General features: G+C 34.8%; 3 protein-coding genes and 1 non-coding gene across 4 annotated transcripts; all 4 read right to left on the reverse strand.

The window, feature by feature from the left end:
- Positions 1-25,576: 25,576 nt before the first annotated feature.
- Positions 25,577-25,683, reverse strand: LOC121204347 (small nucleolar RNA R71). The gene has a single exon (XR_005899274.1). It is a non-coding gene; the product is annotated as a small nucleolar RNA R71 (small nucleolar RNA).
- A 30,709-nt stretch (positions 25,684-56,392) lies between these two features.
- Positions 56,393-58,667, reverse strand: LOC107956460 (exopolygalacturonase). The gene is made up of 3 exons (XM_041116980.1): positions 57,869-58,667; positions 57,490-57,798; positions 56,393-57,347 (listed from the first exon to the last, which is right to left on the reverse strand). Exons 2-3 carry the CDS (start codon positions 57,652-57,654, stop codon positions 56,577-56,579), a joined length of 936 nt encoding a protein of 311 aa, XP_040972914.1. The 5' UTR covers positions 57,655-57,798; positions 57,869-58,667; the 3' UTR covers positions 56,393-56,576.
- A 1,292-nt stretch (positions 58,668-59,959) lies between these two features.
- LOC107952800 (threonine--tRNA ligase, chloroplastic/mitochondrial 2) lies at positions 59,960-63,372 on the reverse strand. The gene is made up of 7 exons (XM_016887978.2): positions 62,800-63,372; positions 62,556-62,702; positions 62,284-62,431; positions 61,266-61,897; positions 60,853-61,161; positions 60,558-60,758; positions 59,960-60,443 (listed from the first exon to the last, which is right to left on the reverse strand). Exons 1-7 carry the CDS (start codon positions 63,109-63,111, stop codon positions 60,186-60,188), a joined length of 2,007 nt encoding a protein of 668 aa, XP_016743467.1. The 5' UTR covers positions 63,112-63,372; the 3' UTR covers positions 59,960-60,185.
- Positions 63,373-64,986: 1,614 nt separating this feature from the next.
- Positions 64,987-66,729, reverse strand: LOC107952801 (cytochrome b561 and DOMON domain-containing protein At5g35735). Its single transcript, XM_016887980.2, has 3 exons — positions 65,914-66,729; positions 65,583-65,837; positions 64,987-65,502 (listed from the first exon to the last, which is right to left on the reverse strand). The coding sequence occupies exons 1-3, from the start codon at positions 66,523-66,525 to the stop codon at positions 65,173-65,175; spliced, it is 1,197 nt and encodes a 398-aa protein (XP_016743469.1). The 5' UTR covers positions 66,526-66,729; the 3' UTR covers positions 64,987-65,172.
- Positions 66,730-72,089: the final 5,360 nt, after the last annotated feature.

Here is a 72,089-nt window from a genome sequence, read left to right on the forward strand (position 1 = left end):
TTCTCGGGAGGCAACCCGAGCACTAACGATGTTGACCTCTTTAAAATTTTAGTTTTTAACATCTAATCACTAACTGAGTCATTGAAACATAGGTTTTCTAATCCACACGGCTGGACACACGAGCGTGCCTTAGGCCGTGCCCACACCACGGGAGGAGACACGGCCGTACGATACGACCGTGTGAAAATAGGGAAAAAAATTTCCTTAACACAGGCATGCGACACGACTGTGCCTTCCGACCGTGGTTGAGCCGGTCAAAATAACACAGGCATGCGCCTGTATACACGGGCATGAGAGAAGCGAACGAAGATTGACACAACCATGCAACATGGCCGTGTACACCAATGCACCCAATTTCAAAAACCACAAAACGCACGGGCTGAAATAAGGGCACACGGGCATGCCCCACGGCCGTGTGCCCCAATTTCTTTATAAACACCTACTATTTAGTTTATCTTTATATTTTGAAATTACTTCTTATTTCCTTTTAATCTTATTTTATATTGAGATTTTATAATTTATATTCGGTTGTTTCTTTACGAGTAATTATGTTTCTTTAACTTCCTAAAAAGTTCCCGATTCTATCATAGTTATAAAGAGCTCCAAAGCTCATCATCAAATAGGAACTAAAAACTCCACTGGCAAAGGTTCTCCACGACTGCCATGTCCTGCTTGACCACGACCATAGCTACTACCAGATATAATATTCTTTTGGCGCAAGTCTTATGGACTAATGAACCTCTACCACCATCAGAGTATCCTCCTCCACTCTCATCATTGCCTTGGCTGATTATTCTCCAGAACTCCAATTCAAGAGTTCATTCATCATTCAAGAAGTTTCACTTCTCTCCCTATCTTATGATTATATATCTATATTTTTCAATATATCCCTCTTTGTACATTGAGGGCAATATACATCTTAAGTGTGAGGGGGTCTTTTATTTCATCATTAGAAATCCCTGAATTTTGTCTTATTCTCATGTGAATCACTCATATCACTATTAGAATGAATTTTAATTAATTTATGATTTTTATTGATATGTCTTGAATTAAAACATAGGCATTTATGCATTGATTGTTTAAACTTTAAGACATTAGGGAATCAAGCATGAGAAGTTGATTTTTGAAGAATTAAAAACTTTTAGGTTGTTTCCCTAAATTTAGTTATTATCTTGAGTTAAAATTCACAATTTTAAACATCAAAAAGCCATAATTTTTGTGAGATCTTGAGCCTTTAGAGCATATTTTATTTCTTTCATGCTCACTTTTATTCTGAGTGCGTCAGTATTGATTTGTTATTCTAGAACTTACTTGATTATGCATGTCAAGACCACACCATTTGATTTGATATGTCGAGATGATAGAGGAACTTAGGTTTAACTCACTCACTCCACAAAAGCCTACCTTTATAATCAACCCTTAGTGAACTCCTTTGAACCTAACAAGCCATTAATTGATTTACCCTCAATGTTAACCCATAACCCATTATTGTTGAAATCCCCTAATTTGATCCCTATTTTGTTGAGATTTAATTTGAATTAATTGCTTAGCTATGTCCTATTCTTTATTGCAATAATTAAAGTTTTATGTTATTTGACTTGTTCTTAAAAAAAATTGTATTATGAATTCCATATTCTGAGAAGAAGCTCAGTTGTATTCAACTGATGACTAGTTATTTTTCTACCCAGGTACTTTTTCAGTTCAATCTCGATTCTAACCTTTCCTTTCAGCTTGTGACCACACCCTCTAACCAAAGCCACATTACAACCCTCTAAAGACCTTTTTGATTGATCTATCATCTCAATATATAGGGGTGGAGATTTAATTTTCAAGTAAGCCTATGGTAATAACTTTTCATATTGATTCATGAATGCTTTATTTGATGTCCTTAAACACCTTGAGTGATTTGACTGAATCTTTAGTGAGGATGTTAAACTCTGTGATATTTTAATCAAAGGTAATCACTTAGATGAGAGGAGATACCTATGTTTCGTGATACAATGCTCAACTTGGAATGTTTGAAACTTTAATGTAATTTTAGTTGAATTTTCAATGTATGAATACTTATGGATTATTTTGAGATATTATTGATAGGGATTATAAATTGAGAAGAATTTATTTTGATTGTGAGTTGAGGATTTTGCTTGAAGACAAGCAAACGCTTAAGTGTGGGGGTATTTGATAAACCGTAATTTATACATATTTTTGTCCCATGCTTAGCACATTTATGGATGATTTCTCCTTAGATTTGGTGAATTTGGTGCTTCTAATTCTTTAATTTCATGTTTTTATACTTAGGTAAGCATAGGAGAGTAAAAAGAGCGAGAAACAGACTGAAAATGGAGAAAATGGACCCATATGGGAAATCAACACGACCTGGACTTCCTCACACGGGCGTCTCACACAGTCGTGTCCATTTGGCAGGATCGAAGCATAACTTACACGGGTAGACTATACTTCTGTGCCTATTCAACAGCCTTGACCACGGGCTGGAGCAATTGCCAACGGGCGTGTCCCTGCCGAGCCCAAGTATAGTCCTATTCGGAAAAGGCAACTTTTGAGGGCTTTTAGGAATTCTAAAACCCATTTAAACACCTGAGGAGGCTCTTAGAAGAGACACTCGAAGTAGGAGGCAAGGAATTACTCAAGGGAAGCCGATTGGTCCATCTCAGAAGCCGGATTCATCGTTAAGACTAAAGATCTCCCTTCAATTTCCATTCCGGGGTTTTTGGGTTTTCTTTATTGTTTTGTATTCATTATTCTTCTAAGATGTTTTCTTTTATAATTATGAACTAAATCCCTTAAATACCTAAGGGGAATGAAACCTAAGACGGATCTTGTTATTATTATCTGAATTGTATGATAAATATTTGACTTGTTCTTAATTATGTGTTCTTAATTCTTGTTTTAATATTCCAGGATATTGATTCAATTTAATGCGCTTATTCAAATGAGCAAATGTCCCTGTCTAAGAGTAAATTTGTCATAATTAAGCGGAGTTGATTGCACGCCTAGAGATAGGGTGATAAGATTTTTCCGGATTACCTAATAAGGGGATCCATAGATCGAATTAAAGCAACACTAGGGCGTTAATTACAAAGAGATTTCAATTAATCAACCTACGATTAGACGTTATTGTCTCCAGAGAGATAATAATATAATTTAGGGATTTCTACGGATCAAGTCAAATGAATAAATCGTCTGATTCAGAGTCAAATAACAAGTGAAGTCTAGGTGGATTTTTCCTTGGGTATTGTTTTAATCAATCAAGTTCTCCCAAAAGCTTTTTCTTAATTTTCTCTCTGTGCACCCTTAGTTTAATTAAGTAGTTTAGATAAACAAATCCCTTAAATTTTAGGCTAGATAATAAAAATAAAGTAATTACTAGTACTCTTGGTTCCTTTGGGTTCACTTGCCTTCATCGTGATAATAGTTAGTTTAGAGATGAATAATTATAAATTTTTAAAACCTGTCACGAATATCACGTATCAGCAAAATATGGGCGACTAGTTTGATTTAGTTCACTAGCTTGGTTTTCCCCTAATCTAAGTCTGGATTCTATATTTCTTGATCTATAATGACAAATTTTATTTATTTAATCATCACATTAATGAAGACATTCCAAAATTCCTACTTTGGCAAAATGACTGTTTTGCCCTGAGACTTTCACAAAGTTACGATTTTTCCCCTAGCCTCGTAAAATAATTTTAATCAAATTTCCTCCTTTAACAAGCCGAGGGGAAACTTTATTACTCTTATAGTAACTCACAATTTTCAATTATTTCACACATTTACAACCTATTTTATAAACTTTACAAAATGATCATTTTAGGTGTTTTTATGAAAACCCCTTTCACAAAAGTGTTTATTTAACAACCAAGATTCTTTTTCTTCCATAAATACTCAGCAAAAATCACAAACCCTCTCATGGTAAATCTCTAGACTATCAACCATTTTGCAAAATAGTCCCCTCATTAGCTAGATTAAGCTATAAGGGTTTCAAAAACACAAAAATCAACAAAAATGACAATGAAAATCACTTACTTGTAAGGGATAGAAGTTGCTGAAATTTTGAGCTCTCAAAACCCCCTCTTTTCTAAAATTTTTGGTGGAGAAGAAAGGAAAATGAAAAAGATGATAGCTAGCCTTTTAGGTTAATATTTTATTATTAATTAAGTCACCTAACATTTGACTATTCCATGAATTAAGGCTCCATGTCCAGCCACTAATAAATTTGTGGTCTATTTACTCACTAAAGACCTCTAGCTTAATGCTTCATAGCTATTTAACACTTTCAACTAGTAAAACAAATCTTTTGCACTTTATGCGATTTAATCCTTTTTTGAAATTAAGCAAGCAATCGCTAAAATTAGTTCACCAAAATTTTCAAACATTCATATAGCTATGCTATAACACATAAAATAATATTAAAATAATTTCTCTGACTTCAGATTTGGTGTTTCGAAACCACTGTTCTGACTAGGCCCAAAATTGGGTTGTTACAATTCTCCCCCTTAGGGATTTTCATCCTCGAAAATCATACCAGTGAAAAGATTCAGGTATTGGTCTTTCATGGCCTCCTCGAGCTCCCATGTGGCCTCTTGAACCCAATGTCTATGCCATAATACTTTCATGAGTGCCATACTTTTATTTATCAATTGCTTGACCTCTCAGGCCACGATCTTAACTGGCTCTTCGCCATAAGTCATGTCTGATCGAATCTCAACCTCTGTTGGTGAAAGAACGTGCGAACGGTCAGAACGGTAACGGCGCAACATCGACACATGGAAAATATTGTGGATCTTCTCTAACTCGGATGGCAAGGCTAGTCGATAAGCTACCAAATCTGAGGATTTTCTTCCACGGGGATTCTTTCAAAAACACCTTATCACCGACTTGAAACTCAATTTCTTTTCATTTCAAATCCACGTAGGATTTCTGTCTATCCGAAGCCGCCTTCAAATAGCCACGAATTACCTTTACTTTCTCTTCGGTCTCTCTGACTAAGTTAACCCTGTGAATCTGATTTTCTCTGAGTTTGGTCCAATACAAGGGCGTTCAGCACTGTAAGCCCATACAAAGCCTCATAAGGCACCATTTTCAAACTAGACTGATAGTTATTGTTGTAGGCAAACTCTACCAGTGGTAAATACTTTTCCCAACTGCCTTGGAATTCAAAGACACAACACCGCAATATGTCTTCAAGAATCTGAATTACTCTCTCTGATTGATCATCAGTTTACGGATGGAAAACCGTGCTAAAATTCAACTTTGTCCTCAAAGCTTCTTATAACTTTCTCCAAAACTGCGAGGTAAACCTCGGATCTTTATCTGAAATAATTGACAAGAGCACTCTGTGATGTCTCACTTGGAAACATACAAATCAACCAATTTTTCAAGTGGATAGTCCATATGCATCGGTATAAAATGAGCTGACTTTGTTAGCCTATCAACCACAACCCATACGGCATCTTTCTTCCTTGGTGTCCAAGGCAATCCAGACATGAAATCCATAGTAATACGGTCTCATCTCCATTTAGGAATCATCACAGGCTGAAGTAAACCCGAAAGTACTTGGTGTTCGGCTTTCACTTGCTGACAAATTAAGCACTTAGAGACAAATCTGAAACGTCTCTCTTCATTCCCGACCACCAATACATTTTCTTCAAGTCATTGTACATTTTCACACTACTCAGATGGATAGACATACAATTACTATATGCCTCATGCAAAGTTTTCCAAGTAAGCTCATCATCTTCGGGTACACAAATTCTATCTTGAAACATTAAACAGCCATCTGAACCAATTAGAAAGTCTGATTCTATACCCATCTCGCACTGAGTTATCTTAGCTTATAATTCTTTATCACCTTTCTGAGCTTCTCAAATCTCTTGCAAAAGCATTGATTTCACTCTCAACTCAGCTAAAATCAAACCATCTTTGGTTACTAACAACTGAGTTTTCATAGCCCTCAAGGCAAACAATGACTTCTTACTCAAAGCATCAGCGACCACCTTTGTCTTCCCCAGGTGATAGTCGATCACTAGTCTGTAATATTTTATGAGCTCTAGCCATCTCCGTTGCCGAAGGTTTAGTTCCTTTTGAGTCATTAAATACTTTAGAATTTTATGGTCACTGAATACTCGGCATCTCTCCCCATACAAATGGTGTCTCCAAATCTTCAGTGCGATCACTATGGCGGCTAACTCTAAGTTGTGAGTCAGATAGTTTTTCCCATACGGCTTTAGCTGTCTCGAGGCATATGCTATCACCTTGCCTTTTTGCATGAGCACGCACCCCAATCATTCAAGGATGCGTCACTATACACTACGAATTCTTTTCCCAGTTCCAGTTGCACTAAAATTGGAGCTTCAATCAACAACATCTTTAGTTTCTCGAAACTCTGTTGGCATTTTTCCATCCATTCGAACTTGGCATCTTTCTGTAACAACCTCGTCATCGAAGTAGCAATCATGGAGAATCCTTTAATGAATCGTCTGTAGTAACTCGCTAAGCCTAGAAAGCTTCTAATCTCTAATACATTCCTCGGTGGTTTCCACTCAATAATAGCCGAGATCTTACTCGGGTCAACTCTAATTCCATCACCCGACATGATGTGTCCTAAGAATCTGACCTCTCATAGCCAAAACTCTCTTTTACTAAGCTTGGCATACAATTGCTTATCTCTTAAAGTCAGCAAAACAGTTCTCAAATACTCTGTGTGCTCACTCTCATCATGAGAATAAATTAATATATCATCGATAAAAAACAACAACGAATTTATCCAAGTAGGGTCGGAAGATACAGTTCATTAAATCCATAAAAACTGCAGAAGCATTCATTAAAGCAAAGGGCATGACAAGGAACTCATAATGCACGTATCTTGTCCGAAATGCAGTTTTTGATACATCTTGCTCCCTAACTCTCAACTGGTAATAACCGAACCTTAGGTCTATCTTAGAAAACACTATGGCTCCCTTCAATAGATCAAACAACTCATCAATCCTTGGCAAGAGATACTTGTTCTGTACTGTTACCTTGTTAAATTACCGATAATCTATACATAGCCTCATTGAACCGTCTTTCTTTTTTGCAAAAAGCACCGGAGCACCCCATGAGGAATAACTAGGTCTTGCGAAACCTTTATCCATTAATTCTTGTAACTGAACCTTCAAATTCTTTAATTCCGTCAGAGTCATCCTATACGGGGCAATCGATATAGGCGCAGTACTAGGGACTAATTCAATACCAAATTTGACTTCCCTAGTTGGAGGTAATCCGGGCAACTCTTCCAGAGACACATTCGGATACTCACATACCACTGGCACTGACTCAATCTTTACTTCTGACTCTTGGGTATTCAACACAAATGGAAGATAGGACTCATACCCTTTTCTCATGTATTTCTCAATAGTCATAGAAGAAATCAGTACAGGTAAGCTATCCGGTTCATCTGATTCAACCAGAATAATATCCCCATTTTCACATTTCAATTCAATAAACTTACTACTCTAGTTTACTAACACGTTATGAACAGTCCACCAATCCATGCCAAGAATTAGGTCAAATTCATCAAATGGTAGTAGCATGAGGTTAGCCGAAAAACAATTACCTCTAATCATCAAAGGATAGTTTCTACACACTTTGTCAACTATCACATGCTTTTCTAACGGGTTTGACACTTTTATCACAAATTCTATAAACTCAACAGGCATATTCATGCTGGACACCAATTTCAGACAAGCACACGAATGGGTAGGCCCCGAATCAATCAAAATAACAACAGAAATATCGTGAAGAGAAAAAGTACCCGTAATCACATTCGGTGACGATGCCTCTTTGCGAGCACAAATGGCATAAGTCCTTGCAGGCGCTCAGCCCTCGGACCTCACGATGGAATCTCTAGGCGCAGCGCTACTGCTAGCCCCACTTCCTGGGTTCTTTTGTTGTCTACTTCTAGAAGGAGCGTTATCCGATCTCACACCTTGATGTCTATCTTTCTCGATCATCTTGAGACAACTACAAATAAAATGGTCTAGTGACCCACATTTGAAACAGTTTCTTTCATTTCCTCGGCACTCACCGAAATGACGTCTACCTCACTGTGAACATTCTAGTCTGTTCGATCGAGCACTACCAACACTCGCGATAGAAGTGGTTTGAGCTTTAGACACTATATACTGCTTATTTTTATTTTTGCTCGAGAATCTTACTGATGTATTTGATCGAGTAGGAAACTCTCTCGATCTCTTGGATGAGGTCTAAAATGATCTTCCCATTTGTCTTTTTTTTGAGTCACGAGACTCATTATTAGCTTTTCTCTTCTCCTTGACCAACTCTTTTGCCTTGCAAGCTCTCTCAACAAGCACCACAAACTCCCTTAACTCTAAGATGCCAACTAATAATCGGATATCTTCGTTCAATTCATCCTCAAATCTCTTGTACATGATGGCTTCGGTAGATACGCACTCCCTAGCGTATTTGCTGAGCCTCATAAACTCACGCTCATCTTCTGTTACTATCATTCGGCCTTGCTTCAATTCTAGAAATTCCTTCCTCTTTTGGTCTATAAACCTCTGACTAATATACTTCTTTTGGAACTCCTCTTGGAAAAACTCCCATGTAATCCTTTCTCTTGGTACAACCGACACAAGGGTGTTCCACCATTGGTAAGCCGAGTCTCGCAGGAGTGACACAACACACTTCATACACTTCTCATGTGTGCAAGACAATTTATCAAATACCCTAATGGTATTATCTAGCCAGAACTCTGCCATCTCTGGGTCATCATCTATATTCGCTCTAAATTCCTCGGCCCCTTGCTTCTGAATTTTGTCAATTGGAGGTTTTTTCCTTCTTAACATCTTCACCACTTGGGGAACTACAGGGCAAACTGGGGGATCGGAGGGGGTGGAGGAGGTAGAGTGTTTGGATTTGCACGAACAAATTCCGAATACCAAGCATCTATTATATGGAGGTAGGCTTCTTTAGCCCCTCCACCCTGACTCAATGTCACGGGCCCACTCTCGACTGGCACTGTCCCCTTAGCAGGAGCTGGCACATTACTCTCAGCATCATTCGCCACTGCTACGTTAGGATCCAATTACTATATGAAAACACAATTTAAATATATCAAGAGTCGTCACACTATTATATCACATATATGGCATATAAAGCTAGACTCATACTCATGCTAGGTTAGTCCATAAATTGACTAAACTATAGCTCTGATACTACTAAATGTAACATCGCTTAATAGTATCCTATGCTAGGATAGGGTACGAGGCATTACTGGACTTAAACACATGCATACAAACATTTTTGGGTCAAAAAAATTTTGCTCAAATTTAAAACATTCAAACTTCCTTTTAACGTCCCTAATATAGACTTACGAGGCCCAAAACACGCTTTGAAAATAGTTCGGGGATAAACCGAACACTTTAGAAAAATTTGAAAAATTTCGATGCAAACAGAGGCACATGCCCGTGTGAAAGGGTGACACGCCAGTGTGTCCTCTTAACTTGGCCATGTTGAAAGCCCGTATAGCTCACACGGCCTGAACATATTGGGACAAGCTCGTGTGGATTTATTTCTCAATTCGAACCTACAGGGGTTTTCATACTGCCTGGTACACGCCTGTGTCCATGGCCCGTTTCCCTCACACGGCCATGACACGCCCGTGTACTAAAACCATGAAATTTTATTTCTAACGTCATCAACCATTTAGGGGCACACGGCCAAGGCACACAGCCATGAGTTAGGCCGTGTAGGGAATTTAATTTCACATTTAAGCTGCAGACTACACATGGCATGGGCATATGCCCATGTGCTATGGCCGTGTCTTCTACACGGTTGAGACACACGGTCGTGTCTCCGCCTATGTGGTTACTACTAGGCATTCTGTTTTGCCAAATTTGGGTGCAGGGGACACACAGCCTGACTACAAGCCCATGGGGCGGACCGTGTGTCACACGCGGCCTAGACACACGGCCGTGTGTCTTCCCGTAAGGACAAAAACAAGGCTATCTACCAAGCCTTTTTGCCACCCTTACTTGCACCAACCTACTCCACATCAAACATCTCTAATCCAAGCATAAACACATAAGCAAAACAACCACAACCAAACATCTACACATCGATTCTAAGTTATTTTCTATCACATACAACATCTCCTACTTAATCAATTCAAACTACACAATAACCACGTCCATGAAAATCCTCATCAGATGCATTTAGCAATAATGCATATTAGCCATCATCCATGGCCTTATCAAAATGAATCAACCTTCATGACAAGCCAACATATTTGGCTAAAACAATATGACACTTAGCAAAAAGACCAAGTCCCTATACATGCCGTACTCAAAATGATAAATCAAACTATACCGAATATTCTAATTGATAGTGTGATCAAGCCTCCGAAGTCATTTGATCCCCGAGTTAGGTTCGCGATGCTATAAGAAAATGGAAAGGAAAGGGAGTAAGCATAAAGCTTAGTAAGTTTGCATGTAAATAAGTAATAACATCAATCATGCACTATCACGCACACAATATATTATAAACTTACACAAAATTTTCATATGATCATAGGCATAACTTACTCATTTTCATCCTCACTATTCATATAACATAAACCGATGCTCATTTCTCATGAGTTTCATGTGGGTACCTATACCACTTACCACATAATCATAACTTTTCTTATTTCGATAAAATCTTTAAATTACCCGTTGAACGGGTTGGAATACTAAAGGATACCTGAGAAGCCTTATACAAAAGGGTAATATGCCAATGCCATGTCCCAGACATGGTCTTACACTAGCTCACATATTGAGGCCGATGCTATGTCCCAGACATGGTCTTACACTAGCTCTCATAACAATGCCAATGCTGTGCACCAAACATGGTCTTACACTGGCTCACATATTAAGGCCAATGCCATGTCTCAGACATGGTCTTACACTAGCTCTTCTAACAATGTCGATGCCATGTTCCAAACATGGTCTTACACTGGCTCACATATTGAGGCCGATGCCATGTCCCAGACATGGTCTTACACTAGCTTTCATAACAATGTCGATGCCATGTCCCAAACATGGTCTTACACTAGCTCACATATACCCCAACGTAATGACCTCGGTATCATAATATTCCTAAGGTTCAACCGAGAATTTACCACATCAAGTCCCTTTGGACATATTTTTAACATTAATTAAACAACTCATTCAATATTGATTATTAATCGCATAATATAAAGTACATTATTTACACACGAACTTACCTCCGTATGCAAAATATGGGCAACTAGTTTGATTTAGTCCACTAGCTTGGTTTTCCCCCGGTCTAAGTCCGGATTTCGTATTTCTTGATCTATAATGACAAAATTTATTTACTTAATCATCACATTAATCAAGACATTCCAGAATTCCTACTTTGGAAAAATGACTATTTTGCCCTTAGACTTTCACAAAGTTACGATTTTGCCCCTAAGATTGGAAAATGATTTTAATCAAATTTCTTCCTTTAACAAGCCAAGCCGAACCTTTATCACTCTTATAGCAACTCACAATTTCCAATTAATTCACACATTTACAACCTATTTTATAAACTTTACAAAATGGTCCTTTTAGGTGTTTTCATGAAAACCCCTTTCACAAAAGTTGTTTATTTAACAACTAAGATTCATTTTCTTCCATAAATACTCAACAAACTTCACAAATCCTCTCATGGTAAATCTCTAGACTATCAACCATTTTGCAAAATAGTCCCCTCATTAGCTAGATTAAGCTATAAGGGTTCCAAAAACACAAAATCAACAAAAATAACCATCAAAATCACTTACTTGCAAGGGATAGAAGTTGCTAAAATTTTAACTCTCAAAACCCCCTGTTTGCTAAAATTTTTGGTGGAGCAAAAAGGAAAATGAAAAAGATGATAGCTAGCCTTTTAGGTTAATATTTTATTATCAATTAAGTTACCTAACATTTGACCATTCCATGAATTAAGGCTCCATGTCCAGCCACTAATAAATTTGTGGTCTATTTACTCACTAAGGACCTCTAGCTTGATGCTTCATAGCCATTTAACACTTTCAACTAGTCAAAGAAATCTTTTGCACTTTATGCGATTTAGTCTTTTTTCGAAATTAAGCAAGCAATCGCTAAAATTAGTTCACCAAAATTTTCAAACATTCATATAACCATGCTATAACACAAAATAATTTTAAAATAATTTCTCCGACTTCGGATTAGTGGTTATGAAACCACTGTTCTGACTGGGCCCAAAATTGAGTTGTTACAAAACCTGAAGGCACTTGATGTTCGACTTTCTCTTGTTGACAAATCAAACATCTTGTTACAAACTCTGAAATGTCTCGTTTCATGCCTGACCACCAATACAATTCTTCAAATCATTAAACATCTTTGTACTTCCAAGATGAACAGATAGACAACCATTATGTGCCTCGTAAAGAATTTCCTGAATCAATTCAGTATTTCGCGGTACACAAATCCTACCTCAGAACCTCAAACAATCATCAGATCCAATCTGATATTCTGAATCACTATGCATTTTGCATTGAGCTCTTTTAGCTTGCAACTCATTATCACCTTTTTGAACTTCACAAATTTGCTGAAGAAATACCGGTCTAGATTTTAACTCAGCCAAAATTAATCCATCATCAGGTAAGGTTAACCGTGTATTCATCGCCCTCAAAGCAAACAACGACTTTCTACTTAAAGCATTTGCAACTACATTCGCTTTCCCTGGGTGATAGTCGATCACTAACTCATAATATTTCAAAAAATTGAGCCATCTTCGTTGTCGTAAATTCAAATCTTTCTGAGTCATTAAATACTTTAAACTCCTGTGAGTGATAAAGATGTGACACTTCTCACTGAATAAATGGTGTCTCTAAATTTTTAAAATGAACACAATAGCGATTAGTTCCAAGTCGTGTGTTAGATAGTTCTTTTTGTATGGTTTCAACTTTCTCGAGGCATAAGCTATCATTTTACCCTCTTGCATCAACACATAACCTAAACCGTTTAATGATGTGTCGCTAAAAATCACAAACTCTTTTCCCGACTCAGGTTGGACTAATACCACTACCTCAATCAACAATGTTTCCAACTGGTCGAAACTCTGTTGGCATTTCTCGGACCACTCGAATTTCACATCTTTTTGTAACAATTTGGTCATAGGTGTAGCAACCATCGAAAATCCTTTAACAAAACATCGATAGTAACTAGCCAAACCCAAAAAGCTTCTAGCCTCGGATACATTTCCCGGTGGTTTCCAATCAATAACTGCCAAAATTTTACTCGAACCAACCCATATACCTTCCGCTGAAACAATGTGTCCCAAAAATCCAACTTCTTGGAGCCAAAACTCACTTTTGCTGAATTTAGCAAACAATTTCTTATCTCACAAAGTATGTAATACAATTCTTAAATGTTCAGCATGCTCAGACTCATCTCGGGAATAAATCAGGATGTCATCAATAAAAACAACCACAAAATTATCTAAATACGGTCTGAAGATTTGATTCATCAAGTCCATAAAAGTTGCAGGAGCATTAGTTAATCCAAAAGGCATAAAAATAAATTCATAATGTCCGTACCTCATTCTGAACACGGTTTTCGGCGCATCTGAATCCTTAACTCTCAGCTGACAATAGCATGATCTCAAGTCTATCTTCGAGAACACTATTGCCCCTTTCAATTGATCGAACAAATTGTTAATTCTTGATAAGGGATACTTGTTCTTTATAGTAACCTTATTAAGCTGACGATAATCAATACAAGGTCTCATGGATCCGTCTTTCTTCTTGACGAATAACACAGGTGCACCCCAGAGCGAAAAATTCGATCTCGCAAAACCTTTATCTGTCTACTCTTGTAACTGAGATTTCAATTCTTTCAATTCGTCGGAGCCATTTGATACGAAGCTATCGATATCAATGAAGTCCCCAGTATCAAATCAATAGCAAACTCGACTTCTCTAATCGATGGCAACCCTGGAAACTCTTCTGGAAACATATCCGGGATTCACAAACTACCGGCACAAATTCGATCTTCAATTTAGATACTTTCATATTCAGTACATACGCAGGATAAGCTTCATCACCTTTTCTTACATACCTCTGAGCCGACATCGATGAAATCATAATGGGCTATTCACACTACTCATCCGATTCATCCGAAGAATTTCATTATCTTGACATTTCAATTTAATAATCTTTCATCTACAATTCACTACGACATCATGTAGGGTCAACCAATCCATTCCAAGAATTACATAGAACTCATCAAATGGTAAAAGCATTTAATCAGTTGGAAAACAAAGACTTCGAATCATTAAAGGACAATTCTTGCAAACTTTATCAACTAAAACATATTTGCTTAAGGGGTTGACACTTTAATCACATACTCAGTAGACTCAACAGGCAAATTCTTACTGGATACCAAATTTATTCAAATATAAGAATAAGTCAATCTAGGATCAATCAGTGTAACTACATTAGTATCATAGAGAAAATGTACCAGTGATAACTTCAGGGAATGACGCATCTTCGCGAGCGCGAATAGCATAGGTTCTAACAGGTGCTCTGATCTCTGATCTCGCAGTTAAATCTTTAGTTACGCCTCTGCAACTGTTCCCATTTCCAGTATTTCTAGGTGGCCTTCATCTAGTGGTAGTGTTTCTCAATGTTGCATTCTGAAAATTATCCTTCTCAGCCATTTCAAGGCAATCTCGAATGAAATGATCTGGGGAGCCACATTTAAAGCAAGCCTAGGTATTCATTCTGCATTTACCGGGATGTCGTCTACCACAGTGTTGACAATCAGGTCTATTAGACCTAGAATTACCAATGCTCGCTATTAACGTAGTTTGGGCCTTAGAACCCGAATATTGCTTCCCATGATCTCTGTTGGGATACCCAGCTGAAACATTCAAACGAGTATACAAACCCCTTGATTTCCTTGACGAAGATTGAAATGACTTATTCAGCAGTCTTTTCTCGAATCTCTAGTCTCAAACTCAGCTTTTCTCTTTTCTTTGCTCAACTCTTCGGCTTTGCAAGCTTGGTCGACTAGTACAACAAATTCTTTCAACTCTAAAATCTAAACTAACAGTCTGATATCCTCATTCAACCCATCTTAAAATCTTTTACACATAATGGTCTCGGTGGAAACACATTCCCGAGCATACTTACTGAGCCTAACAAACTCTTGCTCATATTCAATCACAGACATACGACCCTGTTTCAGCTGTAAAAATTCTTTGCGTTTCTGATTAATGAACCGTTGACTGATATATTTCTTTTTGAACTCGTCTTGAAAGAATTCCCAGGTAACCCTTTCTTTCGGTACCATAGATACAATAGCATTCCACCACTGATATGTCGAGTCCCTCAGAAGTGATATAACACATTTCAAGCACTCATCAGGTGTGCAAAAAAGCTCATGAAATACACTAATAGAGTTCTCTAGCCAAAACTCTACTCTCTCGAGATCATCGTCAACATTGGCTCTAAATTCTTCAGCCCCTTGTTTCTGACTCTTATTAATTGGAGGCTTGTTCAGTCTTAACAATTCCACACCTTGAAGAGCTAAGGGAATCAGTTGGGGGTTAGGTGGGGGTGGACGATGTTGGGTAGCCAGATTTGTTCGTACAAACTCGGCAAACCACTTATACATCCTTTGGAAGAAGACTTCCCTAGCCTCTCCTCCCTGACTAACCGTTACTGGTCTACTTTCAGAAGGCGCTGTCCATTGGGCAGGAGCCGGCGCATTACTTTCAACATCATCAGCTACCTCTCAGTCGGGATCCATTTCCTATATGAAAGCACAATTTTAAATTTTCAAGAGTTGTCACACTATCACAATTTATATACAGCATATATAACCATAGCTCTAATACCACAAAATGTAACACCCCTCACCAGTATCTGATACTGAAATAGGGTTACTAGGCGTTACCGGACTTACAATACAAACAATCATATAATTTCAAATTATAAATTTCAATCAATTTAAAACCATTTGCTTTCAGTCATAAAGTCCCTAATACGAGCCTACAGGCCCAAAACATGCAATGGAAGTGGTCTGGGTCTAAATCGAGAACTTGAGTAATTTTAACTAAACTTTGAAAATTTTTTGCTATAAATAGGGGTCACACGCCTGTGTGGTTTGGGACACGCCTGTGTGGGCAAGCCGTCTGGTCACACACGCTCGTGTCCAACTCGTGTAACTCTCTGTTTTGCAAGGCATGAATAAATTGAAGTCAAACGGCCAAGTTACACGCCTATGTGCTAGGCCTTGTGATTAATTAATTTTCATAAAATAGGTGTTGACTTCACAGGGCCAGGACACACGCTCGTGCTTGAGGCCGTGTCCCTCACAAGACTGAGACACACACCCATGTCTCGGCTCGTGCTCTCAATTCCGAGCATTTGATTTCTCAAAATTAAGGTACAAGGGACACACGGCCAAAACACATGCCCATAGTGTAGACAAAACAAAGGCTATTTACCAAGCCATTTGCCACCCTCATTTAAACTGACACATACACAACTTCAATGGCATAATGATGGAGTACCTAGGAACCCAAAACATCCATAATCATGGCCAACACATGTAAATGCAATACCATCATCTAATATGCTCAAGACATTTCAATATGCTAAATCAAACATACCAATTTCACATTCAAAACACCACTAAGACTACTTCCAATTTGCATTAACTTATCAAGATAATCCATCATACCAATAAACCAAACTCATCCATTTCACAACAAGTCATTAAGCCTGTAACACCCCTAACTCGTATCCGTCACCGAAATAGGGTTACAGAGTGTTACCAGTATATACAGAATATTTACAGATTAATCGAAACATTACTATTCACTTTCTGAGATCATATATATATAACGACCTTTATTTGGGCCCTCGAAGCCCAACGTGAACATTAAAATCAAGTCAGAACTCAACGATTTCTCATAAAATTTTTCGCTCAATTTTTTTAAAAATTTACTTGTGAACAGTACCCACATGCCCGTGTGATTAGGCCGTGTGGATTCCACACACCCGTGTCCCTTGTTTGTGGAGCTTTCTGTTTATGACATCAGCATCAATTTAGGGGCACACGGCCACATCTCACGCCCGTGTCCTAAAGTCATGTTCCATACACGACTGAGACACACGGCCGTGTCTCTGCCTATGTGGTCAATACCTAAGCTATTTTCCAAGCCTTGGTCAACCTTAAACTCTTACACACTCATACAAAATCAAAAGCATATAACATGGTATTCATTTAATGATTAAACATTCTCAATTAAACTACAAACATAGTATTTGTATATCATCATACATGTATCTCTCATACTCATTTTACCTTGTCTATTATGGTACCACTTATACTTTTATACCATGATTATCATCTTACCAAATATTTTTAGCTTAATCATCAAGTATCCATATTTAAAGCTAGATCATATCTTTATAAAATACCACATTTCAGATGCGTAGAATAAAATACTTGCCTGAGACATTTCAATCCAACTTCATACCCAACAAGCATCATATTGAAACTAGTTATATATATACATGTCATGATATGTATCATTCTTATACTGTTTTCTTATAAACATATATCATTTATTTTCCTCCTCCTCCTCTCCATTCCACATCCTTAATGTATATAACATTCTTGTAAGTACTATTTCACAATTTACTTATTAATGCTCACATCAAGCTGTTCACACGAGTCATAGTCACTCAATTATTTATAATTCGAGCTAAAGAGCTCCAAATTAAGATCCGTAACTTTTTCCTGAAACTAGACTCACATATAATTCCACCATAAAATTTTCAGAATTTTTGGTTTAGCCAATTAGTACAGTTTATTCATTTAAGTTTCCCCTATTTCACTATCTGACAGTTCTGACCTCCCTTCACTAAATATTAATTATATCACAGTACAAAACTCGGATAATGTTCCCCTTGATTTCTATTGAAAATAGACTCATTAAGGATTCTAATCATATAAATTTGAGCCTCAAATAAATTTTATCCAATTTTTGCTGATTTTCCAAATTCAAAATAGGGGAACCCGAATTCATTCTAACCTTGTCTCACAAAATTCATTATATCTCATAATTTACAATTCAATTGCTTACACGTTTCTTCTATAAGAAACTAGACTCAATAAGCTTTAATTAAATATTTTTTTATCCTCTAATTTAATTTTTACAATTTATGGTGATTTTTCAAAGTTAACCTACTACTGTTGTCCAAAACTGTTTTAGTTCAAGATGTTTATTACCATTTTTCCTCTAAATTTCACAGCTCATACAATTCAGTCCTTGCTCAATTAGCCCATCTATTAAGCTAATTTTTCTGAATTAACATTTTATTCCATTATTCTGAACTATTACACAACCTTTGAAAATCAGAATTTTAACACTAAACCTTAATTCACAACTTTTCACAATTAGGTCCTAAAATAAATTTCTATTGAAATTACTTGATAAAATCATCAAAAAACAAAATCAAAGCTTAAAATTCATTTTATTTCATCATAAACATCCAACACTTATCAATGTTAGCTTTCACTTTTGTCCATAAAATCAAAAGCTAATGAATTAAACACTTGGACCTAATTGTAAAAGTCACAAAAACTTAAAAATCTCAAAGAAAAGGGCAAGAATTGAACTCACATATGCCAAAGTATGGAAAACCAGCAACTTTCAAACCTCCCATGGTGTTTTTGTTGAAGAAAAATGATGATATCTCTAGATTTTTCAATTTTGTCTTGTTTTATATGTTTAATTTGCAAAATTTCCTATTTTGCCCTTATTTCTCCTTGTCTTTTTGCTGATTTTCTTGCCCAACCGTCCAGCCTGTACAATTTTGGTCCAATTGCCTTTTAAATCCCTCCTTTTTAATCACTTAAACTATTTAATCATAATTTAACAAATTTCGCATTATTTTCAATTTAGTCCTTTTTAATTAATTGACTAACCAAATGTTAAAATTTTCTAACGAAACTTTAATACTAACTTAATAACACTCCATAAATATTTATAAAAATATTTATGACTCGATTTATGAATTCGAGGTCTCGATACCTCGTTTTCAACCCAATTTACCTGATTAATTCTTTTAAAATCGCAAAATTCACTAATTAAAAAAAATTATTTTAAGTTCGCGCTTGGCCCATAATTATTATTTATTAAAATTTCTAAACTTACTCGTCGGATTTAGTGATCTCGAATCACTGTTTCTGACACCACTGAAAATTTGGCTGTTACAACTCTCCCCCCTTTAAGGATTTTTGTCCCCGAAAATCTTACCAGAAGAAGTTGCTTTCAACTCTCATGAAAAACTTCCACAGAATGTCTCAGAATCAGAACCAAATTAATCTCAAACATCTCTTCCCAATAACCTTTAGACTGTAGCACACAGTGTCGGAGCATATCGTCAAGATCTCACTTATTCTCTCATAATTACTTATACTCAATTGATTTGTTCAATAAAAATTTTGTACATAGCGAAATGATCATACGAATCTTTCTTTGTCAAATGATCAACCACAATCAAATAACATCTTATTTTTCAGAGAGAATGACAATCCCGATACGAAATCTATGGCAATTCTATCTCACAACTTACTCGTTTCATCACTGACTGTATTAGTACTAAATACACTTGGTTTCTCATCTTTTACCTGTTGACAAATCAATGTCTGAATACGAATCCAAAATATCATTAAACACATACAGTCACTAGCACAACTAACTCACATAACTGCACATCTTATCTCTCTTGGATGAGCAAACTAACTACTACTGAGCCTCGTGCAAAAACTTCTATATAAACTTCAGATTCATCTATACATACATTCTATCTCGAGATAACAATAATAACAAAAATCATGTTCGACCTGAAATTCAACATCAAAAATAAATTCGTTCCCAACTCATTTAGATTACCACCCATTATCACATTTCTGAGCTTCTCAGTCATACACAATAATAACAGATACGCGATGGTATCGCACACAACCCACCTTTAAAATCAAAGCTCTCTTGTACACATAGTGGCCTTCACTTAGCACCACTCATGTGACCTAGCTTGATTGTACACATAATTTTGGCTCTCTTGTACACATGGTGAACACTTAGTACCACCCATGTGACCTAGCCACTTTATCTCGTAGCTCTCTTGTTTACATGGTGTCCTTCACCTGGAACCACACATGCAACCTAGCTAAATTTATCTCATAGCTCTCTTGTCTACATTGTGTACACATAGTATCACCCATGCGACCTAGCTACCTCAGAATGTCTCGTAGCTCTTTTGTACACATGGTATACATCCCGTATTACACATGTGACCTAGCTACATACCATCTGTATCTTTCAATTCCGAAGGTTCAAACGGGAAGTATCTCACTTTCTAATACTTTATTCCATTCTTCCAATAGTCAATTATGATTCAAAAATCAGCTACAATACATAAAATATGCTGAAATATAAAAACGTAATAAAGATAATGTATTATTTAGATACAAACTTACATACTTTCTCATTTCCATGTCGAATTAATATTGAACATTTAAATCATCATAATTATACTTACTTTCAACACCTCGGCAATCATAGTAAATATATCAATTTTAAATTGAAACATGCATAAATTAATGCTTATTATACATATGAACTTACTTAACCCCTTTTTACATTGTCGATGGTAGCTTGGTTGGAAAACACTTCTGTCTCAACAGAACGATTTCATCGGGATCGGGAGGCATCACACTATCACAGGTAGTGATATGGCATTATAGCTTAACTCTTACACATGCTAGGTTAGTCCGAGAATAGACTAAACCATAGCTCTGATACCACTAAATGTAACACCCCTAACCCGTATCCGTCACCGAAACAGGGATACAGAGTGTTACCAGTATATACAGAACATTTACAGATTAATCGAAACATTACTATTCAATTTCTGAGATCATATATATATAACGACCTTTATTTGGGCCCTCGAAGCCCAACATGAACATTAAAATCAAGTCGAAACTCAACCGATTTCTCATAAAATTTTTCACTTAATTTTTTAAAAAATTTTACTTGTGAACAGTACCCACATGCCCGTGTGATTAGGCCGTGTGGATTCCACACTCCCGTGTCCCTTGTTCATGGAGCTTTCTGTTTATGACATCATCATCAATTTAGGGGCACACGGCCACATCGCAAGCCCGTGTCCTAAAGTTGTGTTCCATACACGGCTGAGACACATGGCCGTGTCTCTATCTGTGTGGTTAATACCTAAGCTATTTTCCAAGCCTTGGTCAACCTTAAACTCTTACACACTCATACAAAATCAAAAGCATATAACACGGTATTCATTTAATGATTAAACATTCTCAATTAAACTACAAACATAGTATTTGTATGTCATCATACATGTATCTCTCATACTCACTTTACCTTGTCTATTATGGTACCACTTATACTTTTATACCATGATTATCATCTTACCAAATATTTTCAGCTTAATCATCAAGCATTCATATTTAAAGCTAGATCATATCTTTATAAAATACCACATTTCAGATGCGCAGAATAAATTACTTGCCTGGGACATTTCAATCCAACTTCATACCCAACAAGCATCATATTGAAACTAGTTATATATATACATGTCATGATATGTATCATTCTTATACTGTTTTCTCATAAACATATATCATTTATTTTCCTCCTCCTCTCCATTCCACATCCTTAATGTATATAACATTCTTGTAAGTATTATTTCACAATTTACTTATTAATGCTCACATCAAGCTGTTCACACGAGTCATAGTCACTCAATTATTTATAATTAGAGCTACAGAGCTCCAAATTAAGATCCGTAAATTTTTCCTGAAACTAGACTCACATATTATTCCACCATAAAATTTTCAGAATTTTTGGTTTAGCCAATTAGTACAGTTTATTCATTTAAGTTTCCCCTATTTCACTATCTGACAGTTCTGACCTCCCTTCACTAAATATTAATTATATCACAGTACAAAACTCGGATAATGTTCCCCTTGATTTCTATTGAAAATAGACTCATTAAGGATTCTAATCGTATAAATTTGAGCCTCAAATAAATTTTATCCAATTTTTGCTAATTTTCCAAATTCAAAATAGGGGAACCCGAATTCATTCTGACCTTGTCTCACAAAATTCATTATATCTCATAATTTACAATTCAATTGCTTACACATTTCTTCTATAAGAAACTAGACTCAATAAGCTTTAATTAAATATTTTTTTTATCCTCTAATTTAATTTTTACAATTTATGGTGATTTTTCAAATTTAACCTACTGCTGTTGTCCAAAACTGTTTTAGTTCAAGATGTTTATTACCATTTTTCCTCTAAATTTCACAGGTCATACAATTCAGTCCTTGCTCAATTAGCCATCTATTAAGCTAATTTTTCTCAATTAACATTTTATTTCATCATTCTAAACTATTACACAACCTTTAAAAATCAGAATTTTAACACTAAACCTTAATTCACAATTTTTTCACAATTAGGTCTTAAAATAAATTTCTATTGAAATTATTGATAAAATCATCAAACAACAAAATCAAAGCTTAAAATTCATTTTATTTCATCATAAACAGTCAAATCTTATCAATGGTAGCTTTCAAGTTTGTCCATAAAATCAAAACCTAATGAATTAAACACTTGGACCTAATTGTAAAAGTCACAAAAACATAAAAAATCTCAAAGAAAAGGGCAAGAATTGAACTCACATATGTCAAAGAATGATAAACCAGCAACTTTCAGACCTCCCATGGCATTTTTGCTGAAGAAAAATGATGATATCTCTAGATTTTTCAATTTTGTCTTGTTTTATATGTTTAATTTGCAAAATTTCCCATTTTGCCCTTGTTTCTCCTTGTCTTTTTGTTGATTTTCTTGCCCAACCGTCCAGCCCGTAAAATTTGGGTCCAATTGCCTTTGAAATCCCTCCTTTTTAATCACTTAAACTATTTAATCACAATTTAACAAATTTCGCACTATTTTCAATTTAGTCCTTTTTAATTAATTGACTAACCAAACGTTAAAATTTTCTAACGAAACTTTAATACTAACTTAATAACACTCTATAAATGTTTATAAAAATATTTATGGCTCGGTTTATGAATCTGAGGTCTCGATACCTCGTTTTCAACCCAATTTATCTGATTAATTCTTTTAAAATCGCAAAATTCACTAATTAAAAAAAAATTATTTTAAGTTCGCGCTTGGCCCATAATTATTATTTATTAAAATTTCTAAACTTACTCGTCAGATTTAGTGATCTCAAATCACTGTTTCCGACACCACTAAAAATTTGGCTGTTACAAAGCCACAATCAACATTTAGCAAATCAATATAAACCACATCATCAAAGGGACATTGGCACATACATGCATATATATATGAACTTACAATCAATTTAACCAAAACGAGCCAATTTACATGGCCAAATACCAAATCAAGCCTTTGACTATTACAAACCAATACATTTGGTGAAAATTATAATGACACATATAACAAAATGACCAAGTCCCTATACATGCCATATACTCAAAATATTATGATCTCTGATACCGAAAATGACAGTTCGACACTGTGATGTGATCTCAGACGATCTCCAATCTGAGCTAGCTTGGTGACACTATAAAACATGGAAAGTAAAACAGAGTAAGCTATATAGCTTAGTAAGCTTGTATGAAAGAAATAAGCAAATCTTACCATACATTTAATATTCAAGTAATAAATATAAGACGATGTAATTTACCATAATCTCATAACCATAATTCATTCCATCACAAAACTTACCTTGAGTTCATCATTTTGTGAATTTAATAATCATAGGTTTTATGCACATACATGTACCAACTCATAATGGTTTCATACTTATTCTGATCTTTGACATACCCAATAAACCACTCGGAATAATAATATCGGATACTCGGGAAACCTTGCACACAAGGTGTCACATATGTAGCCATTGCTACCCCTATCTCATAACACATATATCCTCGCTCTCGAGCCATCAACAGGTTTGCTCACACAAGCTATCAATCAAGACGTAGCTACACGGTGCTGCTCACACAAGCTGTCAAGTAACCACAACATATGTCGGTATACTCAGCCATCGGTAGGACGTACAGGACCAGCACCCAGATCACATGACATAATACCCTAATGACATGTCACTTGTATCCTAATCTATTCCTAAGGTTAGATTGAGATTTCTCGCTTGCCAAAACATGGTCGAACCTGTCCGTAGAGTCGTTTACACAATTCATACAAAAATTAAAGCATTTAAAACACAATTATAATAAAGCTTATTTACATACGAACTTACCTAGAATGCAAAAACGACAAAATGGATTTATTTATCAGTTATTTTGTTTTTCCCTCAATCTACACCCGAACTTTGTTTTTCTTGCTCTATAATATCACATTTAACTTATTTAATCATCAAGCTATTCAATTCAATCCAAAATCACATTATGGAAAAAGTTACATTTTTGCCCCTAACATTTCAACATATTACAATTTAGTCTCTAGGCTCGTAAAATGAATTTCTTTCAATTTCATCCCAACCCAAGCTAGCCGATTATTACTTGTACCCATAATAGCCCAAAATTTTCAGTTATTCACACTTTTTCTACACATTTTATGGCCTTTTACAAATAAGTCCCTATTTGATGTTTTTATCAAAAATCACTTAACAAATTTTGTTTAACTAACAACAAACATGCATTTTCTACCATCAAACATCAAAATACAAACATATTCAGCATGGGTAAAATTTTAGACTTTAACTTTCTTTCAAATTAGTCCTTGAAATAGCTAGATCAAGCTACAACGATCTATAAAAAAATATAAAAATCATTAAAAACAAGACAAGAACGGACTTACAATCGAGCTTGAAAGCTTGGCCAAACCCTAGCTATGGCTTCTTGAAAAATTCAGCTATGAGGGGACTAAATTAAGAAGATGGATACTTTTATTTAGTTAATTTTGTCTTTATTTGCCAAATTACTAAAATGCCCTTAATGCATAACTTTAAATTTTCACCTAAAAATGTCCATTTTTGTCCATCCTAAGGTATAATGGTCTAATTACCATTTAAGGACCACCAATTTAAAATTTCATAGCAATTAGATATCTTTAACTTATAGAACTCAAATTTTGCACCTATTGCAATTTAGTCCACCTAGTCAAATTGAGCACTCAATCGATAAAATTTATTAACGAATCACACAATTATTCTATCATGTTGTAGACCACATAAATAATAAAATAAATATTTCTAATTCAAATTTTTTGTCTCGAAACCACTATTTCGATTTAACCCAAAAACGGGCTGTTACAATTTTCGTACTCGTTGCGAGATCGAGCACTTGCATGACTCAATTCATTGTTACCAAGTTCCATATCTACATGGCAAGAATTAGCAGAGAGATTTTTGGTTAAGTATTTCCTGCCTAGCATAAAAGCTAAGTTGAGGAACGAGATCACAACTTTCCAAAAATTAGATGATGAGTCTTTGTATGAGGCTTGGTAGCAATTCAAGAAGTTACTTCGTAAGTGTCCTCATCATGGGATTCCTCATTTTATCTAGTTGGAGACAATCAATAATGGTCTCAATGCACATACAAGATTGACAGTAGATGCTTCTGCGAATGGTGCAATTTTGTCTAAATCTTATAATGAGGCTTATAAGATCATCGAGAGGATCGCGAATAATAACTATCAATGGCCAACAAATCGAACAGCTTCAGGAAGACGTGTAGCCAAAGTTAATGAAGTTGACGTCCTCACTTCGTTATCAGCTCAGGTATTATCTATTTCCTTTATGTTAAAACAATTTACTGCTAATAGTGCTAATTTTGTTGCTCAGCCACCAAGTTCGTTTGAAGTAGTTTCCTTTGTGTACTATGGGGAAGGTCATTCTTTTGAGAATTGTCCATCAAATCTTGAGTCAGTGTACTATGTGGGGAACCAACATCAAAATAGAAGTGGACAAGGACCCCAGTCCAACTTATACAATCCTTCATAATGTAGTCATCCTAGCATTTCTTCGAGCAACCAAGGAAATAGACCAAACAACAACTTATTGCAGCATAGACCCAACCAATCCAAGGGTTTAATCAGTAAGCTCCAAAACCACCTCAAGCTGAGGCATCAAATAGTTTGGAGAACTTGTTGAAAGCGTACATGGAAAAGAATGACACTTTGATCCAAAGCCAAGCAGCAACATTGAAAAATTGGGAAAACCAAATGGGTCAGTTAGCTACAGAGCTTCGTAATAGACTACAAGGAACCTTGCCAAGCGATACTAAGAATCCAAGAAATTTGGGTAAAGAGCATATCAAGTTAGTGGCATTGCGAAGTGGTAAAATTCTGGAACCTTGATTGATTGATGTCAAAGATAAGCCCGTTGAGAAGAATCAACCAGCTGTTGAAATTCCTACACCAAAAGAGTCAGAATCTGTAAAGATTAACAAGGTAAATCCTAACTTAGTGAAATCAGATACTTTAACATCTTCTTGGGATGCAGATTTACCTACTCAGAAAAGTTATCCGATTCAATCGAAAGTTTTATCACCTCCATATCTGCAAAGATTGTAGCAACACAAGCAGAAATAGGAAGTGTAATTCAAGAAGTTTTTGGATGTTCTGAAGTAATTACACATCAATTTACCGTTGGTGGAGGCTTTAGAACAAATGCCAAATTATATGAAGTTTATGAAGGATATACTGTCCAAGAAGAAATGACTGAGTGAGTATGAGATTGTTTCCTTGACAAAGAAGTGCAGTGCGTCCCTGCAGAATAAACTGCCACCTAAATTGAAAGACCTAGGAAGCTTTACTATACCCTGTAACATTAGCAAATCTTACTGTGGTAAAGCTTTGTGTGATTTAGGAGCGAGTATCAACTTGATGCCTAAGTCTGTTTTCAAGATTCTAGGGATAGGTGAAGACCTACAACTGTGACGCTTTAGCTAGCGGATCGATCTTTAGCATATCCCAAAAGAAAGATCGAGAATGTTTTGGTAAGAGTTGATAAATTTATTTTTCCTACTAATTTCATTGTCCTAGATTTTGAAGCAAATAAGAAAGTGTTGATCATCCTTGGGAGACCTTTCTTAGCCACAGGAAGAACGTTAATTGATGTGCAGAAAGGTGAACTTACTATGCGAGTTCAAGACATCTACCAAAACTTACCAACATTTACCTTTTCTTTTGTCCAACTAAAACATACCACAATAACATATTAACATCACATACCATAAACCATTCTCAACTTTGAATTCAAACACAAACTAGCCAAATCACATGGTTAAATATATATACATCACAAAACATACTTCCTTAACTACTAGCCTATACATGCCATACTTCAAAATATACAATTTCAAAAGTACCAAAATGAGGTTCGATAGTGTGGCGACGATCCTTGACAATCCCCGAGCTTATAGCTTCGATATCTACAAAACAATTCTAACACACACACACACAATATAAGCTTTCAAAAGCTTAGTAGGCTCGTACTCAAATCATCAACAGTATATGAAACATAAAATGACAACATATGAGTATTTGCACAATTTCAATCCATAAGACCATATCAACTCAATGAAATTCACATACATAACATCATCTACCACTTAGGATTATACATACCTGAATTTTCCGGTACTTATTCACTTTTGTACTTACCTCTTGTTGAATGTTATAAGACTTTCCATAACTTATTCGTATTTTAGACATCTGCACACTTAGTGCTATGAGATTAGCCGAAGCTAAATATTTTTGCACACTTAGTGCCATCTCAAATAACCGAGAATAAGTCAGAATCGCACACTTAGTGCCTCAAGTAGCCGACGCTAATTTAAATTGCACACTTAGTGCCAAAGCTAGTTTAAATCGCACACTTAGTGCCAAAATTTCCGATTCATCATCATATTATCAAATTCAATTATATACAACCCATGTATAATAAAGGCATCAAAGCTTACTTAACATCATATTTTAAGCATGAACTTACCTCGTACTCGAAGGTGTCGACTCGAACATTTATAATAATAGAACAGTTTTATTAAAAGCTCTCTTGAAAACTTTCATGGCATCTGAGCTAGGTTAAATCTCTAGTAACATCATGGTTAAAATAGCCTTCATTGGAGATAAGAGATCCAGCAATCAAATAGAGGAAGAAAGTTATACCGTTGAACAACTATCGGGAGTACAATGACTCAAGGGACAGAGGCGTCTCACCTTTCTTTTCAACTGACATCTCACAAGTTGAATGGCAAGAATTATCTAGAATGGTCTCAATTCGTAAAATTTGCAATTGATGGGCGCGACAAGCTAGGTCATTTAAATGGAGAAGTTGAGCAACCACAGGTTGGCGATCCAAAGATCAGCGAGTGGAGGTTAGAAAATTTTATGATATTTGTGTGGCTTATTAATTCCAAGGAAGCATCCGTAGGTAAACCTTTTCTTTTTCTCTTAACTACTAAAGATGTTTGGGACGCTGTGAAAGACACCTATTTAAATTTAGAAAATGTTTCATAGATTTTTGAGTTAAAAATAAAACTTTGGAAAGCTAGGCAAGGGGAAAAAGAAGTTACTTTTTATTATAACGAGATGATGTCTCTTTGGCAAGAACTGGATCAGTGTTATAATGATGAATGGGAGTGTCCCGAAAATGGTGTAAAAGCTATGAAAAAAGAAGAGAATGAAAGAGCTTATTTGTTTCTGGCTAGTTTAAATAAAGAATTTTATGAGGTGAGGTCTCGGATCCTTGGGAAAAAATCACTTCCAAAACTTCGTAAGATTTTTTCTGAGGTTAGACGAAAGGAGACAAGGAGAAAAGTAATGTTAAAGCCAGGGTTTGAAGCTAATGATGATAATTTTGCTCTTGTAACTATTAAAAATAATGATGATAGTGAAAAAAAGAAAAAACCTTGGTGCGATCACTGCAAAAAATATTAGCACACTCGAGAAATGTGTTGGAAGTTCCATGGGAAATCGACAAATGGAAGGAAAAAGAGTGGAAATGGTCGTGGTTCACAATCAGGGGATAGCAGAGCTTTCCAAACAACTAATGGGAAATTATGAGGGCCAAAGTTCTCTAGAAAGATCTCCATTCACTAAGGAACAATTAGAGCATCTACACAAGTTTTTTCAATCACCATAGTTTCGGATGAATTCTTCTATTCCTAACTCATCCAATAATCCTTCTTCCTCTTTTGCCCAATCAAGTACTGATTTTTCTGTTTTTTTCAATGTCAAGCCTTGTAAAACAAATACATGAATCGTTGATTCTGGAGCTAGTGATCACATGACTAGTAGTCATTTTCTTTTTTCAACTTACACACCTTGTGCAGGAAACAAAAAGATCAAAGTAGTAGATGGGTCCTTCTCGAAAATAGTCGGGAAAGGCACTGTTAAAATTTCGTCTTCCTTAGTTTTACATGATGTTTTACATGTGCCAAATCTAGCTTGTAATCTCGTATCAGTCAGTAAATTATCCTAGTCATCAAATTTTCATGTTATATTTGACTCCTCTATGTGTAAGTTTCAGGACATGGTCTCGGGAAGGATGATTGGCAATGATAAAGAATTTGGTGGAATTTACTTTCTTGAAGATGAGCATCTAAGTCAACCAACAACTACTTTATGTTTAAATTCAGTCTATGATTTTGATAAGGTTCTGATTTGGCAGTATAGGCTTGGACATCCAAATTTTTACTATTTAAGATATTTGTTGCCTAATCTATTTAAAAATAAAAGTCCTTCTTCATGTCATTGTGAATTTTGTGAATTGGCTAAGCATCATCGGTCATTCTTTCCACCTCAAAAATATAAAGCCTCCAAACCTTTTTCGCTAATTCATAGTGATGATTGGGGGCCTTCAACAGTCTCGACTCTTTCAGGAAAATGTTGATTTGTCACATTTATTGATGATCATACTCGACTTTTTTAGGTGTTTTTGTAACGCCCTAATTTTTGGGTTTTCTGTGTTTCTGTGATTTTTAAAATTTGTGTGTGTTCTGGTTAGTTAAAATATATATTTTAGTAGGTTAGTGGGCTTTTGGAAGGCCCAAACTTAAGTTAAATCTGTGGTAGTCTTCGGAATTTTAATTTTATGAGCAGGGATGCAATTGGCGTTTAGGCTTTTAAGAGTAAAGGGGTAAAAGATGACACAAAAAAGGAGTGTGATGTAGTGGCAAGGTGGCGCCACTTAGGGGACAAGGAAGTGACGCCATAGAGGAAGCAAGGGGTCCAAGGTTCAAGTCTTGGCTCTTGCAATATATTTTGGCTTTTCTTTTCAATAAATCCAGAAGCAAGTAGGTTGCTTTAAAGTTTAATATGTTGGGTTTATGACACAAATGAGTTGATGGCCTAGTGGTGGTGGCGTGAGTTGGCATGTGAGAGGACTTTGGTTCGAATCCCTTGGCACGCAAAGGTTGATTATTTTGCTATGTTGGGACGGCAAGAGTTGATGTTGGTTTTAAACTCTGGTGATGGAGGGATCCCACATCGGGGAGCTAACATAAGAGTAGATGGAGAGCTGGCTTTAAATAGAGCAAACCATGAGGAGAGTAGGCATACCCTATTTGGCTGATCCCTTTCGCTTTGTGACATGCTCGTTTGGGTTAGGCGTCAGCTAAGAGTGTTTGGAGTGCAGATTAACTACAGTCTCCTAGCAGGTGTGTATTTCTCATTACTCTAGCAGTAGGACGGCTATTTCTGGCCGCGATGGGCTGAAATGGGCCATGTGGTCCCAATGGGTCCATAGGCCCAAGTGGATAAGTTGTAGAATTACTAAAATACCCATGTAGGGTAGGACTACCGATTTACCCCTGGAGGGTAAAATGACTATTTTGCCCCTCGTGCGTAAATGACTAACTTGTGTGATGATTGGGTTAGTTGACGTGGATTTATGTTAGTTACCGTTAATTTGTAAGTCTAATGTATTAGTGATCGATTGTAGGGTTATCACGTGGGAGATATCGTCATCAATCATCATCAACCAGGTGTGTAAATGACACCCTGCCTTAGACTGAATCGGTAAAAGCCGAAATACCGAAATGTTGGTATTTTGTGAACTCGCGAGCGTGCAAGCGTTCGTGAGACAGTTGTTAATGAATATGGTGCATTTGGATGATTAGAGTGCAGAGTGTGCATTTTCGTGCACAACGGTATTTTTGGGCTTAATGGGCCGAAAACGGGCCAATGGGCCAACGGGCCCACTTTGGTAAAAAGATGAGGTAAGTACTTCTGATTACTTGGTAAACATTAAAATAAGCATGAAACCTTAGCAATAGGTAATAATTACTGAAATCCCCTTATGCATGCAAAATTACGATTTTACCCTTAGGGTTATTTTTTTCTGAAAAGCATGATGTTCTGTTTCTGTATACGTATGCCATAACATATTATTTCTATTGCATGGGACATGGGTTTATATTGATGGAGGAAGCGTTCTGGCAGCCTCGTTACAATCTGGTGGCCTCGCCACATATATATATATCTATTCTGGTGACTTCGTCACAATATCTGGCAGCTTCACGCAATTTGGTGGCTTCGCCACATATATATATCTGTTCTGGTGGCCTAGCCACAATATCTGTATCTGGTGACTTCGTCACAATATCTGGCAGCCTCGTTGCAATTTCTGTGGTGTGTAGTGGTTGGGTGGGTCGAGTAGTCTCCCCACATGGTGTAAGGCTAGTACGAGGGTGTTATGGATGGCTCTAGGTTGGATTTCTGCATTCATGATATATTTGTTCTGTATCTGCTATGGGCCTATGGGTTTTATTCTGATTTCTGTACTGGGCTAAGGCCCAGATAAGTCTGACTCTGAGGTTTGATCTGTTTTGGGCTATGGTTGGGTTATGTTACACACTGAGTTTATCGAACTCACCCTTTATTTTCATCTCTGCAGGAAATCCCCAACCATAGTGGGCTTGGAGCTGTGAGAGATTCGAAGTGGCCACATCATCTACAAAGTTGGTTTTTCTACGTTAGTTTATTCTTATTATTTTTATATTCTGATTTAATTTTGGGTTTTAAGTTGTAATAAGGCCGCTATTTAAATTTCTTTTTCCGCTATGGTTTTATTTTCTAATTATATTTATACTATGTCGAAACTGCTAGTGTTAGGCTGCGCGGGTTTTCAAAATTAATGAACGTTTCCAAGACTCAACAAGCACAACAAATGGATAGCCTAAAGATTGATAAATTGGCTTTTCATTCAACCGTTGTTTTTACAAAGACCACCCCAATCACTTAAACCAACGAATGCATACTAAGTCGTAAGTCCATGTGACATGTCAGATCTGGCCATAACGTCTGGGCTGGGTTTGGGGTGTTACAGTTTTTATTAAAAGATAAGTCTGAAGTTAAAAATGTGTTTCTATCTTCTTATGCTATGGTGAAAACACAATTTGGTGTGAAAATAGAAGTATTTCGGACTGACAATGGTGGGGAATTTTTTTAGCGACCAATTAGGTGTTTTCTTAACCAAACATGGAATAGTCCACCAAAGTTCTTGTACAAATACACCACAACAAAATGGTATTGCAGAAAGAAAAAACCGACATCTTTTGGAAGTAACTAGAGCCTTGATGTTCACTAGTCAGGTACCACATTATCTTTGGGGTGAAGCCTTGTTAACAGCTACATATCTTATTAATAGAATGCCCAGTAAAACTCTAAATTATAGAACTCCTTTTCGTCTCTTTAAAGATAACTTTCCTAACTCTAAATTGATCACAGATTTATCCTTCCGAGTTTTTGGGTGTAGTGTTTTTGTTCATCTTCACAACCAAGGCAAACTAGATCCTAGAGCAAAAAAATGTGTCTTTGTTGGTTATGCTTCTAATAAAAAGGGTTACAAATGTTATGATCCAATTAATAAGAAGATTATTGTTACCATGGATGACACATTTGTTGAAACACAATCTTATTTTGATTCTAATCTTTAGGGAGGGAATTATACTAAGGAAGATTCTATAATTGATCAAGAAAAGACTATGAATATACAATATAGAGTTTCTAATAATGGGGAAGGCGAATATTTGATTAACACATAAATTAATGATGTTAATGTTAATGAAAAGGAGTATGAAGGTGTAGAGTTTGATCATGAGAATAAAGAACAAACAAAGGAGTTAATTGTTTAATCAAGAAGAAATCAAAATCAAGATCAAGAAAGTGGAATCCACCAGATTCATCACCAAGAATCTAACCCACAAGATCCTGTCAAAAGTCCAGGTAAAGCTGATAATCCAGTCAATGAATTTTCTGATTTTGATATTCCAATTGCCGAAAGAAAAGGTGTTAGAAAAATTTTAAAATATCCCATGTCTAACTTTGTATCCTATAAAGCCTTGTCTTCGATATTGTAACAACCTTAACCCATAACCATCACCAGAATAGGTTAAGAGGCATTACCAAACTATAATTCAAATAAGAACCACATACAACAAATATCATCTTATTATTAATAAAGCCATTCATTTACATTCAATATTCACATAAAATCAAGTATACAAAGCTGAAACATGCATTCGGGATCAAATTGATAACATATGAAAGTTTCTAAACATATAAAAAAAATTCCACTTTTAAAAAGGTCACATGCCCGTGTGAACAAGTCGTGCGCCTCACACGGCCTAGACACACCCGTGTGTCAAAGCCATGGCAAAACAGAGCATGCATACTGACTTTTCCCCACGGGCAACAGACACACCCGTGTACTATAGTCGTGTGATACATAGCTAGGTACTGACTTAAGCCCACGGCCACAAGGCACGACCGTGTGCCCTGACCGTGTGGCACAATGCAGGCTTGGTTTAAGCCAACTTGCCACCCCTTTTTAGGTCATTCCTACAAGCAATGCAAATAAGCATAATTCTACCTCTAATTCAGCCAATCTTTATACTATGGCATTCATCATTTATAACATAACAATTTCAACCATTTCTCTACTCATTAACCTTACCAATTCATACTAAACACAAGGTATATTCATACCCAAAACATTTCCTTCTATTCATCATCCAAAACCAAACTAAATCTACCAAAACTTACTAACATTTACCATTTCTTTTGTCCAACTAAAACATACCACAATAGCATATTAATATCACATACCATAAGCCATTTTCAACTTTGAATTCAAACACAAACTAGCCAAATCACATGGCTAAATATATATATACATCACAAAACATACTTCCTTAACTACTAGTCTATACATGCCATACTTCAAAATATACAATTTCAAAAGTACCAAAATGAGGTTAGATAGTATGGCGACGATACTTGACAATCCCCGAGCTTGTAGCTTCGATATCTACAAAACAATTCTAACACACACACAAAATAAGTTTTCAAAAGCTTAGTAAGCTCGTACTCAAATCATCAACAGTATATGAAACACAAAATGACAACATATGAGTATTTGCACAATTTCAATCCATAAGACCATATCAACTCAATGAAATTCACATACATAACATCATCTACCACTTAGGTATTATACATACCTGAATCTTCTCATACTTATTCACTTTCGTACTTACCTCTTGTTGAATGTTATAAGACTTTCCATAACTTATTCGTATTTTAGACATCTGTACACTTAGTGCTATAAGATTAGCTGAAGCTAAATATTTTTGCACACTTAGTGCCATCTCAAATAACCAAGAATAAGTCAGAATCGCACACTTAGTGCCTCAAGTAGCCGAAGCTAATTTAAATCGCACACTTAGTGTCAAAGTTAGTTTAAATCGCAAACTTAGTGCCAAAATTTCCGATTCATCATCATATTATCAAATTCAATTATATACAACCCATGATAATAAAGGCATCAAAGCTTACTTAACATCAAATTTTAAGTACGATCTTACCTCGTACTTGAAGCTGTCGACTCGAACATTTATTCTATAATCTTCGATTTTCCTCGATCTAAATCCATACTCCTCTTTTCTTGATCTATAAATATTCAAAGTTAATCCTTTTATTCACCAAATAATTCAATTCAATCCATAAACATATATTTAGGGCAATTTGAAAACTAGCCCTCACATTTTCACATTTCAACACTTTAGTCCCTATTTCATAAAATCACAAAATACACATAATTTGCATATACACAAGCTTAGCCGAATTCTCCTAGTACTCATACTAGTTCACACATTTCATTTATTTCACATTTTAGCCCCTCAAAATAACATTTTTTTCAAATTAGCCCAATTTACTCAATTTCATCAAAAATTCAATGACAACATATCTCAACCCAAAACATACCTTCTATAATTCACCATTTAACAACACAAAACTCATGAATTCATCCATGGCATATTTCAAAATCATCACCAAAATCAGAAATTGAAGCATGGGCTTTGTAGTATACTAAACAACGATCATAAAAGCGTAGAAATTATCAAGAACCGAGTCAAAACCATACCTTAATCACCAAAAATAGTAGCCGAACCCTAGCTTAGCTTTTCTCTTTTATTTTCTTTTCAATTTCGGTGAATGAGCATGAAAATGAGCTTATTTTAAGCTTTGTTTTATTAATATTAACATAAAAATCTAAATGACCATTTTTCCCTTTCATTAAACCAATATAAGTTCACCTAGCACATGCCTTTTTATGTCTATTCAAACTTCCAATGGTTAAATAATCACATAAGGACCTTTATTTTAGAAAACCAACTCAAATAGGTACTTTAACATCTAGCACACAACTTTTACCTTTTACGCGATTAGGTCCTTTTTACAAATTAGGCACACAAACAATTAAATTTTCACACGAGACTTTCACATATGTCAATTCACTTATAATAGGCACGAAAAATAATATAAAAATATTTTTTAACTCGGATATGTGGTCCCGAAACCATTATTTCAACTAGAGTCAAAACCAGACTGTTACAGATATTCTCAACCTTTGTTTCATGTCTCAATATTGTAAAAATACCCAAAAATGTGAAAGATGCTTTACAGGTTCCTGAGTGGAAGGAGGCTATTTTAGAGGAGATGTGCGCTTTTGAAAAAACAGGTACATGGGAAACAATGGAATTACCTGTAGGGAAAAAAATAATGGGCTATAAATGGGTATTCACAACCAAATTCAAACCAGATGATTCTTTAAATAGATACAAAGTCCGGTTGGTGGCTAAAAGGTACACTCAAACATACAGGATAGATTATCTTGAAACATTTGCTCCAGTAGCCAAATTAAATTTTGTTAGAGTTCTTTTATCAATTGATGTTCATCTTGACTGGTTTTTACAGTAGCTAGATGTGAAGAATGCTTTCCTAAATGGGAAACTTGAAGAAGAAGTTTACATGGATCCTCAAGTATGTAAACTCAAGGAATTTTTGTATGGTCTAAAGCAGTCTCCTCGAGCTTGGTTTGAATTATTCACTCAAGTTGCTAAAAAGCAAGGTTACTCATAAAGGCAAGCTGATCATACAATGTTCTATTGGCATTCACAAAAAGGTAGAATGGCAGTTATTATAGTTTATGTTGATGATATCATTCTTACAGGAGATGATGTGGATGAAATAAGGCGTCTCAAGGAGCATCTAGCATTGGAGTTTGAGATCAAAGACTTGGGTCCTTTGAAATACTTTCTTGGAATGGAAGTTGCTCGATCACAGAAGGCTCTTGTGGTCTCTCAAAAAAAATATGTGATTGATCTTTTAAAAGAGGCTGGGATGAGTGGTTGCTGCCCAACTGAGACACCAATTGATCCAAATGTAAAATTCGAAAATAAAGAAGGTCGATTTGTTGATAAAGGGCAATACCAAAGATTAGTTGGTAAGTTAATTTACTTATCATATACAAGGCCAGACATAGCTTTTGCAGTGAGCTTAATGAGTCAATTTATGCACTCCCCAATGGAGGAACATGAAGAAGCAATGTTTCGAATTTTAAGATACTTGAAGAGTTCACCTGGAAATAGCTTATTCTTCAAGAAATCCGAACAAAGAGGAAATGAAGCTTATACAGATGTAGATTAAGCAGGCTCAATAACAGATAGAAGATATACATCAGGATACTATACATTTGTTTGGGGAAACCTTGTGACTTGGCGAAGCAAAAAACAAAGTGTTGTAGAAAGAAGTAGTGCAGAGGCTGAGTTTAGATCAATGGCTCAAGGAATTTGTGAAATGATGTGGTTAAAAAGAATTATGGAAGAGCTGAGAAAACCAATAACTTCACCACTGAAGTTGTATTATGATAGCAAAGCTGCCATTAGTATTGCTCAGCACCCAGTCCAACATGACAGAACTAAACATGTTGAGATCGATAGACACTTTATCAAGGAGAAGATAGAAGAAGGCCAAGTGTGCATGTCGTTTGTTCTTTCAAAACAACAAATTGCTGACATACTCACCAAAGGACTCTCTAAGACAAGCTTTGATTTTCTTGTAAGCAAGTTGGGCATGATTGATATATATGCACCAACTTGAGAGAGGGTGTTGATGTAACACCCCTAACCCGTATCCGTCGCTGGAATGAGGTTACAAGACATTACTAAACAAATGCACAGTTCCAAAATTTTTCATATTAATTTAAGATTTAAATCACATGAATGCTTAAGATTCAATCTAAAATCTAATCATAAATCTATTCTCATTCTCCACATAGCTTAAGTAAAACTTAATCCAAAATATATAAATATTAAAGAAATTCGTTGCATATACAGAACTTGTAATGAATCAATAATTTCCTTACAAAATAATAAGACCTATATTTTTATACTTATACATGTTATGCATATTCACAAGTTAATTATCCATTAAACTAAATTTCATTACTAACCCATTTCATCCATATATGATATACGGCATTAATGTGTTAGACTAAGGGTAATTTATTTGTCATAAATATTAGCATGATTTAGAAACAAACATTCAGTTATGAATAACTTAATTCAATTATACATTTTTAATAATTGATAAATACCTAACGATTATACTACCATGCACAAATATATTTATATATGAATAACATTTGAAAATTTCAACTAATATAACTTGACTAATTACCGAATACACACATAACCTACCTTGGTTTTATTTAACATCCGATAAAACATATAGCCAAATTACAAAGTACCTTCACAAGTTTATATACTCAAAAACATTTTCAAAATAACACAAAAATGATCAACATGCCATACGGTATAATAATCATATTAAACATAGACCTTGACTCAATCAAAGCCGGATTCCAACCTAAGGTTTAAGCCATTTTCGATGCATGAAATGCTTACCCCAAACATAATCATAACATTAATATATTTCACTAGTGAATACTGAATCTACCTCATGCAATTATATGTACTTTCAATGCATTGTACCATAATTGGACCTGTCAATGATGTACATATATAATAAGTGCAACTTACCTATAATTTAAATCACACTTAATATAATGTGCTTACCACACATTTGACTAACTTTTATTCATGAAACAGACACAACATTTATCAACACCCAAGTTCAATGAACACTTAACCAAAACACATTAAACCAAATTTAAGCATATCAAGCAAACCATTTCCCAAGCATATGATACCTAACACAAGCATTATACATGCAAGACACGTAACCAAAGAAACAAAGTGAACATAAGCTAAACTTAACATAACCGAATTTTAAAGATGAAAGCTTAGCCATTTTTGCATGGCTTATATACATAACCAACGTTCAGCATTTTCAAAATGTGCTCCAGCCTATACATGCCATAGTTCCAAAATGCAACTTATAAAATACCGAAGGCGGCTGATAGTGTGATAGACTTGGCTGACGATCCCCGAGCTTGTAACTTTATCCAAAATCTATAAAACAAAGACAAATACACACACAGTAAGCTACTTAAGCTTAGTAAGTCATAAACAAACAAACAAACCGATAATATAATCAACTTAATTTAACCAACCATAATACAATATCATTATCAAGCTTAATCACAACTTACAATATCAATAACAATATACTTGGACACAATTAACTATTACCTTGGCCGAATATTCACAAGGTTAAACCATCAACTCATTGTTCAATTTTCAAAAGCCAAAATGTCTTAATTTAATCAAGCTTACACATATACAATTATATAAATTCAAGAACCATAATTTAACATTATGTACATATACCACTTATATGGCCGAATATTCATGTTCACATAGGTACATATATCCAAGAATTAATTCTACTTTATTCATACCATTATTTTCAAGGTCAAATACACACACTAAATTCACATGTAATCCTCATTTGTATCACACATAATTAGTAACCAATATCAAGTTCCTTATTTACTTTACCTCAAGTAAACAACAAGCTAACTCGTACCTGATCACTCTGCTCGTTTTAAACATTCGTTGTCATTTTACCTTTTCCCGATGAACCATTCGAAATCAGATAGGACACTCAGAAAATCCCTTAAATCGTACAATGCCAACATCCCAGATGTGGTCTTACATGTAACCACATATCGATGCCACTGTCCCAGACAGGGTCTTACTCGTAAACACATATCGAAATCACATATCGATGCCATGGTCTTACTCGCACACATATATCAGAATCCTATGTCATGACATATGTATCCTAACTATTCCTAAGGTTTATACGGGGCTTTCGGATGTAGTAACTCAGTCGAAACAAATTCAAAAACATCGTAACCATGCTTAGTCACATTCGGCTATGACATATATAAAATCATGTTTTTCATTTCAGCATATATATGTTACATCTAATAAAAGTTAAGTACGTCTATTTGCTTATAAACTTACCTCGGACAATGAAAAACCGGTATAGATCGACTAGTCGACAACTTTCGTTTTCCTCTTGATCCAAATCCGATTTATTTGGTTCTTGAACTAAACATTTTCAAATTAAGCTCATTCAAACATATTTTCATTCAATTTAGTCCAAAAACACATAAATGGGAAAATTACCATTTTACCCCTGACATTTACACTTTTTACAATTTAGTCCCTATTGCACAAAACACAAAATACACAAAATTTCAAGGTTCCCATGTTTGGCCAAATCTTACCCATTACCATACAAGTCAATATATTTCATTTCTTTCACATTTTAGTCCCTAAAATTATTATTTTTTCAATTTAGTCCTATTTACTCAAAATCATCAAAAACTCCAATACAAAATATGTTAATCTAAAACATATCTTTCATATTTCATCATCAAACAACAAAAATCACAAGTTATCAACAATGGCACAACTCAAAATATTCATCAAACTCAAAAATTAAAGCTTGGGTCTTGAAGATTACTAAGCAACGATCTTAAAAACATAGAAATTATCAAAAACCGAGCTAAAACTCACCTTAAATCAAGTTAGAGAATAGCCAAACCCTAAAACTCTTTTATTTCCTTTTTCTTTTCTTTTGTATTCGGCAAGAACAAGATGAATATTAAAATGGCATTATTTTTTTTTGTTTTATGTTATATTATAATATATATTAAGCTTAATAATTAACTTACTTATATACCCTTAATGACTTAATATAAAAACCATATATTACTAGTGTCAAACTGTCCCACCAAGGTATTAATGGGATATTTACAATATAAATATCCTAACTCAGAAAGCCACTAACAATTTGGCCCTTATACTTTAAACTATTAAGTTTTCAATTTATGCGATTAAGTCCTTTTATTTAATCGAATACCTAAACGACAAAATTAAATCACGAAAATTTCACAGATATAAATTCATACAAAATAAACAAAAAAACAATTTTTAAATATTTTTTTACTCAGATTCATGGTCCCTAAACCACCATTCCGATTAGGGTATGAATCGGGCTGTTACAACTCTCCCCCTTAGGGATTTTCGTCCCCGAAAATCTTATCGGTGAATAGGTTCGGATAGTGTTTCTGATTGCATCTTCGGATTCCCAAGTTGCTTCTTCAATACCGTGTTTATGCCACAGTACTTTAACTAACGAAATTTTCTTATTTCGCAACTCTTTAATCTCATGAGCCAGAATACGAATCGGTTCTTCCTCGTATGTCATATCGGGTTTAATCTCAACCTCAGACGAACTAATCAATGTGAAGGGTCAGACCGATATCTACAAAGCATCAAAACATGGAATACATTGTGGATCTTTTCTAACTCCGGTGACAATAATAGTCTATAAGAAACCGGCACGATATGCTCTATAACCTCATACGGCCTAATAAATCTCGCACTCATTTTGCCTTTACGACCGAATCTAAGTATTTTCTTCCACGGTGAGACTTTCAAGAAAACTTTATCTCTGATCTGAAACTCTATATCCTTGCGTTTCAAGTCTGCATAAGATTTCTGATGAACCGATGCTGCTTTCAGACTTTCACGAATTACTTTCACTTTCTATTCAGTTTCTCTGATCAAGTCGACTCCATGTACCTTATTTTCACTGAGCTCAATCCAGTATAACAGTGTACAACATTTACGACCGTACAAAGCCTCATAAGGTGCCATTTTGATACTCAATTGAAAGCTATTATTATACGCAAATTCAATCAGAGGTAGGTATCATTCCCACGTACCTTCGAACTCGAGAATGCAACATCTCAACATATCCTCAAGTATATGAATGATTTGTTTAGACTGACCATCTATTTTTGGATGGAAAGCAGTATTAAAATGTAATTTCGTACCTAGTGCATCTTGCAGTTTCTTCCAAAATCGCGATGTAAACCTCAGATCTCTATCCGAAACAATAGATATAGGCACACCATGTAACCTTACAATCTGAGAAACATACAATTCAGCCAGCTTATCAAGCGAGTAGTCTAGACGTATCGGAACAAAATGAGTCGATTTAGTCAATCTATCTACAACAACCCAGATTGCATCTTTATTGCTCGGTGTCAACGGTAAACCAGATAAAAAATCCATCGTGACTCTGTCCCATTTCCACTCTGGTATCCTAATCGGCTGAAGCAATCCAAAAGGTACCTGATGCTTGGCCTTTACTTGCTGACAGACTAAACATCTTGTAACAAAATCATAAATGTCTCGTTTCATACCATGCCACCAATAAAGCTGTTTCAGATCATTATACATTTTTGTACTTCCTGGATGAACAGATAACTGACTGCTATGAGCTTCATTCAAAATCATCTGAATCAACTCTGAAATCCTCGGAACACATATTCGGTTTCTAAATCTCAAACTATCATGAGCATCAACTTTGAATTCTGAACCAGTATCTGTCTCACATTGAGCTCGTGTTGCTAATAATTCATTATCAACCTTCTGGGCATCACAAATTTGTTGAATAAATAACGGTCTTGCTTTCATTTCAGCTATTATCGAACCATCTTCAGACATAGCCATATGCGCATTCATTGCACGCAAAGCAAACAGTGATTTTCGGCTTAAAGTATCAGTAACAACATTAGCCTTTACCGGGTGATAGTCAATTACAAGATCATAGTCTTTTAGCAATTCTAGCTATCGGCGTTGTCTCAAATTCAGATCTTTCTGAATTATCAAGTATTTCAGACTTTTATGATCAGAATAAACATGACATTTCTCACCGAATAAATAGTGGCCCCATATCGTTAATGCAAACACAATAGCTGCCAATTCTAAGTCATATGTTGGATAGTTTCTTTCATGTGGCTTCAACTGTCCCGAGCCATAAGCTATCACTCTGCCTTCCTGCATCAAAACACAAGCCAAACCATTTAAAGATGCATCACTATAAATAACAAATTCTCTACCCGATTCTGGTTGAACTTGTAACGCCCCGTACCCGATACCATCGCCAGAGTCGAACACGAGGTGTTAATAGACTTAATTCATTACTTAAACAGCTCAAACAATTTATTTTTAAAATTTCCAGTTAAACTAGCAATCTGCGTCACAGTCACTTAAAAATTCATATCTCGAGTTACAAAACTCGAAATCCAATTCCATCAATTTTCCCTGAAAATATACTCATTTATCTATTTACTAATTTTTTTATAGAATTTTTGGTTGAGCCAATTAGTACAGTTTATTAGTTAAAGTCTCCCCTGTTTCAGGGTTCGACTGCTCTGACCTTGTGTATTACGAATCAGAAATCTCTCTGTAAATAATTTCAATGACTATGAAGTTTGTTTCTCTTAAAACTATACTCAATAAGGAATCTGTACATATAAAAAATGACTTCTAATTATATTTTTACAATTTATGATAAATTTTTAAAGTCAGAGAGGGGATCCAGAAATCACTCTGGCCCTATTTCACAAAAATTCAAATATCTCATAAAATGTAATTCATATACCTATTTTGTTCAATCCATATGAAAATAGACTCATAATTCTTCAATTCCATATATTATTCATCATCTAATTGTATCTCTACTATTTTTAGTGATTTTTCAAACTCACATCACTGCTGCTGTCTGAATCTATTTTATGGTAAACTTTACCTATTTCATGGTTTCCATGGATTTGCTAGTAATTTAGCATACATAACACCAAATATGATCATGATTAGCCATTCCAATGGCTAATCATTACCAAGCATTTCCATACCACTCAATAACCATATCATAAGACCATATACACAAAATGGTTATAATGCTATACATGCCATACTCAAAATATACAAGCCATTATGCTAAGATGGTATACGGATAGTGTGAGCGTGCCTCCGACCGTTTCTGATTTCTGAGCTGGCTTGTCAACACTACAAGGAATGAAAAGGAGGGAGTAAGCATAAATGCTTAGTAAGTTCACATGCAAATAGCAAGTAACATAACTATATAAGCAAACATAAAACACCATTTGCATAATCATCACCGAGACATTCATATCACTTTTTCATTTATCATCTTACCATATTATTGTTATATCGAGTTTTCAACGCGAGGGTTAAGTACATACCTGTTCAAAGTATTCATTTCACAACACTTACCAATACGTCCCTTTCATCTCGAGTATTCCTCAGCTTGAGTAGAATTTTACCCGTTGAACACATCGGAATATAATTCGGATACATGGAAAGTTTGCACATAAGTGCCACATATGTAGCCAAGCTACCATGTAACCCGCCCATAAGTGAACTCGGACTCAACTCAACGAGCTCGGGCGTTCGCATCCATAAGTGAACTGGGACTCAACTCAACGAGTTCGAATGCCTAGTTACATTTCACGAACTCGAACTCAACTCAACGAGTTCGGACATTCGCATCCATAAGTGAACTCGGACTCAACTCAACGAGTTCGGATGCCCAAATATCCCAGTGACATGTCACTTGTATCCTAATCCATTCCTAAGGTTCAACGGGACATTTTTCCCAGTCATATGTCTCAACCATCTTCTATGGAATGTCGATACCGATACTCGGTAGTATTTCACATTTTCCAAGTATATCACATAATTTGACATATTATCAACCAATTATCACAAGTATAATATTTCATAATAATTATCATATCATTTAAATAACATTAAAACATTTAAAATAATAACTATGTTACCAACATTTACATATGAACTTACCTCGTATGAGAAAATGGCTACTTTTACCATTTCGTCCACAACTTGGTATTTTTCCATTTTAGCCCGAATTTCAGTTTTCCTTGATCTATCATTTAAAATATAGTCTAATTAGGACTCACATTATTCAAATTGACCCAAAATCATATTTTTGAAAAATTACAATTTTGCCCCTAAACTTTTTCATATTTACACTTTTTCCCCAAAGATCGTAAATTAAACTTTAGCCTATTTTCTTATGTTTTATGACATGCTGATCATTTTTCCCTTCTATGGCAACATCAAATTCTCACTCTAACATGTACTTATGACTATTAGGTATTTTTACCGATTAAGCCCTTTTGCTCGTTTTCACTTAAAACCAAGTAGCACAAGTTGTCTAACATAATTTAAAACCTCATATTCTATCATAAAACACCAAAATACACAAATTTCACCTATGGTTATTTTTCCAAATATAAAACCTAGGTTAAATTATTGCTAAAATAAGCTAAATCAAGTTACAGGGACTCCAAAAATGTAAAAATCATTAAAAACGAGGCTAGAACGGACTTACAATCGAGCTTGGAAGCTTGAAAAACCCCAGCCATGGTTTCTCCTTGCTATATTCGGCCATGGGGTTGAAGATGAGCAAAATTGGCTTTTAATTTTGTATTTTAATTCATTTTACCCCTAAATGACCAAAATGCCCTTACTACTAAACTTTCCAAAAATTCCATCCATGTCCAATTTTTGTCCATAGACTTAGAAATTGGTAAAATTTCTATTTAAGACCTCCTAATTAATATTTCAAAACAATTTCATACTAGAAACTTCTAGAATGCAAGTTTTACAAATTATTCGATTTAGTTCCTAATTTCAATTTAAGCACTTTATGCATAAAATTTCTTCACAAAATTTTCACACAATCATGCAATCATATCATAAACCTCAAAATAATCATAAAATAATTATTTCTATCTCAGATTTTGTGGTCACAAAACCACTATTCCGACTAGGCCCAAAATCAGGATATTACAGAACTAGTACTGGAGCTTCAGTCAAAAGGGCCTTCAATTGATCAAAACTTTTCTGGCACTTTTCTGACCACTCAAATTTAAAATATTTCTACAATAGTTTCGTCATCGAAGCTGCAATCATAGATTAACCTTTCACGAACCGTCTATAATAACCAGCAAGTCTTAGAAAGCTTTGGACTTCAGAAATATTCTTCAGAGGTTTCCAATCAAGTATAGCTGAAATTTTACTCGGATCAACTCGAATACCCTATGCTGATACCACATGACCCAAAAGATTGACTTCACTTAACCAGAACTCACATTTATTGAATTTTGCATACAACTGCTTATCTCACAAAGTCTGCAACACAAGTCTCAAATGTTCGATATGCTCAGCTTCATCACGAGAGTAGATCAAAATACCATCTATAAACACAACCACGAACCATTCTAGATACGGTTTAAAAATCCAATTCATCAAATCCATGAAACAACAGGTGCATTAGTAAGTCCGAATGGCATACCAAAAACTCGTAGTGTTCATACCTCATTCGGAAAGCAGTCTTTGGTACATCGTAGTCTTTAACTCACAACTAATAGTAGCCTGAGCTTAGGTCTATCTTTGAAAATACTGTAGCCCCTTTCAGTTGGTCAAACAAATCATCAATCCGTGGCAGCGGATACTTATTCTTTATAGTCACCTTATTAAGCTATCTATAATCGATGCACATTCTCATAGTTCCGTCTTTCTTTTTCACAAACAACACAGGTGCACCCCACAGAGAGAAACTCAATCATAGGAAACCTCTATCTGTCAATTCTTACAACTGAGCTTTCAATTCTTTTAATTCTGTTGGTGCCATTTTGTATGGAGCTATAGATATCGGAGTCGTCCCAGGCATTAACTCAATACCAAACTCTACCTCCCGAATAGGTGGTAAACTCGGTAATTCCTCAGGAAACACATTTGAATACTCACATACAACCGGCATTGATTCAATGTATCTTTCAGCCACTTTACTGTCAAGCACGTAGGCAAAATAAGCTTCACACCCTTTCCTCACATAATTCTGAGCTAGCATCGAAGAAATTACTGCTAGTAACCTATTCAGATCATTAGATTCAATTTAGATAATCTTATCATTCTGGCACGGTAAATCAATAGTCTTCCTTTTGCAGTATACAACAGCATCATGCAAATTCAACCAGTCCATACCCAAAATTATGTCAAACTCATCAAATGGCAACAGTATCAAATCAGTCGAAAAGTAAAAATCTCGAACCATCAAGGGGTTTGACACTCTAATCACAAACTTAGTAGACTCAACAAGTAGAGTCTTGCTGAATACTAAAGTCTCACAAACATAAGAATGAGTCGAACCAGGATCAATCAATGCAATTACATTAGTATCATAAAGAGTGAATGTACCAGTAATAACATCTTGGGATGAAGCCTCCTCTCGCGCGCGAATGGCATAGGCTCTAGCAGGTGCACAAGCCTTAGATCTGACTGTTGTATCTTTATTCCCTCTTTGACTACCGGTCGCATTACCCGCATTTCTCGATGGTCCACCCAAGTCGCGGTATTACCTTATCTCGTGTTATGCGCTGGGTTTTCTTCAGCTAACCCTGGGCAATCTCGAATATAATGGTCTGTCGATCCATATTTAAAGTAGGCCCGATCATGCAATCTAAAACTTTCAGGATGTCATTTACCATAATGTTTACACTCAGGTTGATTTGATCTGACATTACCCACACTGGCTACGGAGGTAGCTCTCGAACTCCCCGGTGGTCTATTCTGATCTCGTCGAGAATAACCTGAAGTGGCTTTTGAATGGCTGAAATCATCTCGGAACTTCTTTGGTGCCGATTGGTTTGATTTACTGAATGATCTCTTACGCGAGTCTCTAGCTTCAAAATCAGTTTTTCTCTTCTCTTTTTCGAGCTCTTCAGCTTTGTAGGCTCGCTCAACCAGTACTACGAACTCTTTTATCTCAAGTATGCCAACTAATAGTTTAATGTCTTCATTCAACCCATCTTCGAATATTTTACACATTATGGCTTTGGTGGAAACACACTCTCGGGCATACCGACTGAGTCTTACGAATTTTCACTCATACTCTGTCACGGTCATCCGACCCTATTTCAGCTCCAGAAATTCTTTACGCTTCTGATCAATAAATCTCTGGATAATATATTTCTTACGGAACTCAGTCTGAAAGAATTCCTAAGTCACCCTGTGATATCCCGAATTAGGGCCTAAACAGAATAGTGATTTCGAAACCACAATTCTGAAGTTGAAAAATTTATTCTGATTAATTTTTATAATTTATTGAGTGATTAGATGCATGTGTTAGAATATCGATAGAAAATTTCATGAATTGCATGTCTAATTTGCCTATTAGGACCTAATTACAAAAGTTGATAAATATGAGTTTTAGATGTTAAAGGATTTAATTGAAGAGCATAATTGAAGTAGAGGTCCTTAAATGGTAATTATACCATTAGGTTTTCATGGACAAAAAATGGACATACATAGGTAGGAAAAACCAAAGTTTTTAATGAAGGGTATTTTAGTCATTTGATAATTAAAAGATTAAAAAAATAAAAATATGGAAAAAAATATGTCCATCTTCTTCATTAGGATGAAATTTCAAGGGTTCTCCATAGCTAGGGTTTGTTTCAAGCTTCCAAGCTCCATAGTAAGTGATTCCAAGCCCAGTTTTTAATGTTCTTTACGTTTTTGGAGTCCCGGTAACTTGATTTAGCTTATTCTAGCAATAATTTAACCTAGGGTTTATATTTGGAAAAATACCCATAGGTGAAATGTGTTTATTTTGATGTTTTATGGTAGAATATGAAGCTTTAAATTGTTTTAAATAACTTTTGCTAAACGATTTTACGTGAAAATAAGTAAAATGACATAATCGGTAAAAATACCTAATGTTTATAACTACATGTTAGAGTGAGAATTTGATGTTGCCATAGAAGGGAAAAATGATCAGCATGTCATAAAACATAATAATTTTGGAAAAAAATTAATTTTTGAGCTTTGGGGAAAAAGTGTAAATATGCAAAATTTTAAGGGCAAAATTGTAATTTTTCCAAAGTTAGAGTTAAGGACTATTTTGATAAATGTGAGTATTAAATCAGCTAAACGTGTTATTTTAGACCAAGAAAGACGTGGAATCAACCTTGATCGGGGAAAGGAAAAGATTATGGACTAAATTGCAAAATTTCTTTATTTTGTACCGAGGTAAGTTCAGGTGTAAATGTAGTAACATAATTGTCATTTTAAGTAATTTAATGTTATTTATATGATATGATGATTAATATCATGAAATATTATGCTTTGTGGTTATTATTGAGTAATATGCAAATTATGTGTGCTACTTGTTAAATATGAATTGCTACCGAGTATCGGTTTCGATATTCCGTGGAAGACGGCAAAAATGTGTGATCGAGGAAAAAGCTCATTTGAACCTTGGGAATAGATTAGAATACAAGTGACATGTCACTAAGATATTTGAGTTCCGAGCTCGTTGAGTTGAGTCCGAGTTCGTGAGATGTAACTAGGCATCTGAACTCGTTGAGTTGAGTCCGAGTTCACTTATGGATGCGAACGCCCGAGCTCGTTGAGTTGAGTCCGAGTTCAATTATGGGCGGGTTACATGGTAGCTTGGCTACATAATTTCCACAGGCTATTGAGTTTGTCTAGCTGCGGGTATGGCACTTACGTACATGAAATCCGTGTATTCGAAATATATTATGATGTGTTCAATGGGTGAATCTTAAGTGAATAAGGAGAATGCCTAAAACGAAGGTGACATGTTGGTAAGTGTGGTGAATAAGAAAATTTGACAAGTATGTGCTTAAACCCTCGGGTTGAGAACTTGGTATGATGAAATCGTAGTAAGATATTAAATGCAAATGTAACATTAATGTTTTGGTGTTGTTTATGCAAATGATGTTTTATGTTGGATTGCATGATTATGTTACTTGCTATTTACATGTGAACTTACTAAGCAATTATGTTTACTCCCTCCTCTCTATTCTTTGTAGTTTTTTCAAGCCGGCTAGGAGATCGGGCACGGTCGGAGGCGCGCTCACACTATTAACAAACTATTTCGGTATAATGACTTGTATATTTTGGGAATGTGGGATGTATAGCATTATAATCATTTTGTGTATATAATCTTATGATATGGCTCATGGATGGCATGGAAATGTTTTAGAATGATTAGCTATTGGGGTGGCTAATCAAGATTATATTTGATAACACATATGCTTTATGTGCTAACTAATCTATGGAAATCCATAAAATGGTGAATTGGCTATAAGACAGAATCACACGGCAGCAGTGACGTGAATTTGAAAAATTACTAAAAATATTAAAGATATAATTATATGATGAATAAAATATGTAATTTAAGCTTAATTAATCTATTTTCATGTGGAAGAAACAAAATAGGTAAAAGAGTTGTATTTTATGAGATATTTACGTTTTAGTGAAACAGGGTCAAAGTGATTTCTGGGTTCCCTATTCTGAATTTAGAAATTCATAATAAATTTTTTTAAAAATAATTAGGACTCAAAATTTATATTTATGGATTCCATTTTGAGTCTATTTTTAAGAGAAACAAACACATGGTCATTGGATCTCTGTACAGGATGAAATTTGATTTGTAGTGCACAGGGGTCAGAGTAGCCGAACCCTGAAATAGGGGAGACTTTAACTAATAAACTGTACTAATTGCCCCTACCAAAAATTCTAGAAAAAAATTAGTAAGTAGATATATGAGTCTAGTTTCAGGGAAAATTCATATAATTTGATTTCAAGTTTCGTAACTCGAGATATGAGACTGTGACGCAGATGGACAGTTTACTACGAGAATTGTTTGAACTTGTTTAAATGCTAAAATAAGTTTAGTAATGTCTCATGCTCGACTCCGGCAACGGTCTCGGGTATAGGGGCATTACACACCCGCTCTCTCGGAACCACTGATACTAGGGCATTCCACCAGTGATATGCTGTGTCTCGAAGTAAAGATATGGCACACTTCAAACATTCAACTGGGTTACAGGACAACTCATCAAACACACGAATAGTATTATCAAGCCAGAACTCAGCCCTCTCAACATCATTTTGATCAGTAGCTTTATACTCTTCAGCCCCGTGTTTTCTGATTTTATCAACAGGTGGCTTATATAATCTCAACGGATCACTTACTTGAGGTACAGCAGGCATCAAAGATGGATCAATCGAGGGTGGAGGTTGTTGTGCAGCTGGGTTAGTCCAAATATATTGAGTAAACTAATCATTCGTATTTGGTAAAAGGCTTGTCTAGCCTCTCCTTCCTAGTTACTAGGAATCGGTCGAGAATCAATCGGCGCTGTCCCTTGCATGGGAGCAGGCACTACACTCTCGACATCATCAGCTACAACTCTGTCGGGATCCATTTACTATATGAAAACACATTTTCAAATGTCAGAAGTCATCACACTATCGCAGTATATAATATGGCATGTATAGCTTGCTGAAATGCCGGTGCTCCCAAGGCACAGTAGAAAAATAAAATTCTGGCGATCCAAACCATGGATCCATGTGCGAGGAACGAATCGAAAAAAAATTATGATAATGTTTCGAAATTACCGAAACTTCAATCTGAGTAGACAGCGACACCTCGGTAACGAGAATTCAAAACCATTATCAAACCAAGTTGCAACTTTTTCAGATGCCGACCTCTATGTAATCCACTCAATTGATAATGAACGGAAGAAGTCCCCAAAACTGTTTTAGAAATTTCTTTGCTTGACGGCTGCTAGACCCCTCAAGCTAGGTTTTTGGATTTTATTTATATATAACTCCCCTTTTTAATTGGTATATTTATAACGAATCTTAATTCACAAAATTTTAAAATAAATAAATATAATAATGTTTTAACCGAAAATTATAATTACATTAATTATAACAAAGATCTCGGTAAACTATATTTATTTAAATTTATATACGAACCAAATTCATATATTAATAGAATTATGTTCTGATTATGAGTACAACATCCTTGTACATATAATATGTTCGATATTTGATTGCCCAATTAAATTAATTCTATAATTAATTTAATTCATGTGACAACCAAACATAATACCAACTATGTTTTATTCTGATCATCTCAACCATATGGTGTGACCCTGTAGGCTCTTGTAACGTTAGCAGTACTACTAGAACGATTCTAATGTTACATACAATGAGTGGCATCTAGCAATGCATCATTTCTACCTAAGTTACAAGAATTCATGATTCGACATAACCTTTTGTGATTTACCTTTCATGCATTAATCCTTAAGTCCTTTATCTCTAGAATGAACACAAGTCATGGAATAGTCACGCTTGCATAGTCCATCTCATGTTTCTTGATATCTTGAGTAGACTATGATATACGAATAAGTATGACATCTCATATCAACTTATTTGAGTATGGCCATGCATTTCTAGTCTCACTCAATCAAGTGGCCTAAGATATTACTCCCATTATGTAGGAGGGACTTATTCTATATTGATCAACTATATCCCTCTACATAGATTGTGGTATATCCAACATCAGCTTTTATAGAACAACTAGTTACGGTGTACATTTGACTATATCAAAATATACAACTCACGATGTTAGGATAATGATTATCTCAAGTTTGAGGATCATATACATATTAATCTCTATGAGTAATATTGTGACAATTACATAATAATCCAAGAAACATACTCATAGCGGGTCAATCCAATATGTTGTTCTCTAACACACATATTCATGCATTGATTTTAACATTCCATATCAATGACAACTTATCATCAATCAACTACATGTTAGTCTTAATGCATTATTGTTGTCCTAGTCAACATTAATACTTGACTTAGGATCTTTTAAGAACAATCATATTATTCTCAGGACATTATTATAAAACAGTTTATTTATACACAGAAAAGAAACTGAAATAATAATGGAAATGCCTTACATTAATAAACATGGTAAATCAAGTATGTTATTACAACCATCTCATGATTGATCTTTGAGCATAATCTTACATAGCTAGACTCACACACGCTACGTTAGTCCTAGAACCAACTAAATCGTAGCTCTGATACTAAAAAATATAACATCCATAACCCGTATCCGTCGCCGAAATGAGATTACGAGACATTACTAAATGAATGCACAGTTCTGAAATTTTTCATATTCATTCAAGATTTAAATATTTATACAAGTTATGCATATTCACAAGTTAATTATCTATTAAACTAAATTTTATTACTAACCCCTATCATCCATATATGATATGTGGCATCAATGTGTTAGACTAAGGGTAATTTATTTGTCATAAATATTAGCATGATTTAGAAACAAACATTTGGTTATGAATAACCCTTTTTAATTCTATGTCTACTTAGCTAACTTAATTCATTTATACATTTTTAATTATTGATAAATACCTAACGATTACACTGCCATGCACATATATATTTATATATGAATAACATTTGAAAATTTCAACTAATATAACTTGACTAACTACCGAATACACACATAACCTACCTTAGTTTTATTTAACATCCGATAAAACATATAGCCAAATTACAAAGTACCGTCACAAGTTTATATACTCAAAAAAATTTTCAAAATAACACAAAAATGATCAACATACCATACGGTATAATAATCATATTAAACATAGACCTTGACTCAATCAAAGCCGAATTCCAACCTACGGTTTAAGCCATTTTCGATGCATGAAATGCTTACCCCAAACATCAAACATAACATTAATATATTTCACTAGTGAATACCGAATCTACCTCATGCAATTATATGTACTTTCAAGACATTGTACCATAATTGGACTTGTCAATGATGTACATATATAATAAGTGCAACTTACCTATAATTTAAATCACACTTAATATAATATGCTTACCACACAGTTGACTAAATTTTATTCATGAAACATACACAACATTTATCAACACCCAAGATCAATGGACACTTAACCAAAACACATTAAACCAAATTTAAGCATATCAAGTAAACCATTTCCCAAGCATATGATACCTAACACAAACATTGTACATGCAAGACACGTAACCAAAGAAAAAAAGTAAACGTAAGCTAAACTTAACATAACCAAATTTTAAAGATGAAAGCTTAGCCATTTTTGCATGGCTTATATACATAACCAACGTTCAGCATTTTCAAAATGTGTTCCAGCCTATACATTCCATAGTTCCAAAATGCAACTTATAAAATACCGAAGGCGGTTAATAGTGTGATAGACTTGGCTGACGATCCCCGAGTTGTAACTTTATCCAAAATCGATAAAACAGAGACAAATACACACACAGTAAGCTTCTTAAGCTTAGTAAGTCATAAATAAACAAACAAACCAATAATATAATCAACTTAATTTAACCAACCATAATACAATATCATTATCAAGCTTAATCACAACTTACAACTTCAATAACAATATGCCTGGACACAATTATCTATTACCTTGGGCAAATATTCACAAGGTTAAATCATCAACTCATTGTTCAATTTTCAAAAGCCAAAATGTCTTAATATAATAAAGCTTACACATACACAATTATATAAATTCAAGAACCATAATTTAACATTATGTACATATACTACTTATATGGCCGAATATTCATGTTCACATAGGTACATATATCCAAGAATTAATTCTACCTTATTTATACCATCATTTTCAAGGTCAAATACACACACTAAATTCACATGTAATCTTCATTTGTATTACACATAATTAGTAACCAATATCAAGTTAATTATTTACTTTACCTCAAGTAAACAACAAGCTAACTCGTACCTGATCACTCTGCTCATTTTAAACATTCGTTATCATTTTACCTTTGCCCGATGAACCATTCAGAATTGGATAGGACACTCGGATAATCACATAAATCGTACAATGCCAACATCCCAGACGTGGTCTTACATGTAACCACATATCAATGCCACTGTCCCAAACAGGGTCTTACTCGTAAACACATATCGGAATCACATATCGATGCCATGGTCTTACTCACACACATATATCGGAATCCTATGTCATGACATATGTGTCCTAACTATTCCTAAGGTTCATACGGGGCTTTCAGACGTTATAACTCAGTCGAAACAAATTCGAAAACATCGTAACCATGCTTAGTTACATTCGGCTATGACATATACAAAATCATGTTTTTCATTTCATCATATATATGTTACATTTAATTAAAGTTAAGTACGTCTATTTGCTTATAAACTTACCTCAGACAACGAAAAACCGGTACGGATCGACTAGTCGATAACTTTCGTTTTCCCCTCGATCCAAATCCGATTTCTTTGGTTCTTGACCTAAACATTTTCAAATTAAGCTCATTCAAACCTATTTTCATTCAATTTAGTCCAAAAACACATAAATGGGAAATTACCATTTTACGCCTGACATTTACACTTTTTACAATTTAGTCCCTATTGCACAAAACACAAAATACACAAAATTTCAAGGTACCCATGTTTGGCCGAATCTTACCCATTACCATACAAGTCGATATATTTCATTTATTTCACATTTTAGTCCATCAAATTATTAGTTTTACAATTTAGTCCTAATTACTCAAAATCATCAAAAACTCCAATACAAAATATGTTAATCTAAAACATATCTTTCATATTTCATCATCAAACAACAAAAATCACAAGCTATCAACAATGGCATAACTTAAAATATTCATCAAACTCAAAAATTAAAGCTTGGGTCTTGAAGATTACTAAACAACAATCTCAAAAACATAGAAATTATCAAAAACCGAGCTAAAACTCACCTTGAATCAAGTTGGAGAATAGCCGAACCCTAAAACCCTTTTATTTCATTTTTCTATTCTTTTGTATTCGGCAAGAACAAGATGAACATTAAAATGGTATTATTTTTTATGTTTTATGTTATATTATAACATATATTAAGCTTAATAATTAATTTACTTATATACTCTTAATGACTTAATATAAAAACCATATATTACAAGTCTCAAACCGTCCCACCAAGGTATTAATGGGATATTTACAATATAAACATCCTAACTTAGAAAGTCACTAACAATTTGGCCCTTATACTTTAAACTATTAAGTTTTCAATTTACGCGATTAAGTCTTTTTATTTAATTGGATACCTAAACGACAAAATTAAATCACGAAAATTTTACAGATATAAATTCACACAAAATAAACAAAAATAATAATTTTTAAATATTTTCTAACTCAGATTCTTGGTTCCGAAACTACCGTTCTGATTAGGGTCTGAATCGGGCTGTTACAGTTAAAATATGTAAATATTTTAAATTTATTTAGGTAGATAAATCTTATTTAAGTAGATAAGTTTTATTAGAATAAGGGAAGTATTTTCTTTTATGTTTTAGTAATTTATTAGAATAAAGAAACTATTTTCCCAATTAAGATTAGGACTCTTTTCTCTATTTAACTTCAATTCTTTAATTAATAATAATAGAATAGTTTTATTAAAAGCTCTCTTCAAAACTGACGAAATTTGATGATTATAGTGATGATAGATTCTTGAATGAAAATTTTATCTTGGACCCTGCTATCCTGGTTTTGCATGAACTAATACCAAGAAAAAAGTTGAAACAGGAGAGGTGGACAACAACTTATCGAACTTAAATTATGCAGGCAATGCAAAGGATAGAAAATTTGGACATGGGATTGATCCATATGCAATTTCAATTCAAGTAATGAGAACAGGTTACTCCATTGCTAATACAGTTCCAGTTTGAGCTCTTTACATGCAAATTTTCATTTGTTTACAAACCCTATAAAATGTTTCCAAAGTTATTTAATATCTAGACTCCTGGTTTTTGGCTAACTGATTAAGGAGCAGCTTCTCCGGTAGGTTCGCTTGAACATGCAGCTGGGTTCTGCACACCGGAAAGTGCGGGATGCACGTTTGAACATTGAGATATCGCAGGTCCTTCGGGTCCATTGTAAGTAAGGTCGATGTCGGCCAACTCCACTTCATCACATGGCAAACCGCTGCTGCAAATAAGCTTCACGGCAATCTGAGTTTTAGAAGTGCCTCGAATATTCTTGAAGCTAAGTGTGCTGAGTTGAACACGCGATGGAACCGATAGATCGCATTGGTTCCATGGGCAATATTCTTGATCAACCAGGATAGGATTTCCGACGTTATCCATGGTTATATCCTCGAAATGTATATCCGTTGCTGAGCCAGGTTGAGAGGCCGGCCAAGTTTTGATCCTCACACCATTCATAGTATTAGCGAAGGTGCATTGCGTGACAAAAACTCCTAATATCGGTTCTTCGTTTCTGTATTTTCCGAGACTTCCTATACTGATGCCATGACCAGGTCCACAAGTTACTCCCTGGACTTTCACATTGTTGCTACCATCACCCAGGGAGACACAGTCATCACCAGTTCCAATCTTTGAGTCGAGAATGTAAACCCCATCTGATCGTCCGATGTGAATTCCGTCCGTGTTTAGGCTTTCTTCGGGTGCAGAGACGGTGAAACTTTGAAACGTAATGTTAGAGCATCCTAGAACATTAACGTGGAATTGCTTGCTGTCTTTGGTGGTTATGTCTTGTATGAGTGAATTCTTGACAACATGAAATCTAATATTCTGTTCATTGTTTTTGGATCAAAATCAGCACCACATAAAGCTTAATACTCATAACATAAAATATAAGATTTGAACGAATTAACTTTTTAATTAAGCACCGGATTTAGAAATGGTTGCAATAGGAATGATAAAATATCCTTACAATGGGAAGTTTTACGCAGTTTTTGTTCTTAGCGCAGTCGTTTTGGCCCCAAGCACTGGCTCCTTGGCCATCGAAAACCCCACCGCCGAACATTGTTAGGCCATCGACATAGGAGATGGAAACCCAAGTTGCTTCCTTAAAAACAGTAGGATCTTCAGGAGCCATGAGGGTGCCCTGAAGCTGAAGCTAGATAGGAGCTTGGCAAGGGCCATTCAAGGTGGCTTCACTTAATAAGTAGGTCCCTTCGGGAATCACAATATTAACGGCTTCTGGCGATGCACAGGCTTCTTTCCAAGCATTCATCAAGGGCTACATGTATAAACAAAATTATCAGCATTTCAACAGAATGTTTTTGATATATTTAAAGGATTTTACTTACTTGGCTCAAGTCCGTTTGTCCATCGGCTACTGCCCCAAAGTTGGCAACCACATCAATATCAGTACATTCAAGTATAGGGATTGAAGTAAACAAAAGTAGCAATGCTGTAATTGCAATATTCATTTGTATAGCCATTCTCCTTTTTCTTTATTTTATTTTATTTCTTTTTTATGCTTTCAAATATGCATCTTCTTTTGATGAATTCTGTTGGAAGGAAATTTGGGTTGAACCCATATATAGAGAGAGAGAGAGAGAGTTGAAAGGAAAGCAAATACACGAACAACTTTCTAATTTTAGTTGCTCAATGGCGATGAAGTTACTGGCTCTCTTTCCCCTCCTATTATTAGCTCTTTTCCTCTCTTGTATAGAGCCAGGGAGGGTGCTTTCCTATTAGCGCTTTGCCACATATTCTCATCCTTTACTATATATATTTTAATTACTTCTTTTAATTGGGCACTCACCAACATTATTAACCCTTAATTTCACATAACATTTATAAATAATAATTTCGTGATTATAAACTTAGGGTGGGTTTGGATGGGCGATTAGGTGCGGTGCGGTGCGTTTAGCTTACTTTTTGTCTCACGCTACAGTATCGCTACAGTATCTAATCTCACCGCCACCGCTATTTTTACACTAACCGCAGGTAAACGCACCGCCCTTAGATTGAGTTAAATTATAGGGTAAACTTTTAGGATATTTTTATTTTAGTCACACAAGTATTAAATCTCTAGCAGCGGTTAACTATACACACCACATTATATTTACACTTTAATTTTAATCACCCAACTTCTAGATCGCTTTCATTTTAGTCACAATAACTTTTTTTAAGTATTGATCGGCATTACAAAAACATTAAAGATTAAAGTGAATAAGCAGTAGAAATTAAAATAATACACAAAAACTGTACAATTGTACTTATTTATTCCATTGTCGAAAATTTTAAATTTCTTTTTTTTAATATTGAAATTTTAAATTTCTTAACAACAAATTAAATATTGTTGAAATTTTTTTCTCTTGATAATGTCATCCAATTTGTTATTATAATATTAAAATTAATTAATTTAACCTCCTAAATTTTAAAATTTTATTTTATAGTTTCAAATTATCCTTAGCCAAATCAACTCAAACAACTCATGTTTATGAAACTTAAATTTAATTAATTGTAAAGATTTTTCTTTACTTTTAACTTAGCATAGAATATTAAAGATCATATAATCAAAAGAAATTTGTGTTTCGTAGACAATTATTAAATATGAATTATTTGATTTTATTTTTATTTAGAAACATAAAATAAAATTTAAAATTTTAGGAGGTTAAATTAATTAATTTAATTAATTTCAATATTATAGTAACAATTTGACTCACACGAGATTAAATTTTTCAATAATTTATTTAATTGATTTTGATGCTTTGAAATTTAAATTTTCAATATTGAAAAATAAAAAGAATTTTAAAATTTTTGGTAAGATGGTAAACAAGTACATTTCACAATTTTTTATTGCATTTTTTAGTTTCTACTATTTTGTTCACTCCTTAATGAGTTTTTTTACCCCAATCAATACTTAAAAAAATAATATTTTTTTTGGTGACCAAAATAAAAATATAAACATAATGTAGCATGTACAGTTAGCTGTCCTTAGAGATTTAACAGTTGGGTGACCAAAATGAAAACGCCCAAAAATTGGGTGACGAAATTAAAAGAATTTCATTTTGGTTACCCTTAATTATTATTTAAACTAATATTTGGTTCTAATACCGATATTCAATTGCAATAGCAAAAATACGGCAAGTCATAGAAAACAATAAAATGCTTACATGATCGTGAACCGTGTTGCATGTTGAGATGATCCTGTCATTGATAAACTTAGAGTGCTTTGAAAGAGGTAGACTCATGATTGACTGACCTTATTGAAAGTCAAGTTTCACCTTATTTCTTTTAATTACAAATTAATTATTTACTTCTGTTGCAACTAAAGCTTCAAGAAAGGTAATTCCAACACAGATAAAGGCTAAAAATAATTATAGTCATTAAGGGAACTATTGAAGAACCTTTTAAAGTGCAAAAAGACGATGAAAATAAAGGTGAAATAATCGATGAAGAGATGTAAATGACATTGATCTAGTAACCAATATTATCATGTCAAGGGGAACTATGTATTCCCTTTCTAGGAAAACAAAAAACGAAATACAGAACAAATCTGGAACTATGTTCATATACAAACAAAAACTTTTAATCTTTCAAAATATGTTGTTCCACCTTTTTGCATACTTATGCAATAAATAAAGCTTGAATTACCTACCTGCTTTAAGAATTTTACAATGTTCTGTTTTTAATGGCTTGCTGGATGCTACTGATGAATTCATCAATCTTCATGGTACCCAACTCTCCACCAAATCTAGATCTAACTGTCACACTATGCGTTTCAACTTCCTTTGGACCCACGACTGCCATTAGGGGAATTTTCTGCTTCTCAGCATTTCTGATAAGCTTCGGCAAGCGTTCACCATGGAAAACTTCAGCACGGATGCCGTTGGATTTGAGTTTGCCAACCACCTCATTACAGAATCCAAGCTGCCAAAAAGACAAAGCAGTTTGTTTTTTTAAGAGACAGTACAAGGAAATACAGTCAATCAAATACAAAGTACACTCTGTTAAAGAGTTGATGAAACCTGAAGCCAAATATACCTGTGTATCAGTAACCGGTAAAACCTGAGCTTGTATTGGAGCCAGCCACAAAGGAAAGTCCCCAGCATAATGCTCTATAAGGACTCCAAAAAATCGCTCCAAGGATCCAAGCACAGCCCTATGGATCATGATTGGACGCCTCTTTTCTGAGTTTGAGTCAACATAAGTAATGTCGAATCGGTTTGGCAAGTTAAAATCAACCTGTCAAGTAAGAAGCCGAATTACAGATAATGCATGAGAGGATGGAAAGAGTAAGGTAAGAAAGGCAGAAATTTGGGGATAAGTCAAAACTTGCCTGGATGGTTGAGCACTGCCATTTCCTTCCAAGAGCATCCTCTATCTTAAGATCAATTTTCGGACCATAGAAGGCACCACCACCTTCATCAATCTGATAGCTCCAGCCTTTATCATCTAAAGCATCTTTAAGTGCTACCGTTGCCTTTTCCCAGATATCATCATCGCCCACAGCCTTTTCTGGCCTAGTTGAGAGGTTTACCTCGTACTTGCTGAAACCAAACTGCAATAGTATCTCCTCGGTAAGATCTAAGACCCCTCTGATTTCATCCTTGATTTGATCTTCCAAACAGAAAATGTGAGCATCATCCTGCAAATGAGTTGCAATTTGAGCATCAAAGCACTAACAGAAAATAAGTAAAGGTATATTTAACATGTTCATCTAAGCTGACTAAGCAAAGACATAATTATTACCTGGGTAAAACCTCTTACACGGAACAGGCCATGTAAGCTACCAGACAACTCGTATCTATAGACAGTCCCAAGCTCTGCAACTCTGATCGGAAAGTCTCGATAAGAATGAAGCTTCCTTTTGTATACTAATATGTGGTAAGGGCAATTCATTGGTCGAAGTTGATAAAGTTCATCCTCGATCTCCATCTGATCATACATACTTTCTTTATAGAAGTCTAGATGACCACTGATTTTCCAAAGATCAGCCCTTGCCACATGTGGAGTAAATAGCAAGTCGTAACCATGTTCTATGTGTGTTTTCCTCCATGAATCTTCTATAATATGCCTAACAATGGCACCCTTCGGATGCCAGAAGACTAAACCTCCCCCAGCCTCCTCCTGTATAGAAAACAAATCGAGATCTTGGCCAATACGTCTGTGATCCCGGCGTTTAGCTTCCTCTTTGAAGTGAAGGTAAGCTTTCAGTTGTTCTTCATTTTCCCATGCAGTTCCATATATCCTCTGTAGCATAGGTTTCTTTTCATCTCCTCTCCAATAAGCACCAGCAACGGACTCGAGCTGAAAAGCTTTGTTGTTTATCTTTCCCGTAGTTTCGACATGTGGCCCGGCACAAAGATCCCACCATTCATTCCCTGGAATCAGTATTAGTCAACAAAATGATATGAACACACACAGACACATGAAAGTGGTACTTATTTCATTGATAAAGATTAACCAAGTTACACCGGTTATGTTCATAAACAGTAGACATAGATGCTTAGCATATGCCAAGGCCACCAAACATGGATTAAGGCAAGTTAGGAGACAGGAATGGAAGAGAAGCCGGTATACATTTGATATCCCTAGCAGAACCAGAACCATAGAAAATACATGGGAAATCTCAGAGGACTAACCTAGAATAAATACATTACTGTTACATAGAAAGTGTTTCTCATGATAACTCAATAAAGGGTCATTTACACGAGAAACTAAAGCACCAATTCTACAGGAAACTTGGAAAAGGAAAAATGTGGCTTACCAATATGATAGATAGTGATAGGATCCTCCTTAATACTATCCAAAATCTCCATCTTGTAAGGTTCATTTACAGCCATTATCCTTTTCTGAGCTTCATCTCTTGAAACTTCTTCTCTTACAAGCGGTAAATTTCGTTTAATGATACGATCCTACAGATTTGGAGGTAACAAATGAATTTCTCTGACCCCCTGAAAACCATAGCCCAAATGAAAACAATTTCCCCAAAGCTCTCACAAAACTTTCCCCCTTCTTTTAATCAAATAATCTACTTACCATTTCCTTTTTAATCCTCTTGAGATCATTATCAGTCAAAGGCTCCATATCAAAATCATAGTAAAACCCATTGTCTATCCAGGGTCCAATTGTCACTTTCGCGTCTGGGTATAGTTTTTGAACTGCCATTGCCATTACATGTGCACACTGAAATCCCATGCATATAATATATATTTTTTTAAAAAGGTCGTTATGGAATAATAAAAAAATACCCAGAAAAGGAAATTGATAACGCAATGATTACCGTGTGTCTAATTCTAAGGAGCTCATCGGATGAGTCGTTAGTTGGAAGAACAAGTTTGCCAGATTGTTCTTGCTTCTGGGTATCCTGTACGGGGACGTTTTGGAGGTCAACTGCTGGTTGAGCTGAGCCAGTGGCCACTGCTGCCTCATGTAAGCGTTTGAGTTCCGGGCGTTTGGGGAAGGAAACCAGGCGTTTAAGGGGGAAATGAAGGGAAAGGAATGGATTGGGGAGAGGGAGAGGGAGAGGGAGAGGAAGAGAAGTGCGTTTAGAAAGGAAACGAGCGGAAATTTGAAGAAAATGGAAAGTAGCCATTGTGTGAAGTGCGGACCATGAACATCAGCCCCTTGTGCTATTGGCTATGGCTATGGCTATGGCTATGGCTATGGCTAAAAAAATATCAACTGAATTTCAAGTTTCTGGTTCTCGTTTGTGGATGAGGTTTTTCAGCGTCTTGGTGGATAACAAATTTGCTCGTTCAATAAAATTTTGTAATTTTAAGTTTCAAATCTAGGCCTTCAACCACTGAACTTCACTACTTTGGGCTTAAATTCAGTGTTTCAACAAGTCCCCCATATCTGTTTTCACTAAAACCCAGTTTGTAAAGTAATTGTCTATTTCTATTTCAGTTAAAATATGCTCTTAGTCCCTGTATTTTTCTCATATTACAGCATTAGCCCCTCTATTTTTATTTCAGGATTTTAATGTTTTATGTTCTAGTTTTTAAAATTTAAGTCTAATTTTTAATTTTTTTAATTTTTTTATTTATTTTATTAGTATAAAATTTTGAAATAAAAATATAGTGACTAATTTCTCTTCGTGTATTTATTATAATATATTGCATTTAAATTATTTTATATAATATAAATTTTTAAATATTAATATATATTATTATTTAATTTATTAATTAAGTTGGTATCATGAATCAGTTGAACACCAATTTAATTATAAAAATTACAAAAATATATTTCTAAGATTAAAATAGAATACATTATTCAAGAGTATCTTAATTTTTTTATTTAAAAAAATAAATAAATTACGTGTAATTGGATTTAAACTCATGCTATTGACATGGTAAAATATAACCTTTTAACACAAAACTAGAACTTTATCTTAATATGATATTTATATTTTAATTGTATTATGCAAACTATTATTTAAGTCATTGATTAAATTGGTGTCATAAGTCAACAGAGCACTAACTCAGTTAGGAAAATTACCAAAATACCATTTTATATTTAAAATAAGTTATATCATTTCAGAGTACTTTTATCTTTTTATTATAAAAATAATAATAATAATAATATGCATATTGTGGTGTATGAACCCACACTGATTGCATTAGTAAAGCCTTAAATTTACTACTCAACTAAGGCTTGACTTTAACTTTTTTATATATTTTAATTTTATTATGCATACTTTATTACTTTCATCAATTATATATCTATATTATTATTTAAGTCGTTGATTGAGTTGGGATTACGAGTCAACCAAGCACCAACTCGATTATGAAGATTACATATATGTCTTTTCATATTTAAAATAAGTAAATATTCTTCAATGGTACTTTAATCTTTTTATTTTAAAATAATGATAACAATAATATGCAGATGAAGAGATTGAACTCAGGCCAATTGCATTGATAAAACTTTAAATTTACAACTCAATTACATTGAGTTGGTGTCACAAATTAACTCGACACCAACTTAGAATTGATGCATTCATTTAGTATTCTTAGTATGATGATGTTTTATTTGTTTAAATTCTATTTTACTTAAATTTAATCTAATTTTTTTATTGTATATTATTTTTAAATGCATATCTATATTATAAATATTTACACGCATGTGATAGAATTTCTAGTAAGTTTTGTTATTTGAAGGTATTTTAGTCTTTTCATTTTAACAAAATTCAATTAAAATATGAATATGATGGTATTTGAATCTATGTCAATTGAATTAGTAACAATTTAAATTACCACTTAAACTTTATTTCAATATATATTATACATTTTTATTTTAATATGTACAAATTATTATCTCCATTAATCCCTCGTGTTACTCACAATTTAATTTATTTTTAAATTTTAGTGATAGAATATGTATGTGTATTTTTTTTTTCGTTTTTGTCATGTAATAATATTGTGATAGACTTTGCTCTTTTGTTGTTTAGTTTTCGCGGCCCAACATGTAATCAAAGGAACCACAGCTATTGATGGATGGAAAGAAACATTGGAATCCATGGATACGTACAAAATAAATTAAATTAAATAAAAAAACATGGAAGTACCAAAAAAAAAAACCCAACAACAACATGGTGTAATAGACTGAAAATATACTTACATATATTACAATATATGTAAGATGTACAAAATTGTTACACGTCCTGTCCCCTGGCACCAAATCCATTCACTCCATTGGCTCCATTTATGCTGTGAGAGCGCTTATCAGTCTCAGACCCTCTGTTCTTCCTCCTCAGAACAATGTACCAAGTGAATCCTTCCAACAAAGTGGCAACAACACCCAAAAATATGAGAATTCCAATGTAAATTCTCTCCCAATGGTCATCGGGTTTAAGGATGTCGAAGCCATCGAAGATGTTGATGATACTGAGGATGATGACTGCGTAACCCACGGAATGGTGGTAGATGTTCCAATACAATCTGTATTTGTGATCTTTGTTTGGCCTCAGAAGCAAAGCAAACACCTGCATGCCCCACATATTTCAACCATAAACATTTGTTTGTAATATTTCAGAAACATGAAGACCCTAGAAGCAAAAGTTACCTGAAGAGTGCCAAGGCAGAAGAGGGTGATGCCAATGTTCCTATGAGGATTGTGTGTGACACCAGCTGAATCACTGCCCAGCCTAATACCAGTTGCCCATCCTGCTACGCCTACAGCATAGGCCGATGTTTGGCAAGCAACATGGAGATAAAACCATGCCGGGTCTGCTGATTTGAACACCTTCATGTACCTAGCCGTTATGGCTCCGAATGGCATCAAGATTCCCCAGCTGACTGTGTTAAGAACTCCATGAACCTGGACATTTTAAACACCTTTAGAAAAACAAGAAAACATTGCCTAAGACACAAACACTTGTATTGGAGTGAATTACATTTCTTCTTCGAGTTCTTGAACTGCCAGATGAGGTCCCCCCAGATTGTCCCGTAAGGAAATTGACACTTGCGGCAGATCGCATGTTGTCTCCAGAAGTAGGATGGATCATTAGTTGGTCGTTACTGACTGGACCTTCTTGCCAAACCTGGTTGGTAGCCAACAAACTTTCCGAGATTCTCATGACAGCGAATATCCTCATTTCGTTGTTCTCAAACTCGGCTGAAAGGCTTGGAACTTGAAAGCTCAAAGCACTCTGTTGCATGGAAGGGTTCATGCTGTCGATGGATGTGGTGAAAGCATGAGGGATGCCACTGGAGTTGACATAGGCGACCAGAGCCTGGGTGTTCAACATGGTTGGTCCGCTTGGGTTGATGCCCCACGCCGACCACCTGGATGAGGTGGTTCCGGTGTGTCTAAAGGCAACCTCAACGGTACCAGCTGCTTCATCATATGTCCAGTGGAGGAAACAGTTCAAGGCTGGAAGGTCACTGCAGTTGGCGTATTGCCTGTTGGAAAAGCTATGGTTAAGACAGGTTTGGGCAGACGATGAAGCTAAGAAAGAAACCAGCAGCAGGCATGAAAATAGGACAAGTTTCCTGGTTTTCTCCATGTTTGGCGACGATTGGATGTCCCAGAAATTCAAATTTGTGTCCCAAGACAAGTTGGTGTCTTAAGCCAACAACATGGATTTATATATAATATACATAGAATTATATATTTCACATAAAAGCTGCGAGGGAATGATCGAGGAAATGGGATGATGTGAGGGAGGGAAGTACGTCTCTAAAAGAGCTCGTATTTGTTGACTAATTCTAAAGCTGTGAGGAAGCGGGGGAGAAAGTCGTATATATATATATATTCTCTTGTGTTCACATGTGGATCAGCTTCAAAGTGCATATTGGGAAATGGGTGACACACGGTTGTAAGCAAATCTACCAATAAACTACAATTTGTCAACACAACACCGACTCATGGAAATTCAACATAATTTTGTGATTTTACTTTATATATTAGCATTTGGTTGAACTAGGAGATCAATGGTAAAAGGAATTGCAAGTCCATAACCTGAATTTTCAATTTAATGACCAAGTGGTTCATTTAAAATATATTAATATTTATATATTTCTATCAATTAAAATTGATTAGTAACTGATGCATCTCGAAATTAAATCAGATTATTTTAAGAGGAGGAGGAAGAAAGTTAGAGTTCTATGAACAACTGGATTATTAGAAGCCTAATATTTGTTAGTACAAATCTCTGATGAGGAAAATCTCGAACATACGAACGAAACACGAACGAAACTCGAACAGAAGAATAAATAGGATAAGGCTCCAAGGTGTGTATCAAACCAATATCTTTAAGGTTATATTCGCCCCTACCTATCTTCAGTGTGCAAACGAGTTTCAAGTAAATTAACCTCGAGGATACAATGAAACTAATGACTATTTGCGTTTTGCACTAACAAGAATAACCCACTACACACTGAGCAATGTATTACAAGAAACTTAATTTCTATAAAGGATTTATGCAGTAATAATTATAGAATAATCTAATAATATTAGAAATGAAGAAAAGAAAGAAAGAATATTAGAATTTGTTGGTATGATTTCCAAATGAAATTTCATTCCTATTTATAGGAATTTTTATGTTTCTTCATAGAGACATCTTTCATCAATAGGTGTTTTTCTAAATAATAATGTCTCTAAAATAAACATATAATTATTCATTTAATTATAACTATTCAAATAATATTATTTAAATAGTTATAATTCTTTTTCAAAAAATCAAATAATATAACTTTTTGATTAATTACATCCATTCATTTATAGTAATTGGAACACTATAAATATTTGAAAATGTTCCAACAATCTCCCCCCATTTTCAAAATATTTTTGATTTTGATATTCTTGGAAATCAATTTGCATAAATGAAGGTATCTTACGATTGAACCTTCACTTAGTGAAAACATGTTAAAGTTAATCAAAATTATATGGTAAACTAACCTTTGAACCAACTATTTCATTTGATTAACTGAACACATCTCACACAATGATTTCAACATCGGTCAATACATAATATCTAGGGACACTATTATGGCTATGTGTCTGTGTCCTCTCTTTATGAGTGCTGTCAGAGCCAAGCCCTTGAGCTCCTAGAAGCGGCCACACTTCCACTCACATAGGTAGATCCCATCAAGAGCGTTCCCGTAATTATAACACTCTAACATATTTTTGTTATGGGTCCATTAAGAGTACATTACTCATCCTTCCCTTATCATTACGGGTACCTAGCACTTTAATCTTAGGATGGATTTTATTTATAGTGCTAATGTCACGTACTAATGATGTACTTTGTCTCATTGAACTCAAGACTTGACGTTATACCAAGCATTTAGTCGAGTTTCCATCATGGGTGACTCTAATTAATGGGCTTGAGTCCCATACCTTTTGAGGTCTTTTTTACTGCATCTCTAGCAAGACTTTTTGTCAAAGGATCCGCCAAATTTTCACTTGACCTCACATAATTAATAGTGATCACTCCATCAGAGATTAATTGTCGGACATAACTATGTCTTAATCCAATGTGTCTAGAATTTCCATTATATACTTGGCTATATGCCTTTGCTAGAGCAGTCTCACTATCACAACGGATAGAAATAAGTGAAATTGGCTTAGGCCATAAAGGTACATCATAAAGCAAATTTCTTAACCATTCTGCTTCTTTAGATGCAGCAGCTAATGTAATAAATTCTGCTGCCATGGTGGAATCAATAATACATGTTTGTTTCTTAGAACCCCAAGAAATGGCTCATCCACCAAGAATGAAAATCCATCCACTAGTAGATGCATGATCTTCCAAACTTGTAATCCAACTAGCATCCGAATACCCTTCTAAAGCTGGAGGATATTCATTATAATACAATCCATAGTTAATAGTTTTCTTTAAGTACCTAAGTACTCTATTCAAAGCTTGCCAATGCAAACTACTTGGATTTCTTGTGTACCTACTAAATTTCCCAACAGCATATGCAATATCTAGTTTTGTACAAGTCATTATGTACATAAGACAACCAATTAGACTTGCATATTTCAATTGATCAATTTTCCTACCAGCATTAGATACTAATTTTATTTGAGGATCCATGAGTGTAGATGTTGGTATACAGTTGAAAAGATCAAACTTTTTAAGCACCTTTTCAATGTAATGTGATTGTGATAAAGCTATAGTGCTTTCATCTCGGGTTATTTTAATCCCAAGAATAACATCTGTTACACCTATATCCTTCATAGCAAAGCTGTTTGACAAGAATTTCTTTGTGTTTTCTATTTGTTCCAAATCCGTGCCAAAAATGAGCATGTCATCTACATATAAGCAAATTATGACACCTTTTCCATTTTCAAATTTGCTATATATGCACTTATTGGATTCATTTATTTTATAGCCATTAGCTAAAAAAACATTGTGAAACTTTTGGTGCCATTGTTTGGTGCTTGTTTAAGTCCATATAAAGATTTAACAAGCTTACATACCTTATGCTCTTGTCCTGGAACAACAAATCCTTCTGGTTGTTCGATGTACACTTCCTCTTCCAATTCACCATTTGAAAATGTAGTTTTGACATCCATTTGGTGAACAACTAAATTATATATAGAGGTAAGTGATATTAAGAGTCTAATTGTAGCAATTCTTGCTATTGGAGCATAGGTATCAAAGTGATCAATACCTTGTTTTTGTGTAAAACCTTTGGCTACCAACCTTACTTTAAACTTATCAATGGTTCCATCGACCTTCATTTTCTTCTTGAAGATCCATTTACAACCTATTGGTTTGGAACTCGGTGGAAGATCAACTAAGAACCAAGTTTGATTTCCCATTATTGAATCCATCTCATCATTTATTGCTTCTTCCCAAAAAGCAAAGTCTTGAGATTTCATTACCTCTTAAAATGTAATAGGATCAGATTTCGTATTATAACAATAACGTATCTTATTGCATATACTTTCACATTTTTCTTTTACAAGAAACATAATGAAATCTGGTCCAAAATCTTTGACCTTTTTAATCCTCTTACTTCTTCTTAATTCTTGACAAGATTCATCATTATTATCAACTTTTCTAATGGAATCTCATTCTCATTTGAATAATGAATCAATTGTTGTGGCTGTAATTGTCTTGATATAGAATTAAATCTATTTTCATCAAAAATAGCATCTCTTGATTCAATAATAGTATTAATTGAAATTGAATCATTTGGTTCAATTACCATGAACCTATATGCCTTGCTATTATGTGCATATCCTATAAATATGCATTCAATTCCTCTTTCACCTAACTTTTTTACATTTAGGTGTTGGAACTTTGACAATAGCTCTACAACCCCAAACCTTCAAATAATTAAGGTTTGGTTTCCTTTTCTTCCATTGTTCATAAGGGGTTATTTTAGTTTTCTTATTAGGAACCCTATTCAATATATGACAAGTTGTTAGAACAGCTTCTCCCCAAAAACCTTGTCCAAGACCTGAATATGATAACATTGAATTTACCATTTCAGTCAAGACTCTATTTTTTCTTTCAGCTACACCATTTTTTTGTGGTGTGTAAAGGGCTGAAACTTGATGGACAATCCTGATGGATTCAAAATAACTTGGATTATAGTATTCTCCACCTCTATCCGATCTTAAGCACTTGATAAATGATTCAAATTGAAGTCAACTTCAAATTTATAAAATTTAAATTTATCAAGCGCTTCATCTTTTGAATGCATAAATATACATAAAAATATCTAGAGCAATCATCAATAAAAGTAACAAAATATTTCTTTCCACCTAATGTAGGAGTATTATGCATGTCACATAAATCACTGTGTATCAAATCAAGCAATTTTTGTTTTTCTTTTAACCTTAGGAAAAGGGTTTCTTGTAATTTAAGTCAACATACCTATATTGCATTTTTCAATATTATTATTAAAAACAGGAATTAAATCTAACTTATACATATCATTCAATTTCTTATAATTCAAATGACCTAATCTATAATGCCATAAACAAAAAGATTCTACCATATAAGCAGAAATAGTATTTTTATTCTTATTAATAATATTTAGTTTGAACATACTCTCATACATATACCATTTCCCTACAAAAATTTCTCCTTTAGACAAAATAAACTTATCTGCCTCAAAAACAAGATTGAAACCAAACTTACTTAACAGACTTCCAGACACTAAATTCTTTCTAACTTCTGGTACATAATATACATCATTTAAGGTTAAAACCTTTCCCGAAGTGAATTGTAGTTCAACAGACACATTGCCTTTGATTGCTACAGCGGAAGAATTTCTCATGTATAAGACATTGTCATTTTCACATTGTGTGAACTTTGTGAACATGCTTTTGTCTTTGCACACATGTTTGGTTGCTCCGGTATCAATCCACCATGTATTATCATCTTGTGTCATATTAATTTCAAATATCATTACAATGAAATTTTCGTTATTATCAACCTTAGAAGATGATTTCTTCTTTAGAAATCGACATTCATTCTTGAAATGTCCCGGCTTACCACAATGATAGCATGAGCCCTTTTGTTTTTTTTTTGAACTTAGGCACTCTATCAGTCGATTTGAACTTTCTCTTGAATGGTTTAGTAGTCTGTACTTCCTCTATAACATGCACTTTAGCGTTTTCAGAATTTAGATTCTGATCTTGCTTTCGATATTCTTCTTCAATATGAAGATGATTTGCCAAGGCCTCAAGAGATATTTCCTCTTTCTTATGTTTTAGACTTCTTTTAAAGTCTTTCCAAGATAGAGGAAGTTTGTCTATTATGGAGGATACAACAATCATTTCATCCATTTTCATATCATATTGCTTGAATTGATTCAGCATCTTTTCAATATCACGAAATTGTTCCATAACAAAACAACCATCAACCATTTGATAATTATTGAAACGACTGACAAGAAATTTCTTACTTATAACATCTTCATCATGTATCTTGTCTCCAATTTGTCCCCTAATTCTTTAGTGGTGACCTTATTTTGGTAGGTGTCGAACAAACCATCAGATAAACCATCAATATGTGGCTCAAGCACATGTAATCAGCATTGTCCCATTTTTGTCTTTCTCGAGTTGCAACAACAGATTCACTTTCAATCTCGTCAAGTCTTGGAG

Source organism: Gossypium hirsutum, chromosome A07 (assembly GCF_007990345.1).
Source record: "Gossypium hirsutum isolate 1008001.06 chromosome A07, Gossypium_hirsutum_v2.1, whole genome shotgun sequence".
Lineage (NCBI taxonomy): Eukaryota > Viridiplantae > Streptophyta > Magnoliopsida > Malvales > Malvaceae > Gossypium > Gossypium hirsutum.

Excerpts from the sequence above, each read along its gene's own strand:
- LOC107956460 (XM_041116980.1), bottom strand. The coding sequence starts at position 57,654 with ATGGCTCCTGAAGATCCTACTGTTTTTAAGGAAGCAACTTGGGTTTCC. Across the intron at positions 57,348-57,489 it reads ACTGCGTAAAACTTCCCATT|AATATTAGATTTCATGTTGT; the intron begins GTAAGGATATTT and ends AACAATGAACAG.
- LOC107952800 (XM_016887978.2), bottom strand. The coding sequence starts at position 63,111 with ATGGCTACTTTCCATTTTCTTCAAATTTCCGCTCGTTTCCTTTCTAAA. Across the intron at positions 61,162-61,265 it reads GTGTAAGAGGTTTTACCCAG|GATGATGCTCACATTTTCTG; the intron begins GTAATAATTATG and ends ACTCATTTGCAG. Across the intron at positions 60,759-60,852 it reads GGCAGTGCTCAACCATCCAG|GTTGATTTTAACTTGCCAAA; the intron begins GCAAGTTTTGAC and ends CTTACTTGACAG.
- LOC107952801 (XM_016887980.2), bottom strand. The coding sequence starts at position 66,525 with ATGGAGAAAACCAGGAAACTTGTCCTATTTTCATGCCTGCTGCTGGTT. Across the intron at positions 65,838-65,913 it reads CAAGAACTCGAAGAAGAAAT|GTTCATGGAGTTCTTAACAC; the intron begins GTAATTCACTCC and ends TAAAATGTCCAG. Across the intron at positions 65,503-65,582 it reads TCTGCCTTGGCACTCTTCAG|GTGTTTGCTTTGCTTCTGAG; the intron begins GTAACTTTTGCT and ends TGGGGCATGCAG.